We start from the raw sequence: 72,089 nt of genomic DNA on the forward strand, positions 1-72,089 counted from the left end.
TGGGATCTGTTGTGATTGTTGTGATATTATTTTAACACAGTAGCAAAGGCAAGTCCTAATGGACCTTGATCACTGATAAACCCAATGTGGATGATAGCATCCTCCATTTTCCAAGATGATTAGAAATGATTGCCGTTTTAGTGATCAAATATTACAACACAACTAAACTACTAAGCTGCTTTCCACGAGAGTTATATGTTTAGGGTTTAGTTCAATTACCTTCTGTACTGTATTACTTGAAAGAATTTGTAGACACTATCTTTATTTTTCTTATCCTCCACATTAAGAGTTATCCTTAAATTTACATTTACATTTCTCAACTTTACTTATCCAACAAAGGTGAAAGAGAATAATGGATATTTTAGCCCACAAGTGTGCCCATCCTTCTCTCTCGCTCTCGGCGTATAAATGACAGCCAGCAATTACCTCGCTGGGATAAAGATGTCAACGTCATCCTTCTCGAAGACTGACGGCGTAATGCTGTGCGTGTCAAAACTGGGCAGACGTAATTAATTGCAGCACTTCTTCAACTCACAGCGAGACTCCTAGAAACTCAAGCCTCACTTTCGGGCTCACCGCCTCAATAGTATCAAAACAGGGAGACAAATCGAGCCACCTGCGTACGTTTCCAAAATAGACCCCGAAGCCTAATTTCACTTGCAAATCAAGAATGTTTTTTATTTTTTTGGAGGAGAAAATAAAAAGAGAGTGAAAAGGTCCACAAAGGTTAGCTAGATTCCAGCCAGCTCTGACTTGATGGTTCTTCATGGAGCTATGTGACACTTGGAAAACATTGGAGATTTTCCATCTCTTTTGGGGCTGGAAAATGAGCATGTGAAGCCCTAATGAGAACGTATGACTTGAGAGTACGGTGTTGGTCATCTACTGTACGCTGGGGCGTTGAGTAGTAATGCTTGACGAAGAACTGCCATTCACTTGACATGTGTTAAAAAAAAAAACTTGGCATGTTCTCAGGCATGCTGCTGAGAGGGATAGTGAAAGCTTGAATTGCTTGGCTGTGAATGGGACTTTGCTAGTGCATATTTGACCTTGCACTTGACACTCTGTTAACCATACTACTAATATTACTGTTATCAGAATGGTTGTCTCATGATTTTTGTGTAGGTGTACAATTTGTGAGGAAAAGTGTAGATGTACAATCCCGCAAAGAGAGAGTGTGGGAGAGAGAGAGAGAGAGAGAGAGAGAGAGAGAGAGAGAGAGAGAGAGAGAGAGAAGAGAGAAAGAGAGAGAGAGAGAGAGAGAGAGAGAGAGAGAGAGAGAGAGAGAGAGAGAGAGAGAGAGAGAGAGAGAGAGAGAGAGAGAGAGAGAGAGAGAGAGAGAGAGAGAGAGAGAGGCCCCTCAATGAAAAGTTATTATTTGGTTTGGTGTTTTACGGTATTGTAATCCTCTTTGGAAGCTATTTTGAAATGGAGTAAACGATGATTTATCTCAGATTAATTTGATTAAAGACCCTTTAAATTTCATCTGCTGTGGAGTGCCCATGAAGATTCTCTTTATGTGAAGAAGAAACACCAATGGATCTTTCCAGCCAGTAATTTTTTTGTAGATTAGAGGATTGTAATTAATTGGTCAATTGGCTAATTGTTCTGTTACTTAATTAGGCACTGCAGAGGAATAAGTGTTCTTGCTAAATGACCCTCATTTAATGTGCAAAGTAGTGAGGTGTAGTTTCATTAGCCCATTCAAAACATGCAGTGATTACAAGCAAGCCAAATTTAGCACAAATGCACACACTCACAATACAGTATTATACACACTGGCAAAATAACAGACAAATTACAAAATGGGGGCAAATCGTGGAAGGGTGCCATTGTTTGGGGAGAAAAACATCTGTGTAGCTGACAAATCTCATCACCTGTCGTCAGCTGTTAGGAGAAGGATTCAAGTGAAATTACATTTAGTATCTTGAAAATGACAGTATTCCCATCTGATTGACTGCTTTGGCTTAATGAAGATCAAATACATAATGAAGAGTAATAACTGAAGTGACATTTACAGAACAGTACATTATGAGGGCCTGGTTTTAGTTTGTTCACCTGTTGGAACTAAATACCTGAACAATACAAATTTAGAACATTCATATCAATACAATGCAAAAAATATGCAACCCCCCCCCCAAAGTCTGTATTTAGTGGATAGAGCAACACAGTCTCATGAGCTTTATAATCCATTTCAACCAAATAGTTGTACTGAGTATTTTGCCATTGAACATGGCATTTGAATGTTTTTCAAATCCTAACATACAAACACAAACATGTTTAAGATGCACCTTTCAGTGATGGTTTTAAGGTGAGGGTTAGCACAATTGTATTTACTTATTACTCCTAACTAAAATGGACAGATATTGAGCTTTGTCATTTTGCTAGTTTGATCCAATGCTCAGTGTCATAGTTAGTGGAGTACCACAGATCATTACTTTGGATCCCCAGATCACTTATTTGGATCATTGGGGGAGGGGAGGGGGTTGGGGGGTCCCTGATCAGTCCTGTGTGGCTCAGTTGGTAGAGCATGGTGCTTGCAATGCCAGGGTTGTGCGTTCAATTCCCAAGGGGGACCAGTATGAATATGTATGGTCTCAATACTGTAAGTTCCCCTGGATAAGAGTGCCTACTAAAATGTAGATCACTGGGGGTATGCCCAGTATAGGGGGGGTGTACCCATCTGGGGACATGTTCTAGATCACCTAATCAAGGGCTTGATAATTAGTTGAATGCTCGCTCTAGCATAACTCAAATACACGGAATGTTGGGGGCCATGTCATAGATCTCTTTTGGGGATTTCCAGATTTGAACCTTCCTTAATTAAAATGGTCTCTCAGATAAAAAATATTTTTGCCCCAGATAACCTTTTTTTGGAACATCCATAGGGGTGTCCCAGACCACTTTTTTGGAACATCCATAGGGGTGTCCCAGACCACTTTTTTGGAACATCCATAGGGGTGTCCCAGACCACTTTTTTGGAACATCCATAGGGGTGTCCCAGACCACTTTTTTGGAACATCCATAGGGGTGTCCCAGACCACTTTTTTGGAACATCCATAGGGGTGTCCCAGACCACTTTTTTGGAACATCCATAGGGGTGTCCCAGACCACTTTATTGGACCCCCTCCAGTTTTACAGCAAAACATTTTTCGAATGCAACCATTGCGCAAAAAAATGAACTAATGGAACACAGACTTGACCTCTCTATGACACTGGGTGAACACATCATAATCATTCAGTTCAGTTATGCAGAATACTGGCAGAGGGAACGAACACAAACCATTTTTTTGAGGAATGTTGAGGACGCCAAAAACGACAGTAAATTCAGATGTGGAACTACAATGAGTATTGTCAGCTGAACCACCATGTGACGTCATGTCCTGCAGGCAGGTGAATGTGCACAGCCTCAACAGGGGCTTTCACACTTTCACATTTGAACAGTGTCGCTCTGTGCAGAGCTACAAGGGTTAACTGTCGGGCCAGACACTCAAAGACATTGGCAGAACACTGAGTCGAGGGTAGCCCAAATATACAAAGTCTTCCCGTCAAACCTTGCTTGCTTAGCTGCTGGCACCCAATGTCGTCAGTCATTTCCATGCCAGCCGAGCTGAAGTGTGCACAGAGTACACACAGTGGCATCTCTACTCGTGCTCCTCGTGCCCTCACTGTGTCTACCTTGGCACTTTACACATTTGATGAGAAAAAAACGACACATTGTCAAGTGCCAAACACCATATTTATACATTTTAATTAGCAATAATGAGGCCTGCTACCTGCCAACATCTGATGCCAGTGGTGCCAAGTGTTGACTGTGTTTGTCTGTGGTTTGCCTGTTACTAAATGTTACTCATTTACCAAAATAAAATCGTTGGAATGTTTAGACTTCTTTGTTTCTATGTATAAATTGTATATCTACATGATGAAACATGTCCACAGATTTGATGTGCTCATTAGGTATGTAAACAGTTTGAACTGAGGGAGAAAAAAAGACTTACAAGTTGTAGCTTGCCTCGTATTTACACAGGATTATGAATTGGCTTACAAAATGATTAATAGTTGCTCTTGGATTTGACATCTCACAGATCTTTCGTTTCAGCGGACCTGTTATGACATGGCGGGGAGCCACGTTACTCTCAAGACATTTCCTCAGAGATCCCTATGATTTGAGGCCATGTTTTGATGTAAACATGTCTAGATTTGCCAACGGTGATAAGTTTCAGCCCTGCAGAGAGACAAGTTCTTGCGACAGTTATGGAAACGAGGACAGCGTGGATTTGCTGTAAAATACAGCCTTTCCAGTGACATGTGAATTTATGGCATGGTAATTCCCCACTAGAGTAATTTGGCTGGTACATCTGCAGTTTAACAGGATTCCAACAGAGCTTCCCTGCCCTGTGAAGTCAGGGAGATGACTGATTGATTGACTGTATTACTCTCAGTTTAGCATGTGTTTATAATGAGCAAGGGATCAAAGTTCAAATGCAAACTACCCATGAGCAACCTGTTCTGATGTGTGACTCACAGACTGTTGTTGATTATATTAACCATTACTAGCATGTTGGGACCAATGATGTAAACTCAGCAAAAAAAGAAACGTCCTCTCAATGTCAACTGTGTTTCTTTTCAGCAAACTTCACGTGTAAATTTGCCAGTTCTTGCTGTGAGATGTTACCCCACTCTTCGACCAAGGCAACTGCAAGTTCCCAGATATTTCTGGGGGGAATGGCCCTAGCCCTCACCTTCCGATCCAACAGGTCCCAGACGTGCTCAATGGGATTGAGATCCGGGCTCTTCGCTGGCCATGGCAGAACACTGACATTCCTGTCTTGCAGGAAATCACGCAAAGAACAAGCAGTATGGCTGGAAAAATTGTCACAATGAAGGGTCATGTCAGTATGGCTGGTGGAATTGTCACAATGAAGGGTCATGTCAAGATGAGCCTGCAGGAAGGGTACCACATGAGGGAGGAGGATGTCTTCCCTGTAACGCACAGCATCGAGATTGCCTGCAATGACAACAAGCTTAGTCCGATGATGCTGTGACACACCGCCCCAGACCATGACGGACCCTCCACCTCCAAATCGATCCCCCTCTAGAGTAAAGGCCTCGGTGTAATGCTCATTCCTTCGACAATAAACGCGAATCTGACCATCATCCCTGGTGAGACAAAACCGTGACTCGTCAGTGAAGAGTGCAGTCCTGTCTGGTCCAGCGACGGTGGGTTTGTGCCCATAGGCAACGTTGTTGCCAGTGATGTCTGGTGAGGACCTGCCTTACAACAGGCCTACAAGCCCTCAGTCCAGCCTCTCTCAGCCTATTGAGGACAGTCTGAGCACTGATGGAGGGATTGTGCGTTCCTGGTGTAACTTGGGCAGTTGTTATTGCCATCCTGTACCTGTCCCGCAGGCGTGATGTTCGGATGTACTGATCCCGTGCAGGTGTTGTTACACGTGGTCTGCCACTGCGATGATGATCAGCAGTTCGTCCTGTCTCCCTGTAGCGCTGTCTTTGGCGTCTCACAGTACGGATATTGCAATTTATTGCCCTGGCCACATCTGCAGTCCTCATGCCTCCTTGCAGCATGCCTAAGGCACGTTCACACAGATGAGCAGGGACCCTGGGCATCTTTCCTTTGGTGTTTTTCAGAGTCAGTAGAAAGGCCTCTTTTTGTCGTAAGTTTTAATAACTGTGACCTTAATTGCCTACCGTCTGTAAGCTGTTAGTGTCTTAACGACCGTTCCACAGGTGCATGTTCATTAATTGTTTATGGTTCATTGAACAAGCATGGTAAACAGTGTTTAAACCCTTTACAATGAAGATTTGTGAAGTTATTTTAATTTTGAATAATTCTCTTTGAAGGACAGGGTCCTGAAAAAGGGATGTTTCTTTTTTTGCTGAGTTTATATAAACCCTGGATTTCTGATGCTATCTATGTATTGGCCAATGAGAGTCTTTGAAACCACTGGTCACCATATTGTCACTCCCTGGAAAGATCAGTCCTCCATAGGAATGAATGGAATTCTATAGTATTTCAATTAAATGTTTCAAGGACAAAATTACATGCATTTAAGATTTTTGTTGTTGTAGTGGGGACAGTCACAGTAAAACATTTTTTTGTCCTTTCTGGGTGTGTTTGCTGAAGGATTTCCTACGTATTTATTATTATTCCGCTCGCTCTAGCGCTTAAGCTATTAACTGACCGTCAGCATGTTGCAGGAGAAACTATTTTTTATAGCGTTTATACTTTTTGAACTACAACAATATCTCCAATGCATTTCAATGGCAGAAAAAAAGGGGCCACAGACTTAAATGGTCGGAACAAAAATCAACAATTCTTGACAAATCTCCTCTTTTAAACCAATGTTCAGAATTTGTATAACATTCATACTTGTTGAACTCTAACCATTTTAAAATGCTCAGACTGACACATTGTAGATCGCTTACATACAGATTTTTGTTACTATTCACACTTTGAACTATAAACATACATTTTTTTCATAAATTAACATTGGGTTGAATGAGAACCATAGGAATACAGATGTAGCTATTCAAATGGTCCTGCTCCTTGGCCAATTAAGCTACAAGACCAACTTTAAAACATTCAGGCTATCCTAAATTCAGATTCTTAAAAACTTTGATCAACTATAACTATATAGATTTGCATAAAATAACCAACCAACAGTAACTCTTAAACCATTCAAGCTAGACACACCAAACCAAATGAACTTCAAATCCTTAAAACCTTTATAAACTATAAACAGCATAAATTAGCAGAGGTTAGAAGAAGCGATGAAGTGTCACTTATATCATATAGAGAACATTGGTTCTCTCATCTTCAGTGTTGACCTGCTGTCTGAGAGATCATGAGCATCCCTAATGACAGCCACCCTGGCTGACAACGAGATCATTATTACCTTCTAGTTTACTCTCAAATTGGCTTTCCTACTGTGTTTTCACACTAATATAATCCCTCCCAAAGGATTCTGTGGTGCCAATTACAGGATATAAATGACTAAACACTACAGCCCGTAGTCTCCTCATTGAGACAGCTCATGTTTCATAGCTTTTGGGTGATAAGTCTCATCAGGCACGTGCTGGTCAGACAGTGTTAATAATGAGAGAAGTCGCTCACCAGCTTGCTGAAGGATGTGTTTTTTTCCCCCCTTCTCCCTGGCACCTTCAGAACGGCAGAGAGTAGGCCTAGTCGCACGAGCTCAACCTGTTCCGCCACAACAGTCACGCGATGACACAGCATAGATCTGGGATGCTACTGCTGTCAAGGTGTGGTGGAGCTGCGTTTCCATGGCTTCTTGACGGGATGGATAGCAAATCAAAAGGCACAGCTGAAACCTGACACTGACCACAGAGGCTAGACAGACTCAGTCCTTGCCAGGTGCCATTGTTGCTCCATTGTTCCTAATGGCTCTTTGACTTGTATTCATTATTTCTCGATAAGTTGCAGATTACCAAGATATTGTGTGATAGCTGTTCATATTGTGTTAAAAAAAAGAAGAAGGGCTGCAAGAAGCATTGAAATCAAATGCGTCCCTTCCTCATGGAAAACGTGCATTCTCTTATGGTTGTGTCAGGATTACCAGTCAATGTATACATTTTAAGCCGTAAACACGTTAAATACCCATTACGTCAGCATGACCCTGTTAGAGAGACATGGCTGTGGCTTTTTCTTTCTCTCTTCGGGGTGTCATCTGGCTTTGTTCACCTGATCCTAGACGTGTGGCAGCGATCAGCGGTGGACAACAGATACACAACGCACACGGCTGGGGTCTTCCCTTAAGTGAGCGGCACATTTGACACCGGATTTCTCTTGAATGCCTATTCAGATGAGCTAACAATCTTTTGTATGGCGCTATGGAGGCTTCATAGAGGGCGGGGATTGACCTTGACATCTGGCCCCCGTTCATCTACAATGTCCGGGGGCAGCTGCCCAAATATAGGTCTACATTTTCCCTCGAAAGCACCTTATCCATCTGGTAAATTTCACCTCATGTAAATGTCTTCGTGATTACCCCGGGCATGCCCCCATTCAACGACGCGGGCGGTGTGACATCGATCCCAGGACGCGACGCCCATCCATTTTTAAAGGGGAGCACAGGCCGACCGGTGTGTGGCCCCCCTCTGGCACACGTGTGCTCTTCACCTGTACACGCGTGCTGTTCGAGTGGGCATACTCCCTACCCAAGCTGCTGTTACCTCTGCCATTCGCTTATCCCTTCATGTAATCATGTTTTGTTGTTTTTTGCTCAAATTACAGAAACGTAATCTACACTAATAGAAAGACCTAATGTGCTTTCATCTTTGAAGGTGTCCAGGCAGGTGACACGTGCCATCCAAAGCCTGGGCTTTGTGAAACCCTATCAGTTGGTGAACGTGCATTGGTGGCAGTGAGTGTTTCAATTAGCTCCTCGAGAGATCTAATTACACCTATCACATACGGTCCCAATTACACACTTAAATCATTTGTAGTGACATTGTCATTCACCGATGTTTACGTGATATGAAACATACTATACCAAAATTAGGATGGTTCTTATTGTTAAAACACCAGTAGGTGAGCATGTCAATCCCTTAATCCATGAATTGGCATGCTAATCATTTTCTTTGTTTTGCAAAATTAAACATCTTGTTGAATACCACAATTAAAGCATGCAATCACAGTACAATACTTCTATAAATGTTTTACCCTAAAACCCGGGTAATCAGTTTGATTGAATAGGTTCCTTTATCTGCCTCTTGTACTTAGTTCTATTGAGAGTAAACAGTTCTATTGAACATTAAAAGTGTAGTCTTTAGTTTAAGCTGACAGCTGTTTGAGCTGGGATGTAGAGGCTACTGCCTTTGGGTGCTGGCCGGGGTGACAGAAGAGGGGTCATGTTTTAACCTGCTATTTGGAGAGGTAGAGTGAAACCCGGCCACAAAAGCACCAGGCCGTAAACAACACAAGTGTTGATTGTCCTGAAACATTTCACATACACTTCTTATACACATAGGCAAATTAGGGGGGGGGGTTAACGAGCAGCCTTGCCACTCACAATTGTCTAACGACACCACTCAGGATTTTTTTCTGGGAAGGCATGGGAATTTCTCCTGAACAAAAAGGAGCCACAAACAGTAAGCAAGCAAAGATGGACATGAAACTCAACACATGTACAGTTCTTACCATGAAATCTGAGTACTGCATTGTATACTGAAATGTGTACAGGACTATTAATAAAGGAAGGGAATGCAGGGAAATGACTTCGATTTTTATTCCATGGGACTACGGGGATTCAAATGTAGGCACTCATCCGTATGATTTGTTCAGAATGGTGCATAATGTATACCTAATTTGTTTCTATATCCCACGTGTGCCTATATAAAGAAAAAAAAAACACATGGTCTAATGTATAATCCTGAAAATAAAGCATGAATAAATCCATTAAAACCAAAACAGGTATTTTATTTAATAAGTACAGTGTATTTATTTCAAAAGAGCAATACATTCTGGTTTGTGCCTTCCAATGTTGTTATCCAATGGATCACTGGCATTTCCTAACACATTTCCACTCCAAGACCTTAATGTAAGTAAATCCATGCCACATGCCAAAATAATAAGCTTTTGGGGAGACAGTGTGTGTGTGAGAGAGGTGGACAATAAATACATACACCGAATGCATATCAAGCAGTGCCATTCTTTGCTTTTTACATCATCTGCATTGTTGTTCCCAAAATAATACTTTGTATACCAACACACACACCATATTCATATGTTCTCAGTATCACAATCAAACAGTTTTCTAATAAATCCAATCTTTACATCAAACCCATATGCCCACCCATCCTGACACCTAAAACTTTGAATAAAGTATTTTAAAAAATTAAATGCTAGTCTTGTGAAAACTAAGGTGGGCGCAAGTTAACAGCAGCGAAGGTTAAGGGAAAAACAGATAGGGAAAAGTATAGTGACACCACCACCATACAAAGAATAGGCATTTGGAGACATTCCCGCCTGTATTATTGTACAATCAATCTGGACTTTGATCAAATACTGTTATTTTCGTCCTCAGAATGTGCTAGAATATGAGCCACTGTGGTGATGGCTCTCTAAACAGAACGTGTACAAATTGCATCAAGCAAAGATGATTTGACATGCAATTTGATATGAAAGCTAACTGCAGTGTGATACGGATTGACTAAGTAAAAGTACACCAATGTTGTGCTATGGAAGTAACTCATGGAGAAAGTGTCAGAATATTAGCTGTATAGTGACACAACGAAGGCATGGACATAAAATGTCAAAGTTCCCTGTATTTTTTTTTTGGGGGGGGGGGAATTATAGTAAACACAATAGCTGAGTATTTTGTCTGGATAAACCTGATATTTTAAAAAGATGATAAGCAGCAATAATAATATCCTAATTCTATCAGTATAATGAATGAAAGCACAATTTGGCGCCTACATGACATTCGATGTAGGACGATTCAGGTAAAGATCAACAAGAATAAAAATAAAAAAATCCAACAAAAAAAAACTCAAATGTAAGAGGTTAACAATTTGTACACAATAGGCACAACAACAAAAAACTAAAAAAGTGTGTCTCATTGATGTTCGCTAGGACAAGCTTTACTAAAAGCAGCTATAGCATTTTATGGAATACCATTGAATTCTCTATGTCCTAGTTAATTGTGATTGGGAGGATTTGCAGTAAACGGTGTTTGTTACTAAAAATATATATATATTTTAAAAAAAACAGCAACACGATATGTAGATTGTAGATTGTATCATCCAAACAGGAAATCGGACTGTATCCTGACTTGATATGTGGTCATTCAGTTACTACACCATATTTCACCCTACTTTACCCATACAAATATACCATACAGAATGTAAAAATGGACCATTGTTTTTGTTTTTTTAAGTAAACAAAAGACTGGAAGAAGCAACAAAGTTGGTTTAAAATGTGTGTGCCTTCATCTCAGCGTCGTCACTGGTTGAGACTTCTGAGGTATCCATAGATCACAACAGGGGGTCACCATACACTTTTAGTAAGTGCACAACTTGGAGTAACAATCCTATTCATCCAAAACACCATTGAACACTACAGATGGCACAACAGTGTACAAAAAAAAACAAAAAAAAAGTGACGAATATAACCTTTCTGCTAATTAGGTGAGACATGTTTGACATCACTGACATTAGCCCATTAAAGCAAGTAAACTCAAGAGAGGGAAAAAGTTTTGGTAACACAGTAATACGTTTGACCTACTGACAGTAATAAGTAAGTAATAACTACGTAAAGTAACCTTTTTCACAAAGCACTGTTTTAAGAAAGTTCAGTAGCACTCATTAATGGTAGACTCAGAAATATGACACCATACACAGCGGGAGACCTTATGCTTAACACATACAGTACCAGTCAAAAGTTTGGACACCCACTTATTCAAGGGTTTTTCCTTTATTTTTACATTGTAGAACAATAAGAGGAGACATAAACTATGAAATAACACATTTGGAATCATGTAGTAACCAAAAAAAAAGTGTTTAATTAACAAATAAGAAAATACTTCCGATTCTTCAAAGTAGCCATGACATCTTTGCACACTCTTGGCATTCTCTCAACCAGCTTCATGATTAATGAGGAATGCTTTTCCAACAGTCTTGAAGAAGTTCCCATATATACTGAGCACTTGTTGGCTGCTTTTCCTTCACTCTGCGGTTCGACTCATCCCAAACCATCTCAATTGGGTTGAGGTCATGTGATTGTGGAGGTCAGGTCATCTGATGCAGCACTCCATTACTCTCCTTGGTGAAATAGCCTTTACACAGCCTGGAAGTGTGTTGGGTCAATGTCCTGCTAAAAAACAAATGAGAGTCCCACTAAGTGCAAACCAGATGGGATGGCGTATCGCTGCAGAATGCTGTATCGCTGCAGAATGCAGACTACCTCGTGAAGCTGGTTGAGAGAATGCCAAGAGTGTGCAAAGCTGTCATCAAGTCAAAGGGTGGCTATTTTGAAGAATATAAAAGCTAACATATATTTTGATTTGTCTAACACTTTTTTTGGTTACTTCATGATTCCATATGTGTTATTTCATAGTTATGTCTTCACTATTACAAAGATAAAATAAAGAAAAACCCTGGAATGAGTAGGTGTCCAAACTTTTGACTGGTACTATACATTGATACTTAACCATAAAGGTCATAGCAGAATTTGTGTAAGCTGTGTAGAACAAATATGTTTGTCATAACAGTGTTGTTATTGAAGCAAAATGCCATGGAGACAAACAAATTGAGAGTGGTCTGTTTTTTGACGAGCTGATACTGTTTGTTATGCTGTCAGAATTTATGGTAACATATCTCATAAAACTGTCATGATATATTATATTTTTGGCCATACTTTGGACAGTATGAAGGCTGTATGACAAATGATTTAGCAAAATATACAAACTGTCAAAATGATATATATATAAATATACACACACACACACATACATATACACACACACATACATATACACACACACACACACACACACACACACACACACACACACACACACACACACACACACACACACACACACACACACACACACACACACACACACACACACACACACACACACACACACTTGTTTTTTTACAACACGTTAACATAGGCCCTTGTTAAAATCTGTACTGTTAGTTTGATTTGTAGATGTGTTAGTACAGTGTATTACAAGCTAAATATTACCAATAACCTTTCTGGAAAGCAATTACACTGCTCATTGATGGATCAAAGTGCTAAGGCTAACATTTTAACAAATTAAACAAAGTCAGCCAGCAAATGCATTACTATGTAGCAACACACCTTGATTCTATTTCCTTCAAATAATTCAAACAAGAATCAGTGAATCTACAAACTGAACCACTTGTACCCAAAGGATTTTTCTCTGTCGACAAACAATGACAGATCACAAGTGTAGAACGGATGTCATTCTGACATGTTCGAATTGAGTACACAATATAATGATATAAAAAAAATGTAGAGAATTTGTAGATGGACACCAATTGAGTATTAAACATGTCGATAAATTATATTTATTGCACTTACCAGTAAAGTAAAGCTAGAACTACTTGAACAATGGTTTATACTTATTTTTGTATGACAATGTATGGGCCTACATTGACTGTAAATAAAGGTCATACAATGCGCTTGGTCCTAAAGAAAAAATACAGTCATCACGGGTCAGTAACCAGGTTTCCATCCAACCTTTTGATGCGAGCAACAGGCTTGATGGAAACAGAACATTTGTCGGTAAACTTTCCAAATGTCGACAAAACAAAATGGGCTAGACAAGGTGGGATCTTTTTGTCGGTGAAATTAATTATGCGAGAAATGTCGGAGGAAACTCTTTTATGCGCAAATACTGATATAATAACCATCACACCGAGGTCAACTTGGGAGTCACGCGATGGCACGTGTGGTCCTCCCACTATGACTCGTCGGGAAAGCAAGCAGTTTATTAGGCTACAGATTAAATTTATTATGAGGAACTTCACAGGGTGGTGAAAGTGCAAGGTGATGAGCTTGATTCTCCTTTTAAATAAATAGCGAGGGTCTTATTCTGGTGACATGATTTTGTCCATAATCTCCTGCAGGCCAGGGATGGGCAACTTTCGATAAAACGTTTTAGGAACTCAGTCGGGGTCTCAATTTACTGTTGCGAGTTAAGACTAGTAGAATACAAGGTGCAATTTTGAAACTTGGTTGTGCATCAGTTTCTCTCTTGTTATGTCACTTAACCCATGTCAGCAACAAAAACAAGTTGATTAGATAATTTAGCGGCCAGCTAACTTGGCAAACTTATCATGCTCGAATTACCGGCCGGGGGGGGGGGTCACCAATGATTTAATTAGTCTCACTCATATATTAAAAACGGCAAACATTTCTCTCCGCCCCATAGCGAAATGTGTAGAATTGCAGCAAACTTGCTTTTAAACTGCAACATTTTCTCTACACCCCATGGCAAAATGTGTAGAATCGCACAAATTTATCTCTGCTGTCAAGAGGGGAGCCACAAATGTATTGATCGCAGTCAAAGTTGCCCATCCCTGATGTAGGCTGTACCCACACTGGATCTGTGAGCTGTTGGCTAGAGCGCATGTTGCAAAACCAGAGTGGGCACACTGTGTATAAAACACACCATTTTATTCTGAGAGAAAACCATCCATAGAGTTGAAAATGCGATGGAAACCCATTTAACTTGTATTCGGTACATGGGAATTTAACCGCCAAATGTATTTTTATGTGCATTGCGTCATAATAATAATATATGCCATTTAGCAGACGCTTTTATCCAAAGCGACTTACAGTCATGTGTGCATACATTCTACGTATGGGTGGTCCCGGGGATCGAACCCACTACCCTGGCGTTACAAGCGCCATGCTCTACCAACTGAGCTACAGAAGGACATCACGCAGAGCCATTTGATGGAAACATCTCTGGTGGGAAAACATGTATATTGTCTTTAGGCTAATTGTTTGAATATTCAAATGAAAATCTGTCGCTAATTGGATGGAAACCTAGCTTATGATTAAAAAAATAAACTGAAATAACAAACCCAAAAGCAATGACTTCGGAGTTGATATGATGGACAATGGCAGCTCGTTGAATGAATTCACTTTGGTGTAAACACTGGAGGAGGCTTCAATAGCAGTGTCTTTAGTTTCCCTCCACTCAATTACATTCTGCACCAGCACGATGCCAAGACATTCTATATCATCAAATTGACCAGAGAAAATACAGTGTTCACCTATTTTCTTTTGTTTTCACTGGAAGGTCACAAAGTTCGAATGCAGTGTTACATTGTTTTCAGATCTGTGTTTGGATATGCAATGTCTTGAGTAAGAATTCAGTAGTGCTTAGTACCTACCCTCATAAGAGTAACTTTAAATAATATCATTTTGTACGAACATGGCAAATGTCAAGAGGGAGGTCCAAACCATCCTAATGCCAAAAGGCTCAGATCAAGGTCACAGACAGGCGGATAACATTGTATTCACACCTCCAGTATATATATCAACACAATCCTTGCCGACAGTAAGAGGCGTGTAAAGGGCCGATTGGCTGAGTGAGAGTTTGTGTCATAATCCTGCATCTTGGTCTGAAGTGTAAACAGTCATTACAGCTCTATTCAAATTAGCACATCAAACCCTATTCAATAAACTATGTACTTTTCTTATTTTTTTTCACACAAGTGTGATAGGTTAACACGCGGTGTTTGGTACATTTTAATACTAAGGCCATATATATTTTATTAAACATTAAACAGATATATATATATTTTTAAAGGGAGGCGAGCAAGCCGAAACAAACAAAAAATAAGTAGCCCTTTTATTAAAGACATGCTCCGGTATTCTTTTAAACCTCCCACTTTGGGCTGGATATGTCAATGAGTAGTTTATACATGCATAATCTATAAGCAGAATTACTGTCTTACTTCAATTAGCCATGAAATCCCTAGTTTTTCTTTATACTGTGCTACACCATTTCCCCCCACATGGGCTAGCCCCCTAGCAGCACGAGTTCAACAAGTTAACTTTAGCACCTCGCCATATGAATGACAGCTAGCAAGATGCACATGATGCACCCACAGCAGAGCGAGAGACATAGGCCATTTTCGGGGACCACTTTTGGCTTGTGAGTGCTAATTTTTTAATGACTAGCTAAAAAGTATACAAAAGTACTAGATAATCCCTTTAAAATACTACAGCAACCTTAGGTCTTAGTTCAACCCCTAGCGATCTAATCAAGTGATTTTAAGTGATTTTAGTGATTTTAGGGGGGGGACATTATTTTGATCAAAACATGCAATTTTTTCAGTAGGACTTAATCTCTTTTAAAAATGTTTTAAAGGGAAGTGAAGAGGGCCATCCGTTAAACATTTAATTACATTTGTATGGCCTTAGTGTTACAACGCAAATCTAGCTTGATGGTGGTTCCATGTGCACACAATCGCCTCAGAAGCAGCCTGTGTTTTTTCCCCCCCATGTTAAACGCGTGTGAAAGTGCACAGGTCTATTGTATACACTATTGTGAAAACGTTGTACACCTTGAAGAGACTGTCGCGCATGGCATAAACCCACTAGTTTTGTTTCTTATCCCACTGGTCTCTGCTATAAGGTGTTCTGATGGATCTGTGAGACATTGTCATCTCACATTCTTTCAATTCGGCTGAATATGAAAAACAAAAGAAATGTCATGCAAAGAACAGAGCAAGAGGTATAATAACAAAACAAAGGATGAGTGGATCACTACACAACAACTGATTCACAGGTTAGTATTTCTATAATTATGGGAAAGCCATGGGGTTTGTTAAAATGCAAGTCAAAATGTCAGATATTTATGTAGTCGGGTGTACTTCACTTCCCAATAAAATTGTTGGGGAAACTGGTGTACACTCAAATCAAAGCGTGCAAAACCTATTAAAATAAAAATTCAAAAAAAAAAAATGGTGATTTGGCATGGGTCAATCCCCTTCTCTTCATTTTTGTTCTCTACGCCCAAATACATTTCTCAATGGCTAGGATGGGCCCTCACTGAAACAAGAGCATATCGTTGGGACCCCTAACTTTACCTTGACACTAGTTCTTTTTGGAGATTTTCCCCGCTTTCCTCTTGGGCTCGTAGGGTGTCCGTAGAATGCTCGGAGTCTCCTCCATAACGCGCACCAGCAGGTTATCAATGTAGTCTTCCAGTTCACGGATATGGGCGTCCTTATTTTTCACCACCCCCTTCTGCTTGATGAGCTCATGCACCACCTCGTCGAAAGATAAGTTGCTATAGGAAGCCGCGCTCGTCTGCATCGTCTCCTGCGGGTGCAAACCACAGACATTGTGATGACGTCAACATTGACGGCGCCATTTACACAAAATAAAAGTGAATTTCTCCAAACGCGTCTTGAGATGCGAGACAATTCCAGAGACTGTTGTTTTCAATGAGTAGTATACAATACAGATGGTAGGAATAGAAAAAAACGAAGCAAAAGGTAAATTAGTGCTAAAAATGATCTAAAGTAAGACAGAAGGTGGGCTAGGCTAGGGAATCCCTCGTATTACGGCAGATAGATTAACTGCCTTATTTTTTAAATTTTACCTTTATTTAACTAGGCAAGTCAGTTAAGAACAAATTCTTATTTTCAATGATGGCCTAGGAACAGTGGGTCAACTGCCTGTTCAGGGGCAGAACGACAGATTTGTACCTAGTCAGCTCGGGGGGTTTGAACTTGCAACCTTTCGGTTACTAGTCCAACGCTCTAACCACTAGACTACCCTAAAGGTGTTAGGAAAAACGCCACAAACTACGTCATGGCTGCACGTGTTCAGCTCGCATAACCGGGTGGCAATCAGGACTAATTGAGAGGCTGTGATAAGACGTCACTCCACAGGTTTGTTAGCACTGTCGTCGCCATTGCATTTCACTTCAGGTGTTTGATCTGATCAAGTGTTCAATAGTGTTCAACAGAAACTCTGCGATGGCTCGAACAATCCGGAATCCTGTGGAAGGGAATCTGGTGTGTTGTTTAAGTATCAGTTCTAGAAAAAAAAAAGCTTTCAACCCCCATTACCTCTTTAAATCTTAAAGCACATTTCCTCTCCTCACAAGCCAGCCTAGGCAGAGACCTTGACCAGCTGGCAGACAAGAGCATCATATTAAAATGAAACCAAACCGCAAACAGTAATTAAGACAACAACAAAAAAATTGGAAGCTGCCTGGAAGCGGCCTGGAAGCTGCCTGGAAGCTGCCTGGAAGCGGCGGAGTGCATATTTTCGGAATAAAAAGGTCAGACTAATGAACAGGAAAAGAAAGACGCAACCAAACTATTTTGGTTGAGTTTGTTCTTTAGAGGACTGGGTGCATCACAGTCTGTGCCGATCCCATTATGGAGGGACGAGAGGAGCTATGAGCTTCTGTTTGTTTTTTTAACGAGGTACCATGTTACCGCTTCAACAAATGGACATGGTTCCACCAGGCAGATACAGCAGCAAAGACATCAACTTGTTTAAAATACTACACTCAGTCCCCTTCCCCTCCCTGTGCCCAAACCAAGCTGCCATCGCTGTGCGGTGTCTACGACGGGAAGAAGACCAAGTGCCGGACCATATTTACTGTAACTCGTCCTAGTATGAGAAACAAAGAAACTAAAAATGTGAGGATCCCTAGAGTTTATGTCCAAACAAAAGAGGACTAAGGCAGGGGATCACACTAAACACGCCGGCACTTTTATTTCCATCGTTTACAATGGTATCTGGCTAGGTGTGCTGCAGTCCATCCTAGGTACGCTTCGAGTTATTTTGTTGTCGCTTTCTGGGCAGCCAAAGTTGAAAGTAGCTAAGCAAAGTGCCTCACGTTTTTAGTCAGAGAAAAACAGGTGTTGTTAGTGGGGGTGTATCAACCGCATACTGGGGAAGTGAATATATTTTTGGAGACAAAGTGAAAATGTGCTGAGAAATAGGCCTTTCGCGCTACAGGAGAAAATGAAGAGCTAGAGACAACCAGTTCCGCTGAGAGACTTTCCTAACATGAATCAAGTTACCAGCTCCGTTTCATCATACTGTATGAGCAATTGTGTCCATTACACACATGCCAAAAATCCCCAGACATGATATAAAGCTACACAGCCGGGAGCTGTAGTAGCTGGTGACAGAGGCCTGGAAATGACCATGAACTACCAAAGTACTGACAATATTTCCGCGATCAGTAGTGAGGAGGAGATAAGGCGAGCACACTTGGCATTCTCCAGTTGTCTCATTACTGCTTCTAATGAGCTCTGCTTTGAGAATTTAAAAGCTCCGTTCTTTAAAATCTCTCACTATCCTTCCCCTCCTCCCTCACTGGTTAATTAGCTAGGGCCTGAAAGGAGAGGAAATGGAACTGCCAGTTCCAACTCCTCAACACCCACAACGAGAGGTGAGGAAAGCCATTATCAGCATCCGTTTCTCATTTCAACATCACTTTGGAAGCTGCTCTCTTACCATGTTAATACTAATTCTGCAGTGTAATGGCCAGCGACTACTAGAATTAAGCACCATGAGAGCGTTTTATTCTTATTTGTCTTTGGGTGGGGGTGTGACAAAACTAAGGTGGCAAATACCCCCATCAAACAAATGAAAAATCTCATACAGATTTCTCCCCCGCAAGAAGAAAAAAAGTGCTCTAATTATGGTACCAGTACGATATAATAGTACATCACCTGACCTTAGAGGCTGAAACTCACACTGTTTCAAATGATGAGCCGGGTCAGATGATGACCGCTGTTCGTTAGTTTAATGACACTCATAGTGAACTGTCAAAGACGGAAAAGACAGCAGTTCAGAGACCAACATCACCAGCTGCAATGTCAAGTGAGATCGGGGAGAGCTGCTCAATTAAAAGTCAGTGGTGTTCTAAACCTCAGAACAAGTCCCCCAAAAAACTAGGACTATGCTTTTTGTTTTTTCCCCCCTTCTTGCCCCCCCCCCTTCATTTTATTTGAGATTAGTTCACAAAAAGTGTACAAGGTATGATCTCTTACATTTTTCTTTCCGTGGTTCTCTCTTGCCTTTCGGACGTCTCCATTAGTGGTGGGATTTTTATCGCTGCAAAACATCATGCACACTGAATTACAAAATCATCAAAACACATCAAATCATATTTGATTATATTACCAATAACCTGCCCACCATTTTTTTTTACCACCATGTATCATCTGCCTTAACCTAAATTACCACAGAGGTAGTGTATGGTGGCAGCTGTTAAAAGCTGCAATATGTAACTTTTTGGGCAACCCTACCAAATTCACATAGAAAAGCAAGTTATAGATCTGTCACTCATGGAAAGCAAGTCTAAGATGCATTAGATCTGTTCTGTGTGCACTATTTCTATGCTTCGGGTTCTTAAGTTTTGTTTTTGCATTTTTTACTTTTGGTTTTTGTAGACCAGCTTCAAACAGCTGAAAATACAATACTTTCGGGTTATGAAAAATACATTTCAAAATGACCGTTTCTTATTGGAGGAAGCCCCTACTCGTTTCAGTTTGTTTGCTTCCGTTTAGTGCTTACTAATGAACATGACCCTGGCTTGGATACTAAACATGGTGGTGTGGACGTGAAAAGCTTTACCTTGTATTTTTGTGTGAGACGAAGGGGTTGGTTGGTTGGGTGTTTCCCTGAGAGTCGCTGCTGAATGGGTTGCTGGAGCGCAGGTCTCCAGAGCTGCCCGAACGCCCCCCGTTGTTGGTCTTTCGTCCCTCCTTCTTCCCGGTCACACGTTCCAGCAGGCTGACCTTCTCCTTCTTCTCCTTTTTCTCCCCTCGGTCCCACAGCTGGCCCTGCTCCCCCTCGAACGGGTTGCGGTTGCGTGGGAGGGTGGCGTACTTCTGCGGCAAGCCGTCGCTGATATGAGTAAAAGGATCACCTTGCCCCTCGCTGTCCTGGTAGCCTGGCACCTCGCCCTGGGAGCGCCTGTGAGGGGCAGCACCACTCTCTTTCTCTGTGAAACACAAACAATTTACCTGAAACATTCATGGAAGCAATACTAATCACAGACAAAGAAAGATGGCACAGGTAGGCTAATACAAGTAAATACTAAAATAGGCCTAATACTAGAGGAAGCTGCTGTCCTTACCCAGCTGTTCCATGGAGTTTCTAGAGTCCAGCTTGGGGCGGAAGTGAGTGCCAATGAGGTCGGACATGGAGCGGGCTGCAGAGAGCGTATGGGAGCCGGCCAGTAGGTGTCTCTTGATCTTGGGCTCTGGCTGATGGTCAGAAGCACTGGGTTGGCGAAGGGTCTCCGAGTCACACATGGAGGAGCGGGGCAGGATGGCTGAGGTGGTGTCGGAGAGACCACCGTCGTGCTTGCGCCCCTTCATCTTGTCCTTGAGTTTGGTGAAGGGCGAGCGGGGCTTGTCCTTTATGGAGAGGTCAAACATGCTGGCCGTCATGTTGTTCCTCATGAACTGAATGCTGACCTGGATCTTCCCTCTCTCCTTCCTCTTCTTCCCTGGCCTGGAGTCCAAGGAGTACCAGCTAAAAGAAGGGATGATTATTAGCCATCTGTAAATTGGGTATGTGACACATTTAAATGAATACAGGAATATAAGATTCAAAGATCAAAGAACACATCAGGTGCCATTGTTGGGTGCTAAAACAGTGCATTCTCAACAAGCTAAAAAATAAATGTTTCTATTCTGAATTCATTTAGGTTTGTCATGGCAATGTATTCATTTTTAAATGAATACATTTTAAACGTGTTTTCCAATATTGGTGTAAAGTGGTTTAAAAAGCAGTGGAAAATATAGGCCTATTATTTAATGCATCTAAACTGTAGGCTTTGACATCTTCTTCAAGGTGATATGCTGCATACATTTTTAGGTGAAAACTATCATTAAAGGTACATACACTACCGTTCAAAAGTTTGGAGTCACTTAGAAATGTCCTTGTTTTTGAAAGAAAAGCTGATTTTTTGTTGTTGTGCATTAATTAAAATAACATCCAATTGATCAGAAATACAGTGTAGACATTGTTAATGTTGTAAATGACTATTGTAGCTGGACATGGATTTTTTAAATGGAATCTATATAGGCGAATAGAGGCCCATTATCAGCAACCATCACTCCTGTTTTCCAATGTCACATTGCGTTAGCTAATCCAAGTTTAGCATTTTAAAAGGATTGGCATAGAATTCATAGCTACGCATGGCATAGCGTTCATTTCTCAGAACAAGAATAGACGGAGGAGTTTCAGAAGAAAGTTTGTTGTTTCTAGCTGTTTTGAGCCTGTAATCGAACCCACAAATGCTGACGCTCCAGATAGTCAACTAGTCTAAAGGAGGACCGTTTTATTGCTTCTTTAATCAGACCAACAGTTTTCAGCTGTGCTAACATAATTGCAAAAGGGTTTTCTAATGATCAATTAGCCTTTTAAAAACGATAAACTTGTAGTGCTTTTCTTAAAAAATAAATAAAAGGACATTTCTAAGTGATCCCAACCTTTTGAACGGTTGTGTAACTGAATGGAGCTGCTTCCTTTGGAAGAAATTAGTAGAGTGGAGACCCAAAACCATCTGTGTTGGACACGTTTCCCCGTAGAATAGCCACAACCATTATGTATTTTTTTTAAATGGAAGCTTTTCACCTGCCTGAGAATGAATATTAGAGGCTACCCAGACCCCTCTTCTACGGTGCTGCCACTCTCTTGTTTATTATCTATGCATAGTCACTTTAACTCTACCAACATGTACATATTACCTCAATTACCTCGACTAACTGGTGCCCCCGCACATTGACTCTGTACCGGTACCCCCTGTATATAGCTGCGCCATTGTTATTTTACTGCTGCTGTTTAATTATTTGTTACTTTTGTTTTCTATTTAACACGTACTTTTCTTAAAACTTCTTAAAGCATTGTTGGTTAAGGGCTTGTAAGTCAGCATTTCACTGTAAGGTCTACGGCTGCCGTTTTCGGGGGAATGTGACAAATAAAATGTGATTTGATATGAGGGACAAACATAATTCCCTGCAAACTGTGATGGTCTGAATCTCGAAAAGAATGTTGAATAATATTGTTCGTCGAGGCCACTCTGCTCCTGTTTGTTTAACCTCTTTGCTTCGCCTGCTGGAAGTAATACGATTGATGCCTTCGCTGTGAGAAAAAGGGGCGACATTTGCACAAATCTGGCCTTTGTTCAGAACTGCTATGACAAGCAATTGGGAAATTACAAAGGCAATGGTGCAAGACAACCACGCAACTCATACATGCTAATGAGAATGATGGCTTCTCTGTAGCCTAAGCCTAGTTCATACAAATCAAGGGTATGTTGATTGCAGAAATGTAGAACTAGGAAGAAACCTCACTCAAAATACAAAGTCAACATTTAAACCACCTCTCAAACAGCATAGGTGTTCTGGCAAATTCCGCAATTCCTTAATGAGCACAACCTCGGACTGTCCAAGCTTTAACCTTCTTCTGTCATGGGAAAGGTGGACAGGGATTCTATTTTTTTTTTGTGCCCTAAACTGTTCTCAGACTGAGTGGCCAAAGAATCGCCATGGCATGGGCCTCTCTTGGTCAAGCTAGCCTAATTCCCATAGTGGTGGTCTCTGTCCTCCGGAGCATGATCTAAGAGCCACACAGCATGCTGCTGAGAGGGGGCCAGCCCTGTACTTCACATGGGTGTCAAGGCCAAGATAAACCTCCCTCTGCATGGAACCACAATACTCCCACTCTACCCAGACCGCTGGGAAACTCCTCACAATCAACAAACACAGGTGTGCGATAATTAGGAGCTGCCTACTCCGATGTCAAGATGGACTCTCCTCCCCATGCGTCTGCTTGAAAACACAGCGAACGGACACAGCTAGCTAGCAAACCTGGAACTGCTCCAGTATATGGATATGGTAGCACAAGAGTAGGCTTAGGCCTCTGGCTCATTCTATGCAAGTCAGTTGTGTTGATGACCAAATTCCAGTCCATTGACATCTCCACAACAGCTCTGTACTTGAATAACTGCCAACCCTGGAGGTGCATCAGCTCTGGCACCTTAAATAAATACAACCATCAACAGTTGATTATGACATATCGCAATTCACCCCAACTAGCGGGTGAAGAGGAAGTGTGGTAATGTGTTTGCATGATGAAATGTACTGATGGCTAATTGACACCAGATCCTCCTAACTATGTTCCTGTTCCTCTGAACAGAGCGTAGGCTTAGGCTACTCATCATGTAGGCCTAGCTAACTACAACAATTTGTGCAATGGTAATTCTACACAGCCAAAAATAACTTTATGTAGCGGCCTGGATTGGGTGGAGCTGGTGTGGTGTTTTTCTCCATACATTCACACCACTGGAAAAACTATTATCATTTGAATCAGAATTAGTAACAAGACATGTCTGGCCAGCTCCACCACATTCATTTAACATAAGCTAATACCCAAAGGGACACACCACAACATTCAGCCGATGCCATGTCCGCAAATGCCAGTTTACCATCTCAATTCCAGTATAAGGCAAGACTAAGTAAGGACATTTGTTCATTGTGTGATTACTGGAATTGAGGTGGAACAGTTTGCTGTATTAGCACCTACGCTGTGACAAGACAGAAATAATCTAATAGCACTGCTGTTCTCACTGGACTAGTTCACCAACTACAAAGACTGCACCCAAGTCAACTCAATTACACCATGAATGGCAGCCTATTCTCAAAAGACTAACCTCTTGATTCATTATCAACAAAGCCCATTTTTCAACGAACCCAATGGCGTAGCCTATGTCACAACAAGACAGATGTACTGGCAAACTCTGTTTGGGGCCCAAACTTTGGGCCTATGCTAAAGTGGCAAAATGGAGGTGGTTTTGAATTTAAGAATCTTTATTCGTACAATTATGCCCACATAAAAACATGTGGAACGCTGACCACATACTCTATGTGTGTGACCATCCCCCCCCCCCCCCCCCACAATATCAGGTGATCTAGGCTAGTCTACCCTACTCTCTGAATCATATACCGAAATAAGAATATGTTCAATGGTATTTCTGCAGTTTAGCCACATGACATGAACGAGAGTTCTGCAAATCCACCCTGTTTCCTACTCTTTGCTGCTTCTGAAACATCAAACAGAGAACTAGGGAACCAAAGGCCTAGCACTGTTCAACGTGACTACGGATTCTTTGTGGCCAGTGTGTTTGTGAGTGTGGGGTTGAGAGCAGAGCAGAGCAGAAGACATATTTCCTATTTAACAATTGTAAAGTTGTACTGTACTCAGGGTATCTGCAGGGTCCATGAAATTGAATTTAAGACTTTGAAACACCTTTAATGCCACTCAGAATGCAATTTAATACCAATTTTGAGGTCTGTGCACGCCACACACCTGCTAATATTTCTATCCAGAAAAATGGCCATGTTGGGAAAAAGTTTTATTTTCAGGGCTGGTTCCTTCCCCAAAGGCTATAGCCTACATGGCTCATATTATCAGGCAGGTGTGCTATTTTAGCAATGTGCATTCTCCTGTAGCTTAACGGATTTGTAGCATAGTGGCTAGGCTATAGATGACTGAAGGTTGGGGGTGGCAAGTCTGCATTTGTTTAGGCTACCCCAATGGACTAATCATTAGCTAGATCACAAACTCTTAAGCGTTTAGAATTTTGGCTTCGATACCAATACTAGCTATAATGATACTCGATACCACAAAAAATATCTTAAAGTAAAATATACAGCACTGTTACTGTATAAAACAGTGACAACGCTCCATGAAGATGGAACTTTTTTCTTATTTTCTTTTTCTTAAAAGTGCATTGTTGGTTAAGGGCTTGTAAGTAAGCATTTCGCTGTAAGGTCTACAGCGGTTGGATTCAGCGCATGTGACATTTTTGTTGTTGATTTGATCTGGAGAGCTACGCCACTGGATGTGCAGGTTTTTGATCCAACACTGCTCAAAACACCTGAGTCAGCTCAATAAGGTCCTTCTCTCATTCAGTGAATCAGGTATCAAATGGCTATCCTTCAAACCAAGGTAGCTAAGCGTGGGAGGGCTCTAGACAGTGTTTTTTTAAAAGTATTTTTTAAACAATACAAAACATACACCTAAAAAAAAAACAGCAGCATACAGATGGGCACAAACATCCATGACATTACACCTGCCCAGACCCACCTGCTCACACCCCCCATCTCTAGCACCCACATTACTACCCGCCACATGGCCTCAAAGTGCACCATTTTGTAAACCACCTACTTTCAACATTTAGATAATAAAGCATTTGACCTTTCCATTGTCTTAACGATGGAGTATTGGTTGACTTCCAGTTAACTTCTTAGGGCTGAAATCACGTTAACGGGATCGATATGACAACAGCCAGTGAAAGTGCAGGGCGCCAAATTCAAAACGACAGAAATCTCATCATTAAAATGATCATTGTCTCCAAGATGATTGACGAGAAAAGGATTGTCCAGCCCATTGGGTGTCTCACTGCGCCCTCATGTGCCATGTCTTGAAATAAATATGCAGACAGACGGATTCAAATGAAATGTACATTGTAATACTTCTGACAGACAACATTGTAACTCTGCCCATAACATTTGTTTTATAGCATTCCCAGAAGGCATAGATTGAGTCAGTGCTAGTTTTACACTTAAGACATAGCTCTTCCGTTGTGCTGTAGAATTTGTGAATGGGTCTCTTGTATAATACATTTCATACATTAGTTTATACTGGATTAAGCGCAAACTTTCGTTAACTGTAATTTCATTACTTATGTTCCAACATTCCATTCATCTTGTGCTAATATCAGTTCTTTTTAAGTCTTGGTTCCAATAGTTCTCTCTCTTCTTCTTTTTTCTAAGAGATTGTTAGTTGGATAGGCTCTCTGCGAGGTTGTATATCTTACCATCATATAAAAATAATTTTCTGACTCAAATACTATTCCCTCCAGACTGTTCTGATGTTTCAAATCATAATTTCGTGATATGAAACTTTTAAGTTGCATGTATTGGAAAATATCTACATTGGTCTGTCCAAAATTGCCTTTTAATTCTATCATGGAAATAAATAAATTTCCCTTTTACCAAGTAATTTACGGGTTCTATGCCAAGACTTTTTGCAGTGCAAAGACATATTTTTTTTAGATAGTTCATCTGAAATGGCGCACAGAGGTAGATAGCTCTAACATCTTGAAAGTGTGCCTCAAGTATTATTTGAAGTTCAATTGTTTTTATTATTTACCACAATGGCAACACTTAAGCAGCAGCGCAACATAACGGAAACACTGTAGTCAGTTCTGTCACATTTAAGACTCTTGAAACAGAATTTAAGACTCAAGGCCTTTAAATCAGATCAATTCATTGAAGATTAAGATTTAAGGACCCACGGACACCCTGTGTACTTTTGTTCAGAAACTTCCTTGAAAGGGAAAAACCTTATTTAGTTTGATTAGTTGGCAATACTTACTCTGTTTTCCTTCGCTCCTTGTTATCAAAAATATCATTGAGATTGATGGTACTCTGGCCCAGGAATTTATCCATCCCCACCAGGGACCTGTGCATCACGATAAGGCATAATTCATAGATTTCTGGATTGCCCTCCAGAAGCAGACCAGGCAGTTCAAAGGCAGCTTCTTCTCTCCACACTGGGTTGAGTGTTTTCTCTGCCACAGATGTTGAGTACTTCTCTTTGCCCAGCTGGATGATAGCGTAGGCGTCGTTGTTGCCGTGCTTACCCTTAGCTTGTAGGTCAGTTGCTTGGAGAACAGTGGCTTGGACATGAGTTGGGAACCACGTTTGTGCCTGCTTTGCTAGTGACATGATCAGCTCTGTTTATGTGTGGTTAGTCATTCAAATGTATGTGCCGGTGAATTGACCTTAAAAAGTGATGACAGAGCATGCAAATATTAACAACTTATTTGTAGGGCCATGTTGACTAGTGATATGTAGATAAACTTACAGTGCTTTTTGGTCATATATTTACATGTACAGCTAGTAACATCTCAAAAGTCTGCAGCTAACTAATTCCTTCAGTCCATCTTACACACGTGTTTTTTGTGATTAACGTTAACATATCACAAATGTCCAGGCCACTGTAAGGCAAGTCATCTGAAAGCAAAATGGGAGATAAGAGTTACACATTGTAAGAGGTCGTGCAGGTTGACTAGATAACTTTTCTACTACAGATGCGCTAGTTAGCGAGCTATGATTGAAGCTAAGCGGGCTAGCGAGTTAACAAGCTAAACTGCTGACATCAATCACCATTTCCAGCTTGGCTGAAGTAAGCTAAACAACTATGCAGCAGGGTTCTCCAACCCTGTTCCTCGAGAGCAACCGTCCTTTGGGGTTTCGCTCGACCCTAATCTAGCACACCTAGCTAATTCTAATAATTAGCTAACGTTAGCTGATTAATAACTGGGTTGAAGCGAAAACAAACAGGGGGCAGCTTTACAGGAAAGGGGTTGGATAACTCTTGATATACAGAAACAACAATAAAAAAAGCATGTTCATCAGTTCTATTGCATTTGTCATATTGTGACAACACCGGTTATTATACAATAATAACGCTGCAACGTAGTAGTATTGATTACTAGACGTTCATTAGATTGAACAGCTGTTGGCAAGCTAGCTAAACAAGCTTCCTCACTACTGTACCTCGTCATTTTCTCAAAACTTGTGACATGTTGCCATCCTGTAAATCCACTCGATTGTTGTTGGACATACTTCACTAATAATCAATTGGAAAATGATTTATTGGAGCTTAATTTCGTTATTTTACAGCCTGCTAGCTAGCTGTACCAGCCCAAACTAGCTAACTTCCTTGTTGGTCTACTACATCCGCCACATTCACCGGTGAAAGTTCAAGCTCCTCCTCTGTTGCTGTGGAAACTAAATGTTTCAGGGCTCGCGCCTTATCTTTAACGTGTCAAACAAGTTGTGCCTGCCCGGCGTACACAGTAGACTACACAGACTTTGTTCATAACCAGAAAGAAGTCTAAACCATGGAAGAAGAATGTGTCTTTTTGAAAAAGCAGGTAAAACATATCCGTGTGATACTCATGTAGGCACAGTATATAGGCACTTGATTCAGTGATACAGTTTTCTAAATTGGGAGAGTGTTCATGCTGAAAATGCTAAATGCATGCAAAATTGCTCTGGTTAGAGGAGTGAAGCCTAAGCATATAGTAATTTGCAGTAATTAATTCAAACTAGGAAGGTTGAAATTATGTCTTTATGATTCACACCCCCAAATCTATGCATTGTAAATATCTGGTTGGTTTTGCTCCCCTAAAATTAAAGGAGAAAAGGAGGCCCTGGCCAATGGCATTCCATGGGGTTCAAACACCTCCCCCCTCTCACCTGTGAGGTTTGTGGGTGTCTGGGGGGTGGAGGGGAAAGAGGGTGCACTTGAAAGATGTAAATCACAAGAACATGGGAACTGCTTTGTCTCCTGAGCGGCTGCATGTAGGTGCAGATAAGAGTTCATTTGAATGAATATAGACATGCATGTCACTCCACTTGACAAGTACATCTTAACCAAACACACCTGCCTATGTTGGTTTTATCGTCCTGCCATGAAAAGTGCAGTGTGTACATACCACAATGCCAGGGATGGGGCTGGGCCATCCATCACAGAGAGATTATTACTCTTATCTAGAGTGCATCTCTAACTGAAATGCTATGGCTTAGTGAAATATTGGGCTGTAGCCCAATAAAATGGGCTTTAGGCAGATTTAAATAAGGAGGCGCCATTTCAACTTTTGTGTCAAGTCTCACTGCGAACACCAGAAAACAGCAGGGGAACCATTGGAGTAAAATATAAGAATGACAATGTGAGGGATAACGTGTAGTAGGCAACTTGTTGAGTAATAAAAGCTAGCAGAAGACCATACACTACAAACATACAGTATAATGTTACACTCAGTATAAGAAACCAATGTTTCTGAGGACGCCTGTGATTTCCCAATCAACACCTGTGATTGCTTTATGCCTCGCTTTATGTGTCTCTCTAATGTCAATATGTCTTGTATACTTTATGCCCTGAATCTATCCTACCACACCCAGAAATCTGCTCCTTTTATTCTCTGTCCCCAACGCACTAGACGACCAGTCTATAGCCTTTAGCCGCACCCTCATCCTACTCCTCCTCTGTTCCTCGGGTGATGTGGAGGTTAACCCAGGCCCTGCGTGTCCCCAGGCGCTCTCATTTGTTGACTTCTGTAACCAAAAAAACCTTGGTTTCATGCATGTTAACATCAGAAGCCTCCTCCCTAAGTTTGTTTTACTCACTGGTTTAGCACACTCCGCCAACCCTGATGTCCTTGCCATGTCTGAATCCTGGCTTAGGAAGGCCACCAAAAATTCTGAGATTTCCATCCCCAACTACAACATTTTCCTTCAAGATAAAACTGCCAAAGGGGGATGAGTTGTAGTGTACTGCAGAGATAGCCTGCAAAGTTCTGTCATACTTTCCAGGTCTATGCCCAAACGGTTCAAGCTCTAATTTAAAAAATGTATCTCTCCAGAAATAAGTCTCTCACTGTTGCCGCCTGTTATAGATCCCCCTTAGCTCCCTGCTGTGCCCTAGACACCATATGTGAATTCATTGCCCCCCATCATTCTTCAGAGATTGTTTTGTTAGGTGACCTAAACTGGGATATGCTTAACAAACTGTTGTAGACCTATATCCATCCTGCCCTGCCTTTCTAAAATCTTCGAAAGCCAAGTTAATAAACAGATCACTGACCATTTTGAATCCCACCGTACCTTCTCCGCTGTGCAATCCGGTTTCCGAGTTGGTCACCAGTGCACCTCAGCCACGCTCAAGGTCCTAAACGATATAACCGCCATCGATAAAAGACAGTACTGTGCAGCCGTCTTCATCGACCTGGCCAAGGCTTTCGACTATGTCAATCACCGTATTCTTATCGGCAGACTCAACAGCCTTGGTTTCTCAAATGACTGCCACGCCTGGTTCACCAACTACTTCTCAGATAGAGTTCAGTGTGTAAAATTGGAGGGCCTATTGTCCGGACCTCTGGCAGTCTCTATGGGGGTTCCACAGGGTTCAATTCTCTGGCCGACTCTTTTCTCTGTATATACCAACGATGTCGCTCTTGCTGCGGGTGATTCTCTACGCAGATGACACTATTCTGTATACATCTGGCCCTTCTTTGGACACTGTGTTAACAAACCTCCAAACGAACTTCAATGCCATTACAACACTCCTTCCATGGCCCCCAACTGCTCTTAAATGCTAGTAAAGCTAAATGCATGCTTTTCAACCGCTCGCTGCCCGCACCCACCCGACTAGAATCACTACTCTGGACAGTTCTGACTTAGAATATGTGGTCAACTACAAATTCCTAGGTGTCTGGCTAGACTGTAAACTCTCCTTCCAGACTCATATTAAACATCTCCAATCCAAAAATAAATCTAGAATTGGCTTCCTATTTTGCAACAAAGCCTCTTTCACTCATGCCGCCAAACATACCCTCGTAAAACTGACTATCCTACCGATCCTCGACTTCGGCAATGTCATTTACAAAATAGCCTCCAACACTCTACTCAGCAAACTGGATGCAGTCTATCACAGTGCCATCCATTTTGTCACCAAAGCCTCATATACCACCCACCACTGCGACCTACATGCTCTCATCGGCTGGTCCTCGCTACATATTAGTCGCCAGACCCACTGGCTCCAGGTCATCTATAAGTCTTTGTTTGGTAAAGCTCCGCCTTATCTCAGCTCACTGGTCACCATAACAACACCCACCCATAGCAGCGCTCTAGCAGGTATATCTCACTGGTCATCCCCAAAGCCAACACCTCTTTGGCTGCCTTTCCTTCCAGTTCTCTGCTGCCAATGACTGGAACGAATTGCAAAAATCGCTTAAGTTGGGGACTTATATTTCCCTCACTAACTTTAAACATCAGCTATCTGAGCAGTTAACCGAATGCTGCAGCTGTACATAGCTCATCTGTAAATAGCCCATCGAATCTACCTACCTCATCCCCTCATCCCCATTGTTTTTATTTACTTTTCTTCTCTTTTGCACACCAGTATTTCTACTTGCACATGCTCATCTGCAAATCTATCACTCCCGTGTTAATTTGCTAAATTGTAATTTCTTCGCTACTATGGCCTATTTATTGCCTTACCTCCTCATGCCATTTGCACACGCTGTATATAGACTTTTATTTCTACTGTGTTATTTTACTGTATGCTTGTTTATTCCATGTGTTATTCTGTGTCGTTGTTTGTGTCGCACTGCTTTGCTTTATCTTGGCCAGGTTGCAGTTGTAAATGAGAACTTGTTCTCAACTAGCCTACCTGGTTAAATAAAGGTGAAATAAAAAATAAAAAAGACCCCTTGTCCTTTTCCACATTTTTGTTACGTTACAGCCTTATTCTAAATGGCATTTTAACATTTTGTCTCAACGATCTACATGTCTCATCGATCTACACACCACCCCATAATCACAAAGCAATAAAAGGATTTGAGATTTTTTTGCAAATGTATAAAAAGAAATTAATAATGAAATATCACATTTACATAAGTATTCAGACCATTTACTGACCTTTGGCAGCGATTACAGCCTTGAGTCTTCTTGGGTATGACGCCACAAGCTTGGCACACTTGTAATTGGGAAGTTTCTCCCATTCTTCTCTGTAGATCCTCTCAAGCACTGTCAGGTTGGATATGGAGTCCTGATGCACAGCTATTTTAGGTCTCTCCAGAGATGTCAGAGATTAACCTTCGCCCCAGTCTGAGGTCCTGAGCGCTCTGGAGCAGGTTTTCATCAAGGATCTCTGTATTTTTCTCCGTTCATCTTTCCCCTTGATCCTGACTAGTCTCCCAGTCCCTGCCGCAAAAAACATCCCCACAGCATGATGCTGCCACCACCATGCTTCACTGTAGGGATGGTGCCAGGTTTCCTCCAGACGTGACGCTTGGCATTCAGGCCAAAGTGTTCAATCTTGGTTTTATCAGACCAGGGAATCTTGTTTTTCATAGTCTGAGAGTCCTTTAGCTGCCTTTTGGCAAACTCTGGAGCTCTGTCAGAGCGGGTTCTTGGTCAACCACTTTACCAAGCCCCTTCTCTTCTTCGCCGTTTGGCCAGCCGGACAGCTCTATGAAGAGTGTTGGTGGTTCTAAACTTTTAGATTTAAGAATGGAGCCCACTGTGTTCTTGGGTACCTTCAATGCAGACATTTTTTGGACCCTTCCCATCCCGAGATCTGTGCCTCAACACAACCCTGTCTCGGATCTCTACAGACAATTCCTTCCACCTCATGGCTTGGTTTTTGCCCTGACATGTATTGTCAACTGTGGGACTTTATATAGACAGGTGTGTGCCTTTCCAAATCAGGTCCAATCAATTGAATTTACCACAGGTGGACTCCAATAAAGTTGTATAAACATTTTAAAGAGGATCAATGGAAACAGGATGCACCTGAGCTCAATTTCGAGTATCATGGCAAATGGTCTGAATACTTATGTAAAGAAGATATTTTTGTTTTACATTTGTGGTTAGTTTTACACAAATTAAAATCAAAACTGTTTTTGCTTTGTCATTATGTGGTATTGTCTGTAGATTGAGGGTGTGGGAACTATTTAATCCATTTTAGAATAAGGCTGTAACGTAACAACATTTGGAAAAAGTCAAGGGGTCTGAATACTTTCCGAATGCACTGTATGTATATGTGTATATAACATAGCATGTAAGGTGTTGATCCCATGTTTCATGAGTAGAAATGAAAGATCCCTGAAATTTTCCATGTGACAAAAAGCTTATTTCTCTCAAATTTGGTGCACACATTTGTTTACATCTCCGTTAGTGAGCATTTCTCCTTTGCCAAGATAATCCATCCACCTGGCAGGTGTGGCGTATCAAGAAACTGATTAAACAGAATTATCACTACACATGTGCACCTTGTGCTGGGGACAATAAAAGGCCACTCTAAAATATGCAGTTTTGTTACACAACACAACAAGGTAGTGTGCAATTGGCATGCTGACTGCAAGCATGTCCACCAGAGCTGTTGCCAGATAATTGAATGTTAATTTCTCTATCATACGTTGCCTCCAACATCGTTTCAGAGAATTTGGCAGTATGTCCAACCAGTCTCACAACTGCAGATGGCGTTGTGTGGGCGAGCAGTTTGCTGATGTCAATGTTGTGAACAGTGTGCCCCATGGTGGCGGTGGGATTATGGTATGGGCAGGCATAAGCTACGAACAATGAACACAATAGCATTTTATCGATGGCAATTTCAATGCACAGAGATACCATGACGAAATCCTGAGGCCCATTGTCATGCCATTCATCTGCTGCAATCACCTCATGTTTCAGCATGATAATGCACGGCCCCATGACGCATGTATCTGTACACAATTCCTGAAAGCTGAAAATGTCCCAGTTCTTCAACCGCCTGCATACTCAACAGACATGTCACCCATTGAGCATGTTTGGGATGCTCTGGATCAACGGGTACGACAGCGTGTTCCAGTTCCTGCCAATATTCAGCAACTTCACACGGCCATTGAAGAAGAGTGGGACAACATTCCACAGGCATTTACATTACATTTACATTTAAGTCATTTAGCAGACGCTCTTATCCAGAGCGACTTACAAATTGGTGCATTCACCTTATGACATCCAGTGGAACAACCACTTTACAATAGTGCATCTAAATATTTTAAGGGGGGGGGGGGTGAGAAGGATTACTTTATCCTATCCTAGGTATTCCTTAAAGAGGTGGGGTTTCAGGTGTCTCCGGAAGGTGGTGATTGACTCCGCTGTCCTGGCGTCGTGAGGGAGTTTGTTCCACCATTGGGGAGCCAGAGCAGCGAACAGTTTTGACTGAGCTGAGCGGGAACTGTACTTCCTCAGTGGTAGGGAGGCGAGCAGGCCAGAGGTGGATGGCCACAATCAACAGCCTGATCAACTCTATGTGAAGGAGATGTGTCGCACTGCATGAGGCAAATGGTGGTCACATCAGTTAATGACTGGTTTTCTGATGCACATCCGTACCTGTTTTCTAAGGTAGCTGTGACCAACAGATACATATCTATATTCCCAGTCATGTGAAATTCATAGATTAGGACCTAATGGATTTATTTCAATTGGCTGATTTCCTTATATGTACTGTAACTAAGTAAAATCTTAGAAATTGTTGCATGTTGCGTTTAATTTTGTTCAGTACATATATATATATATTTATATACTGTATATATATATATTTATATATATTGTGTTGAGCTTTGTCAGTTTGTACTTAAATAGCATGAAATAGCATGATGTTGCATCCAATGGTATACACTAGGGTCATGACACAGATCCTTAATTTGACAATTTGTCAAACACTTTCATATACTACCCTATTGGAAACAGTACCTCAATCTCTCCATCTTGTGCGGGACGTAAACATGAAAGACATTGCATTCCAACATCACCTGTATCCTGTTATTATTTTCCTCTGATAGAGTAAAAACCGGCATATATATATATATATTTAAAAAAAAAACATCAAGTCATAAATTAAAGAACAGTAACGTATGGCCTCAGTCTATACTTTCTAGGGGAACAACACTGAAGCCCCATAAACTCTCCAACATGTAAAGGGAACCTCTATTGCATGGCAGCCAGGTCCACATGTTGAGCCATATTAGGCATCCCCTTTAAAGGCCACAGTCTACCAAGGGTCTCTCGCCACAGTCAGGCAGATGGTTCTGGTTTAGCCTCCTTTCTTCAACACTATATAGGTTGTATTACATTTATTAAACACTTTAGAAAAAAATCTCTGGCTGCAAGATTGTCCATCTGTTGGGGGGCAACACAATATACTATGAAGGAAGTATGAAGACCGGTGGGGGGAGGGGTAATCATTGTGATGTCACTGCTGCTCTTAATGTGGTGCAGGTCTAAGTTCGGGACGGATGATTGATTTAAAAGGGCCCGCTTTTAGCCGAGCGAACGTTTAGATCACAGATGAAAATTTAATAAAAAAAGAAGGAGAAGGGCACACAAATCACCCCAAGCTTTACTCTCTGGAATGTTTTTGCGCACAGAACTGATATATAGTGGTGCAGATGTGCGACTGGCGCGTGACGGAAAGAGCTAAAAGAGTTGCTAAACCAGCGGAATGTGTCAGCCTGGTGGTTCCCAAAAATGCATTTTCTTAATAACCCCTGACTCAATCGTGTTTATCGGGGAGGCATCCCTATTCTATTTCACCTTAAAATGCACCTTTGGTGTGGTGGCAGAAATCGGTGCATTAAAGGCCAACACAATGATGCTGATGTACATAGAGTAGCTTTGGTCATGCACAAAAAACAAAACATGTCCACTGTCATGATGTATGTGCCATGTGCAAACACACACACATTAAACAACTCTTTAACCATTTCGATAATGCATCAAAAACATATTTTAATAGATGTGGTGAACTGACCAATGTTAGGTCTCGTTGAGGTAAGAATAAGGAAAGAAGAGTTATAGGACAAGTTATACTGTAACCCGTTTTAACATGAGGGCTTCCACCATTTTAAAGTAGTCAACTCAGTGGGGATTCCTATGAATTGGGAGCAATCAGCCAATGAAGACGAATAATTTTGACTATGTTAAAATGGAGATGTTGTCACAGACGCTATAATGGCACAGACAGAAAGATGAGTCCTCTGTCTATCTATATGGCCTGCTGTTCATATGCGCATCTGCCCTCTCATTGGCTAGAATGGTCCCACCTGATCTCGCCTCCTCCCACCTGCCTTACATCTTTGAGGACATGTATTTCCATTGTTAGAGCAGTCAATCGACTATCTTGTCAATATAATACACAATCTTTGCTTTAGTTCCGTTTGTAACACAGCATAATGAGGTTTCCTTGAGTTTCTATCCAGTAATTTTATATAATTAGCTGAAAATGCATTTACCAGTCATCTAATTTATTGTGCAGTAGGCATTTTCTGGACATAAACAGAATACTTAAATACGTTTGTTAGTGTACTAATAGTGGTATCTGTAAATAGTTCACAAAGGTTTTCTGCATCATACTGGCCGCCTACTTGTTTAATTTTTGGATTGCCTGCGATTTAGGGGCTTACCTTCCACTGCCCTCATCTCACTAATAGTGGCATACCTGGAACTCCCTGGTGTTAGGCTGTGTCTCAGTATCTCTGTGTTATCTTATCTCTGCCATGATTTGCATGGACAATTGTGTGAGTGTTCAGGACATGAGTAGCCTATGCTGGCAACAGAGCACTGTTAAATTACAATGTACCAATAGTTTTCAGTGTTCAGAGATTTATCAGAAGGTATTATGCAATGGAATCCATTTAATCGGTCCTGATTGAGAAATTAGCAGTGATAACATAGTTGTTGACATATGCTATATATTGTGTGGCTGGGGTGGAGTTGATCCCAGTGCTAGGCTCCGGTCATTGCGGGTTCAATCCCAGTGCTAGGCACTTGTTTTGTCATTTTGTTTGTTTGTTTTAATCCTAACCCAAATCTTAACCAGTCGAAATTATAGTTGTGATATGCATACATTTAAACCTACATTTAACTGTGCATTCAAATTCGGTTTCACTTGTGCGCAGTTTGACTGACAGCTGCAGTAACAGATAGCAACACACTCCATAATCTACAGACGGCACCACACTCCGTAATTGAAAGGCAACTCACGCCATAATCTCTGTTGCCTGCAGTTACTACAAATGTCTCGATTTGCCTTAGAGGTTATATTGATAGTTTTTATACTGCAATTACTGTACTTCAGTTCTATATACTTTAAATGTCCTAGCATCCATTTAGGCTAGTTGTAAAGAGAGAGATAAAAAAATTATGTCAACAAATTACACAAGTTACTTATTTTATTCTCAATATCAATGTAAAGTGTATTTCTGAGTGATTTGTAAGAGACAAGTGTCGAAACATATGGTCATTAATGTACTCATACGTATGGTCAGGACTGCAAATCTGGTTGAAAGAGAATATCACTGACATGTCCCTGGACTGGAGGTCTGGACGATTGCTTCATGTTTTTAAGTTTATAGTGACACGGCTGCTCAAGAACTGACACAAAGAATGGATAATCATCAAGCCTGAATATACAATTCATGTAATGTGCTTTTTGTTCTCTTTGGTCACCTTACTGACAGCATTACTTGCTGTCTTATTGTGGGATATCTTACACATTCAGTCTGAAAATGGCGATCCGCTGTACTGTACCATTGCATATCTGAGTCGGGCGGAATGTCTCCAGTTCTATAGGCAGCCATGTGTTTAAACTGCCACGATGCCTAGAGATTGGCTGAGCTCTGAGGTCATGTCTTGTGGGGGGCAGGAACAGGTGTCCTTCCTACTCCAGGTTAAAGAAGAAGAAAATCTACCAGGCCCTAAAGGAAGCTAGCAGGCAGTCCCACGTGTGTGCCCCCCCCCCACGGTGTCTCCCAGCCTCTTACAGGGTGAAATGATCCTTCAGTACAGTGCTGAGGAGGTATTTGAGGTGTAGAGTTCAGAAGCATGCTAATGACAAGTACATGTTGGGAGAGAGAAGGAAAAACTGCCAGCTTTGAATCAATTGGGGAAGGCATCAAAGGAGGTTGTGTCTTTAGGCAACAAAAAACAAAATTGCTGTACTGGAGGGCGCTTGCAAAATAACCCGCTGAGATTGGTCGAAATAGCCTATGCCTCAAAGACTACAGGATGGCTGTTGTCCCCTGTCTGTTGTTGTATGTTGCTACACTACTGTGGCATGGTGGATATATGCTACATACAGTATTTATGTCAAGAGACTAGCTCTCAAGCACAAGTACATTTGTTGTGATGAATAGCTAATTACATCCTACACTAATTACTTACATTCAATGCACTTTTTCCTATTTATTCTTTGTATCCTTACAATCTGAAAATATAAACATGCATTTTTTTTTAAATGGCTCATTTTCCCATAGCTTTGAAATGTTCAACGTTATTATTCCATCGGATTCCACATAGCCTCAAGTGGAAGATGTAACACGTTGAACGAGTGGTTCGAAATTACCATTGGAGAAGAAAAAAGGTAGGGACCACATTTGCATACCATTGACATATTTGCGCTATGCCTACATGCAAGAGAGAATATATTTATACGAAAGCAAGTATAAATTGAAGGTGATCACGTATTTAAAAAAAACAACAACAACATAGTATTACCTTGGCATGAAAAACCAGGAAGTGGGATGTATCATTACGTCTCCTCAGCTTCAAAGCGGGAAAGCAGAATTGAATACATGTATTAACAGTCACTGTAGGGATGAACATCCCACTCAGCAACTTAGTCTGTACATGTAGTAATTTGCTTACATTAAAGCAGTCAAAAATGTGGTTTCCTGTGTTTTGTATATATTTCCACACTGTGAGGTTGGAATAATACTGTGAAATGGTGCAAAGTATAATAATGCCCTTTTAGTGTAAGAGCTGTTTGAAAAGAGAGCCTGACATTTCAGCCTGTTTTGGTGGGATGGAGACCACTTCCAGACAGTCTTAGCTAAATTCTTGCTTGAGAAATTGCTCTGGTTAAGAAGCTGTTTTTGTTGATTTTTGACCATTTTGATTGAAAACGATCACAGCTGCAAAGGGCCTTTTAAGCATGGCATTTGTATCATACACAACATCTACAAAATAAATGCTTGACAAAAATGCAAATATTCCATAGTCAGGTAAGTGAAGAGATTGTTTGAAAGGCGAAAGAGAGCGAGAGAGAGTTTATTTCCCACAAGTCATTGTTGCATTAATGTCACTCGGTAGAGCAATTGGATACAAAAAGGTTGATATTTGGCCATTAAACACTATCTACTGTAGAGTAATGTCAGTAAGGTCACCTGAGATAAGATAATAATGCTCCTCCTGTTGCTAACGCTTTACAAAATGCATAGCCTTGAGCCAGAGTCTAAGTCTCGCGCTAGCTAGCTAATGAAAGTCGGCCGAGAGAGATTACCAAATTGATGACCTTTGCATGCATGCTTATGCTAAAGGCCATGCGCGTGTGTTCACGACCTTGAGGGATATGTTTCACAGATAGCACCATGGGATGACTTGACGTGCACCTCCAGTGTTACGTCATAGTTTAGGTAGTGTCAGAAGCACAAACCTGGACGTTTTTAGTAACTACAATGGTTACACAGTATGTCACTATTTTTTCACATTGTAATGAGAGTATGTTGATCTTGTGAAATATAGGGGATTAATGAAAAATAATCATGCAGAATGCTGTTTATTCCACTCAATGCAAACACATTTTTAGAGGTGTATGTTTATACTGAAGACAACGCAACATGCAACAATTTAAAACGTTTTACTGAGTTACAGTTCATATAAGGAAATCAGTCAACTGAAATATATTCATTAGGCCCTAATCTATGGATTTCACATGGCTCTCCCGAGTCTACAAGAGTTGCAGCGATGGGACAAGACTGTAACTACCAATTGGATACCACGAAATTGGGGAGAAAAAGGGGTAAAAAATATATATAATAAACAATAAAAGCAATTGTGTTCATTGTCCATAGCTTATGCTTTCCCATACCATAACCCCACCACCACGGGGCACTCTGTTCACAATGTTAACATCAGTATAACTTAAGACATCTGTGGCATTGTGTTGTGTGACAAAACTGCACATTTTTAGAGTGGCCTTTTCTTGTCCCCAGCACAAGGTGCATCTGTGTAATGGTCATGCCGTTTTAATTCATCAGCTTTCTGATATGCCACACCTGTCAGGTGGATGGATTATCTTGGCGAAGGAGAAATACTCACTAACAGGGATGTTAACAAATTCGTGCATAACCTTTGAGATAAATATTTTTGGGATCTTTTTTTCAGCTCATGAAACATGGGATCAACACTTTACATGTTGTGTTATTTTCTTTTGTCCAATGTAGTAAATATTTGAACTCGACCTGCATGTCCCATTGTATTTTGCGAAGAACATAAATTATATTGGATATATAAAAAATTGTACCAATAAGTGGGAGGTGTGTACATTCAATACGAGCCTAATGTTTGCAGTCCTTGTACATGCCTCTTGTATACATGAGGTATCTGGTCATTGCTCCCTAGAGCCGTACCTTGTGCAGGTCATAGAGACATACAGGTCTCTGCTGGTCTGTCACCATCACTCTTACTCTCCCACTCTGGGACACGTCAGTGGTTCACTGCAAACTAACATGACCATAGTACAGCAGTAATGGATTTTCCAGATGTTGTGATCAGGTGTCTGTGACTTTTGCACTTTTATACTACTATCTCTTAGAATGATCATCACTGTACTCTATACCTTTTATTTTCTATGCACATGTATGTTGGTGAGTTTTGCTAGCCTGGGTGCCAGTCTGTTCCTCTGAATTGTCATGCCAAAAATGTTTTTAGCTTGACAATGACAATATAGTTGGAAAAAGCACAAACTGATCTGGGACCAGGCTGGAGTTTTGCATGCAGATGGGAAAAAAAGTAGAGATATTGATACAATATTACAGCTCTGCATTGCATGACAGCTGAGGTGACAAAACATGATGCAGTTACTAAGGGAATTATTTAAAAAAAATTGTGTTGTTTCTTGTATCCTTTCAGTAAAGAGGACATGCCCTATCAGAGTAGCATGATGATGAAGAAATGATGCAGCATTGTCTGATTCTACATTTTGAAACGACAATTATGCGCGTAATTACAACACAGAAGACAAAAGAAAACACTTTATGCCCAACGTCGTTGAAGAAATCAATGGCGTTGAGGACAAACATGTGTCTAGAATATTTAGTTCCTGTGTAGACCATCCCAGTAACATACCGAGCCCAGCACACAGCATGCAGTGGCTAACCAACCCACTATTCCTTTGGTTTAGTATAGCGTTTTGTAATTCCATCTTCGCATCAGCTATAGGGCTGTGAACTCGTAAGCTTTGTCGTCAGTGTGCTTGTAAATATATCAAATAGGATTATAATGAAATATTTTGTCATTGGACCAAATTATAGTCCCTGCTACCCATAGAAGGGTTTTCAATTATAAAACGTTTAAATCTCAGCCTTATACTGAAAAGTCACCCCAAAATAAGCCCTTTGCCATACATGTGCAACATTCCATTAGAAAGGCCAATTTGATGCTGATCGTGTGCCCTTGTTGTGTGATACCTTGAGCAGTTCAAAGAAAATCAATGCAAAGAGGGATTACATATTTCAATATTTTGCTAATCATTTATGAAATGCTTAATTATCTCACCCACACGTTGAGTGGATTAGACTACATTGATTTTTTTTCTTTCACTGTAAATAGTACTGTACCTAAACCTGACAAACTATGTAATAGATATTCTTGTGTATGATAAACATAGTTGGCAGAGCGTCATTGGGGTTCATATTGCATGCAATGGGAATGTCTAATCCTTGAAATGTGTGGGTGGGGTGATTAAAACAGACAGCAGCACTGGAAATATGTTTGCTTTGAAACTCTGAATACGATATGACTATGTCACTATGAATAATTGGCAGAGAATGGGAGCTCACTTAGATTTAGAACTCAAATGCAGTTTATGACTAATTGTGTTAAGTGAAAATAAAGTGCACTTTTGTTCTTGGGATATAATTGGCTGTTTTTAATGTTGCACAGTGAATGTGGCGCACTTGGGCTCCAGTGCTTTTGGAGTGAACCCTAGCTCCCCCAACGGGTAACATCGCTTGTTGCACACCACTTAGAAGACAGGAGTTAAGCATCATATTACAGTAAACATTATGGAGGTATTGCTGTGACAAAATGTGTGTAACCAAATAAAACCTTTGTAATTTTCACAAATTATATTCAAATGTTCTTACCACAACATGTTTAAAGCTTTAAAGCTGCAGGGTATTGTTCATGATCCCAGAGTGAACATGTAGTGGGCTAACACAAACTATGTTTATTGATTGTACTAGTTTTATAGTGTTTGGATACATTTTCTATGAAAAATACCTAGCATCCATGGAAATGATCTCTTGTTACCAGCTTCCATAACTTTTAAGTACAAACTGAAAGGGAACTAACTACTCATTTCTGAACCAGTTGCCTTTGGATGTTGTCATATAACCATTAGTTTACGTGTTTGAAAAGTACTTTGCACATTTGTCATTTAATTCACCACTGTGTTATTAGTTCCCCACCGGGCGACCAACGTAATATACAGCTTTGATGCTTGTATATTTTAGTGCCCATCAGGAGCAGAGAAGGTGGATAACGCAGGTCTGCAGAGTTTCTTTTTCTTCTCATGTTCTCCACACACCCCATGCTCGATCCCAAAAGTTTGGGCACCGACCGACCACTCAGAGCCTGGGCACTGGAGAATTGGAATCAGTTATTCAAAACATCTCTAAATGTGATTTAAATGGTGAGGATTTATGAACGTAGAACGAAACCATTAAAGCAGGAAGGCAAATTTTTCCCGATTTAGGAGCAGAAGACGACGAGGAACGAGAAAAGAGTTTTGGGGGGAGGTGAAGTAAGGGGGAGAAAGCAATTACTCGATGTAAAGGCCACGAACAGAGCTCCTGCCGTCACTGAGAAATCAAATCTGTCAGCAATTAGGAGGATCTGAGGAGGCCAAGCTGCACTCGCCAGTGGACAATGGGGCAACGGGAGAGGGGGTTAGCAATTATGAGAACTGATAGAATAGCTTTATTTATCTAAACAGCAGGTTAGTCGCCCAATCGCCTCTTTTGTCAGTTGCTGCACACACGGGAAAGGGGCACCACTTAATCCGAATGGTGTTCCTTGTCGCAGCCAATCGGTATTGTACGTGGGGGTAAGAGCTGGAGAGGAGATGCTTTTTCCTTTCAACGCTGGGTCAGAGTAACCCATTGGGTTGATCTAATGCTCCTGCAGTGCTTCCTTCATTCCCAAGAGCTGATCCGGGATCCTTTACATTTGAAGATATATTTATTAAAGGGTTGGGAAGAGGGGGCACACTCCTCTAAAACATATACTCGGTATCAAAGACTGCTGCTCCTTGAAGAGGCCAAAAAGCCTCACGTTGAGGACAAGTCTTGGGAGGAGTATTGAAGGTCTGCGGTGCTTACCTTGCACTTGAGACCCTACTACAGACAGGGCACACTAATAACTACTCAGCAGCTCGCAGTATATAGGATAAGTATATAGGATAAGCTCACAAGCTCGGGGAGATTTCCCTTTCTTTAACGCAACAAAGGCTTGCAAGAATCTTTGCACAAATGTAGCATCATGCATGCATCAAGCATCAAGCATCATGCATGTAAATCAGCATAGCTTTTTTAGGCCTAGATCATTTCCTCTCTTTTATGTTCTAATTTGGTAAGGATGTTGGTGTCTATATATAATATACACACCAAGTTGTATTGGTATTGACAAAGGTAAAGGTCTTTACCTAGCCTAATAGTGTCAATAGTGGCAGATTTAATAGGACCCTCACTAGATTCCAAGATATTGGTATTTAATGACTAAATGCAGTGTACACTTCCTGACATTTACCATGGTATGTTCAGTAAAGTATGGTCTTGTAATGTATAAAACAATTTAAAGTTATTTATGGCAAGACGTACAGTGTGCCTTTGGGTGTCGTCCGTTGCTAACGGTTCAAATCTAAGAGGGGAACATCGGAATGATTGGGGAAGCTGAGAGGAGACCTACACCTGAACACATGCGTCAAGGATCTTTTATAGTGACTCAAAATCAATGACGTGTGCTTTCTTACAAGGCCGGCCTATCTGCTTTGACACAGGAGAAAAGAGAATGTGAGGGAACAAGTCTATAAAGTGTACAGGAGATTCGTTGTGAAGTTTCTGGAACTTTTTTCTCTCTCTCAAATCAGTCCCGAAATGGAGAAATGTGTCATTTGCTGATGATGTGGGTTCATTTCAGTAATGACGTACAATTGTAATTGAATCCAATTAATATTTCTCTGGTTTGAGTACGTCTGTGTTATCCAAAGAAAATGAAACATCTAGACTAATGCATACAACCGGGAGTCATAACTTCATTGTCCTGATGCTGACACAGGCACAATTCTATAAATAGCCCCAGATAGAAGAAAATGAACTTTTAATTTAATGGAGCTCATATCAACATCATTCTTCACGTGTTGCATTACATGAGGAGATTCATTAAAAGTCCAATTGGAATTCTATACATTTGAACTAAGTGTATAAATATCAGGAATAATTTACATTTGTAACTTTGAAGTTTTGAGTAAGTGTGTTTCAGCTACTCGATTCATTTCTTAAAATTAGTATCAAATCAATCTGTTCATTGATAATAACATCGTACTGCAATAAGTCCATGGAAAATGCTCGACGCAGCATAAGCCTAATGCATTGCATACAATCTATATTATTAAGTAAGTCTTCTGTGCCACGGATACTTACAAATACTTCACAAATCAAACACACGTCGATTGCTGTTTCTCCAGAGGAACCTGGACCTGCAAGTGAGGTCTGTGAAAATAACTTCTTGATTACAGTACAAGACACGATCCCTTATTGCAATACCTAAAACAAACCAAATGGAAGAAAAGCATATGAACTCAACAGATCCTCTTGGCAAGTGTGAATATCTCAAACTTACATTTCTGGTTAAGTACATGCTTCACAGTATATTTACCTAGTTGAAATTGACACCATATACTTCTTGAAGTTCACAACTGCATAAAACTTTTATGATTTCACCACATACCAGCCTATTACTTATGATATATTCAAGAAATCATTTTTATGACATAATTACAAGGTACAATTTGTCATCCACATGCTTGACTCTGCAGCACACCTTGCAATGATACAGTACAATTGTCAATAAAGTATATGGACGGACCAGTACCGGAGCAGGCGATATCTTAAAATGGGATTCATAAATGGGAACCAGATGTCCAAAAATGAAATCCCATAAATTATCTAAGGTTGATTATCCTTCTTCATTTCTCAATTGAAAAATTGTACCAGGACATCACTCATGGCTCTAAGCAGCCTTCTAAAGATTACAGGGTTGCATATTTTCTAAATGGGGCAAGTTTTTACTGTGGTTTAGAACAGAGGACTCCACAGAGCAGGCCTCATAAGCTGCAGAGACCAGTGTCCCATTCTTTTAAGTAGACATTTTGGATATTTGCAAGTCTCTCACACATGCTCACATGTGTTCCCCAACTACACCGCTGTCATGGTGACATACAGGCCATCCGAGGGAGTATTCGATTGCGTTTGACCTGATGCACGATGGACTCCTTCTCTTGTGAACAATATATTACAATGGTGTGTTGGTACACGGTTATGTGTTCTATTTATTTAGATATTGGATTGGAAAGAAAGAAAGAGTATCCATTCAGGCCTATTCAGAAACGTCATTATATGAAGTCATATGCTTCCTTTCAAATATACGCAAACAAAATACAATACTCTTTTCAGCATTTTATGTCAAGAGAGATGTGTCTGATTGACAGGCTCGTCGGGGAGAAATAGTTGGGCAAGGAGAACACACAAAGAACATTGTTACCTTTCTTCAAAATGCTTTCACAGCTTAAACAAATTTAATAAGACTCTTTTGATTGACAGGAGCGAGGGCTCCCACAATGTCTTCTTTTTGCTCTCACATTCCTCCGCAGCAGCTGTGTGCTGTTTTGATCCGGTACAGCTCACGTACTAACGGAACTATTAACTACGAACCATTTATTCATATGTGACTGTGCAGTTCAGTTGACTGCACACTAGTCATGCCTTGTATTTGTGATGCAAGCACTACTTATACTGCATCAATTGTTTTTTGGGGGGTGTGCAATCTTTTATCAAAGTGCTCTTTTCTACAACAACTAAAGGAGTCCTCCAATTGAGAGGAAAATAATAATAATAATAATAATAATAATAATAAAAGTCCAAACCGAGTCATTTGCGTGTATCTTTGTGTTGATCTACATTTTATCCAGGAGCTATCTAACCATGTATTGGTGTTGTGTCAGACGGAGTTTCCAGCTCTGTGCTGAAGCCAGGCTGAGTGAGTGTGAGTCAGAGGCACTGCGGAGGTCTGTGCAGGTGGCATAGCTGCAGAGCCCGCCGGGGCTTTCTCTGCTCCCTCTCCACAGGTGCTTATTAGCACATAGGAGCTGCCATATGTTCCTAGCCAAAACCTGAGGGGGCACAATCAGTCTTTGCCCATAACCTGACCAGGCTTTACTAACAGGGGCACATGGCGTAGCATTTATTTTAGCAAAGCAAAAATATAGCTCATATATTATATATATATATTTTTTTTTTTATTATTATTTTATTTTAATGTTGAGGTACAGGACAACCTTTCTCTGCATCTCCCATCTATTTACATATTCACCCTGTTCGAGTTAAAAGTCAACTATGTACCGAACAAACGAATAAAACAACACCTCACAGTATGCCTCTCCACTGTCTGACCTGAATAACTCTTAGGCGTATGTACTGTAAATGTACTGATGTGTGTGGGTAACTTTCAGTAATGTGGCTAACTTTTTTGGGGTTCTATTGATCTTATTTAAAATGTGTGTAGTTCAGCTCTTGAGCTCTTCTTGTCTATTGATGTCCTGTATTATGTCATGTTTTGTGTTTTGTGTGGACCCCAGGAAGAGATCCAAATAAAATACTAAGAACATGTAAGAGATATCTATTCTCAGAGGCCAAAAATGAATCAGGTTAGGCACATATCATTGCAAAATGTTCTTTTAACAGATATCAAACAGCTTTCAACCTGTCTCACACATGGTCAGCATGACAGAAACCCATTGTCATCTTAACAGCCTCCCACTTTGTGAAATGTGAATGGTTCCGCTGTTAATATGTGCGAGAGCAAGAGTGTGTGTGGAGGTGGGGGGGGTGGGGGGTGGGGGGGGGCTGTCCGTGTTTGAAGTGGGCATATGGTCGTCGCATTTGCATTTAATGCCCTTCAGATTACTTGTTTTAACTCGTGCTAAACACCTCACTCGGTTGAGGCTAATTTGATGAGGTCATGGTGTGACCCGATGACCCCCCCCCCTCTCTCCATGTTCTCTAAGTGAAACCAGCTGAGCCAGAGAGAGAGAAAGAGGGCCTCTGCCCCACTGACCATGTGTGTGTAGCCCAGGCTACCCCAATCCCCAACTCAACAACCTGGAGCTCTGTGCTCACTTAGTTGCACAGTGGACCAATGTGCTGTGTCCCCATGGTGTAGACTTAGACCCTATTCCAACCCCCTAACGGCTATAGAGCTTCACAATCGTCTCGGCCAGCAAAAAAAGAAAAGAGTAGTCAAGTGTAGTCAAAACACATACAATTGATTCTCGAAAAAATCATAAAAGCCTCGGTTTCATATCACACAATTTCCAGTTTGAAGATGTTTGCAAGAGAGGATTGAGGTTATATACTATATGAGGCTATTTGAGAGGCAGAGAGGCGTGCAGACCTTGCAGAGGAAAATTAGTAATTTTGAATTGTTTCTAGTCATCATTCTCATAGCTGATAACTGTTTCAACCGTGGCGTTGAAAATGAAAAGCAGTTAATGACTTGTTTGCTATTAGAAGTTGAGCGTGTTCAGGATGTAAAAAGTGAGGATTTTTGGGAATTTGTACAATATGATTTGGCAGAACACTTGCATGACGTTTTGTTACAAAACACTAATGTCCTTTTCAAAATAATACATGGTCATCAAGCAGAATGGGCAATATAGTAATTATAATGTTCATTTAGCTGTAGAAGTAAACATGCATTACGATTTTCATTGTACTCTACTCGAAAGGTGTTTGACTGATGCAGTATATCTAAAAAGAAACGTACAGTACAATAAAACTCTGCTTATGCATTTGCTTTAGATCACAATGTCATCTAAAGCACAACAGACACACACATACACTCGCATGAATGCACATGGACACACATACGAGTATGCACTCTCACACACATACATGCCCGCCCACACGCACACACGCACGCACGCACGCGCACACGCACACGCACACGCGCTCAGGCGCGCGCACGCACGCACGCACGCACGCACGCACGCACGCACACACACACACACACACACACACACACACACACACACACACACACACACACACACACGCACACGCACACGCACACGCACACGCACACGCACACCACAACATGAAAGTCCCCACATACAGTATAGAAACATGAAAAGCCCTCTTATAGAATTTCAAGGTTGCCGAGGACACCGATATGCAGTGAGAGAGCGACTCCATGCTGCCAGAGAGTAGGCTCAACCGCTGTCCAGAGAGCAGTCTGAGGGGCTACGCTTTTCTAACCTCCAAGGCCACCGCCGCGAGGCCGCCTCAGGGGAGTCCCTCTCGTGTCAGAAGGGGGAAGACGGGGAATCTGAAGACGGCCTTAGCCTTTTGATCAGTTCACAAGTTACAGGTTTGCTCAGACCTTTTTTTCATGCAAATGGGAGTTCATCAAACACAGTGCCGAAAAACATCTCTTTCTTCTGTGCCTTAATAGGACGTGCTCTTAACACGGGGAGTTTTCACAGCCAAGGACTTGCCTCGAGAGTGTACTCAGACTACTGAAAAATAGCCTCAACTTAGGCTACAGGTGTAGACTGGTCCCTTCTAAGAAGTTTTTTTTGGTCCAAAGTTCTCTCCAATCGTTTCCTTTGTGTCCTTAGCAGACCACATTGACTCTCAATTAAGGGATTAGGTCAGGATAAAGATTATTAGCCCACACTGCGTTCAAAGACTTTCCCACAGTATCGATAATGATCATTAGGTCGAATTCTTTGTAAACTAAATTGTAAATAAATTGTAAACTTTTTTTTTGTCAATGTTAAATAGTGCGGCTCTGTTTCTGAATATTAATTTTGTAACAAGGATTTCCTTAATCTTGTTTATTTTTTTATTTCTTTTACAATCAATTAATGTTATAGTTTGGGCAACAACTACATTCTATTGGACGATCAGTTCCGGATTTTTATTGGGTGTGTATGTGTTTCATATCATGTGTGTGTGCATTGGCTCTCCAAAGCTTTTAATTATGCCCCTCTTAAAGTTCATGGTGATGTAAATTGGGAAGGGGTGAGTCGAAACTCTTGTCAAGGTCATGTTCCGAAGGAAAGTGCCAACAATGCCACAGCTAATCCCTCCCCCTCCAACGCGGTCTGACCCGGGTCCCTCTGCTTGGAGGACTCAGAGGCTGGTGAGCCTGGAGGACAAGAGGCCCGGCTCGCTCCTAGTCATCCTCGCATTAGGCATCCGAGAGCCCCTGGATTATCTGACAATTAGCACCAATTGTGGTGGACGGTATTAATGTAATGTTCTATATTTTTTAATACTGTTTAATTTCTGCCCCTTTTTTCTTCCACTCCTTCTCTTCGGCACAATCGAGATTGTCAGCACTCTCCCTCTGCCTTTTCTCATTTAAAATAAAAGAGTTGGGCTTTAATTTGGTATTAAAGAGCGTAGAAAATACCCTGCCAGTGCTTGTTGGAAAGAGAGAGAGAGAGAGAGAGAGAGAGAGAGAGAGAGAGAGAGAGAGAGAGAGAGAGAGAGAGAGAGAGAGAGAGAGAGAGAGAGAGAGAGAGAGAGAGAGAGAGAGAGAGAGAGAGAGAGAGAGAGAGCTAGCGTGGAAGGAGAGAGAGAGAGAGAGAGAGAGAGAGCTAGCTAGCGTGGAAGGAGAGAGAGAGAGAGAGAGAGAGAGAGAGAGAGAGAGAGAGAGAGCTAGCTAGCGTGGAAGGAGAGAGAGAGAGAGAGAGCTAGCTAGCGTGGAAGGAAAGAGAGAGAGAAGGGAGTAAATCATTTTATGGGGGATACTGTGAAGGACTTGTTTGAACAGGCCCCAAGCCTACCAGTGTTCCCTAATATTGGTGGAAAAGCATGCTTTGTGTTGGAAGAACGTGTTGCCTAACTATTGTGCCCATATGGTGGTACGGTTTGGTGAGTTTGGATTAGGAAACTCCATTAATTTACGCTAATAACTGGATCAAGCTGCCTCGTCCTGTGAAACTGATCCTCACGTTTTAGTGCTCATGGCTCGTTAAGGCATTTCAGTAGTTGATCTGAGGACTGTTATTACAGAAAGGAAATGTTTGAAACCTACTGAGTTAGCTAGTCATTCTTTGTCTCTCTCTAATAGATGTTGACATATTTGTATTGTCCATCTAAAGTTATGAGTCATATTTCGCCTTTACCCTTAGCTTTTCATTTACAAAAAAACGATGAATCTCAATATCTGTAACTTTTAACCTCCTCTGCATGCGAACACTCAAAACCACGATAAGAAAACAACTCATGAACACACATGTAGAGTAATTGTCATTTTCGAGACGACTGTAAGAGCATCTCAAGTCATTTTCAACATCCTAAAGTGAGATTGTGGTGCAAATTGACAGCCTTCCCCCCCCCACACCTCCATGATTACTGTGGCAAAATGACAAGAAGAGTCGGCTATGTGGGGATTTCCAGATGGGTCGGAACCCTGTGTTGCAATTGACTTCATCCTAACTTTAGTGCTACCTCAGAGTATTTAGAAAGGACATAACAGTCAAGTACCACCCTGATGCCTCACTACCAAGATATTTTGGCAGCAGTGTGCTGTAAGAGGGGAAATCCCCCTTATGATTGCAAGTCTTTCTGTCAGAGTTTATGGGTCGTTACAGACCACTATAGTTTAGTCTAGTTAGCAAATTCTGTATAATTTTTGATGCTTGCATTTCCAGGACATAACACATAGGGTACTATGGTACATTTACAAAACTTATGCTATACACCATAGTGTTGTATCAAGCAAAATAGGTTTGGGTATCATTTAAATATGTCAAATCAAATTTTATTGGTCACATACACATGGTTAGCAGATGTTAATGCGAGTGTAGCAAAATGCTTGTGCTTCTAGTTCCGACAGTGCAGTAATCTCTAACAAGTGATCGAACAAATGCACAACGACTACCTTATACACACAAATGTAAAGGGATGAATAAGAATATGTGTATATGTATGTATATATATATATATATATATATATATATATATATATATTCTTATTCATCCCTTTACATTTGTGTGTATAAGGTAGTCGTGGTGTATAGCACAAATATATATATATAATATGGATGAGCAAGATGCGGTAGATGGTAAAGAATACAGTATATACTGTACATATGAGATGAGTAATGTAGGATATGTAGACATTATTAAAGTGCCACTATTTAAAGTGAGTAGTAATACCTTTTATTAAATCCATTTATTACATTTCTTAAAGTGGCAAGAGATTTGAGTCTGTATGTTGGCAGCAGCCACTCTGTTAGTGATGGCTGTTTAACAGTCTGATGGCCTTGAGATAGAAGCTGTTTTTCAGTATCTTGGTCCCAGCTTTGATGCATCTGTACTGACCTCGCCTACTGGATGATAGCGGGGTGAACATGCAGTGGCTCAGGTGGTTGTTGTCCTTGATGATCTTTTTGGCCTTCCTGTGACATTGGATGGTGTAGGTGTCCTGGAGGGCAGGTAGTTTGCCCCTGGTGATGTGTTGTGCAGACCTCACTACCCTCTGGAGAGTCTTGCGGTTGTGGGCGGAGCAGTGGCCGTACCAGGCGGTGATACAACCCGACAGGATGCTCTCGATTGTGCATCTGTAAAGTTTGTGAGTGTTTTAGGTGACAAGCCTCTTGAGGTTGAAGAGGTGCTGTTACACCTTCTCACCACACTGTCTGTGTAGGTGAACCATTTCACTTTGTCTGTGATGTGTATGCAGAGGAACTTGAAACTTTCCACCTTCTCTGCTACTGTCCCATCGATATGGATAGGTGGTTGCTCCCTCTGCTGTTTCCTGAAGTCCACGATCATCTCATTTGTTTTGTTGATGTTGAGTGAGAGGGTATTTTCCTGACACCACACTCCGAGGCCCTCACCTCCTCCCTGTAGGCCGTCTCATCGTTGTTGGTAATCAAGCCTACCACTGTAGTGTCGTCTGCAAACTTGATGATTGAGTTGGAGGCGTGCACGGCCAAGCATTCATGGGTAAACAGGGAGTATAGGAGAGGGCTGAGAACGCACCCTTGTGGGGCCCCAGTGTTGAGGATCAGCGGGGTGGAGAGGTTGTTTCCTACCCTCACCACCTGGGGGCGGCCTGTCAGAAAGTCCAGGACCGAGTTGCACAGGACAGGGTCAAGACCCAGGGTCTTGAGCTTAATGACTAGTTTGGAGGGTTCTATGGTGTTAAATGCTGAGCTGTAGTCAATGAACAGTATTCCTGCATAGGTATTCTTCATGTCCAGATGGGTTAGGGCAGTGTGCAGTGTGATGGTGATTGCGTAGTCTGTGGACCTATTGGGGCACTGACTCTGACAACATATCCCGAGTGAGCCATGTTTCCGTGAAACAGAGAATGTTACAATATCTGATGTCTCTCTGGAAGTCAACTCGTGCCCTAATTTCGTCCACCTTGTTTTCTAGAGATTGGACATTGGCGAATAATGCTCGGAAGCGGTGGATGGTGTGCTCTGAGTCTGACCAGTAGGCCGCTCCGTCTGCCTCTCCTGCGGCGACCGTGTTGTTTTGGGTCGGCCTCTGGGATAAGATCCCATGTCCTGTCCAGGGTGGAGATCAGAACAAAGGATCCGCTTCAGGAAAGATGAATTCCTGGTCGTAATGTTGGTAAGTTGACAGCGCTATTTATATCCAATAGTTCTTCCTGGCTGTATATAATAACACTTGACATTTTCTTGGCAAACAATGTAAGAAATAATACATAAAAAACAAATAACTGCATAGTTTCCTAAGGACCTGAAGCGAGGCGACCATCTGTGTCGGCACGATCTTGATGTTCTGGATATATGTAAAGTAATTGCTTTAGGGAAGGTCAAACTATTTGTTTCTATGCGTTATGGTGTTCTTCTAATGGTCCCAATTGCTTACAGTAGCAGTAATTCTACATAGCGTCAAATTCATATTTTCTGTGTGTACTGTATGTGTCTGTGTGTGTGTGTGTGTGTGTGGGGGGGGGGGGGGGGGGGGGTGTAGAGTAAAGGATTCTTATTAAAATGCTAAACATAGTGCATCTACATCAAAGCAAATTGATGGAGAATGACCTTCATTACAATGTTTGAATATATATTTTTAAATGGTCTGTATGAGAATGCGGTACAGGCAGGAATGGATTACATATAAAGCCCATCTCCTTTGATGTTAAGTGTCCAGACCAATTAGGCCTGAGGACAGCCGTGATTTCTGACCGTTTCACGGTTTCAGGTTGCAGCATGAGCTTTCACTGTGTTCTTTTGCTCTGTAAAACCAACCAATCTAATGAGATTTGGCTGAAATCAAAGCAAATATCAATCACGTTTTTCTATACAATTCACCTATTCAATGGAAATCTTGCAAAAGTTGCTATTACAGTAAATCCAATCAAATATTAATTGTCACGTGCTTTGTAAACAACAGGTGTAGAGTAACAGTGAAATGCTTACTTACGGGCCCTTCCAAACAAAGCAGAATATAAACCAAAAAAAACAATAATAATAATCGGAGAAACAAAAATTGGAACACGAGGAAAAAATACACAATGAGCAATGATCGCTTGACTATATACAGTACATGGGGTCAAAAAAAGTTAGTGAAAAAATGGTAAATGCAGATTGGGTAGCTATTTGGTTAACTATTTAGTGGTCTTGGGGGTAGAAGCTGTTTAGGAGCCTTTTGGTCCCAGACGTAGCGCTCCGGTATTGTTTGCAATGCGTCAGCAGAGAGATCAGTCTATGACTTGGGTGGCTGGAGTCTTTGACCCTTTTTAGGGGCTTCCTCTGACACCGCCTGGTATAGAGGTCCTGCATGTCAGGGAGTTCAACCCCAGTGATGTACTGGGTTGTACGCTCTACCCTCTGTAGCATCTTGCGGTCAAGATGATGATGGTGGTGTTGGAGTTATGAGCAGCCACGCAGTTGTGGGTGAACAGGGAGTACAGGAGGGGACTAAGCATGCACCCCTGAGGGGCCCCCGTGTTGAGGGTCAGCATGGCTGATGTGTTGTTGCCTACCCTCACCACCACGGTCAGTCAGGCAGTCCAGGATCCAGTTGCAGAGGGAGCTTTTCAGTCCCTGGGACCTTCGCTTAGTGATGAGCTTGGATGGCACTATGGTGTTGAATGCTGAGCTGTAGTCTATGAACATAATTCTCAATGGAGATTGCATCATCTGTGGATCTGTTTGGGCGGCATACAAATTGGAGTGGGTCCAGGGTTTCTGGGATGATGGTGTGATGGTGTGAGCCATGACCACCATTTCATGGCTCAGATGTGAGTGCTATGGGGCAGTAGTCATTTAGACAGGTTACCTTCCCGTTCTTGGGCACAGGGACTATGGGGGTCTGCTTGAAACATGTAGGTATTGGTAGGATTAGTAGCTGTATTGGCACTTTGCTGTTGGATGGTTCGTCAGCAGCCCATAAAACACTGGCTATGCATCCCAGTGCCTTTGTAACTTGTTCTCTGTTCCTATGTTTATGCAACGGATCACGTCTACAATGGAGTAGCTCATAAATGTTCAAATAAAACTTGACTGTAAGCAGGTGTAAAGCAATACAAACCTGACAATTACAGATTTTCTCAGTCGCTTTGGTGCATTTTTCACATCATCCCTAACATGTGCAAAATAATAAGTGCATTTCTCAGAACAATTTGTACAAATTGCAATATACAATAGATATGTTTCTAAAGCTAGTCAGTCACTAAAAATCCTTAGTACATCTCTCAAAAGTAAATATTCATGCCAATGATCATGTCAGTGTCATCAGAATGATAAGTCATTGAGTCATTGTTCACGAACAAGGTCGTCAAAATGTTTAGGCATGTTGTCAATGTAACTGTGTACTTTGACAGTATTACCGTAGGGAGTTTTTCCTAGCCACCGTGCTTCTACACCTGCATTGCTTGCTGTTTGGGGTTTTAGGCTGGGTTTCTGTACAGCACTTTGAGATATCAGCTGATGTACGAAGGGCTATATAAATACATTTGATTTGATTTGATGTAAACTTAGGCTACAGTCCTCTTCTGGCTGTGCCGGGTGGAGAGGAACCAGGCTATGTGGGGTGGCCAGTCCTCTTCTGGCTGTGCCGGGTGGAGATTAGAAACCTAGAGAGGAACCAGGCTATGTGGGGTGGCCAGTCCTCTTCTGGCTGTGCCAGGTGGAGCCTATGTCCTCTTCTGCCTCTTCCTCTGTTTTGCCTTCCACCATGCATCCTTGCTCCTCTTCTTCCTCCTCCTCTTGGCTGTTGACCCTGTTCATTTCCTGGTCCATCCATTATTGGAAAATTGCAACTCTGTGTTTTGGTCTGTCTATATATGCATGCCAATTGATTCTTCATGAGATGCACCTTTGAGAAATTTAGACAACTGGTTGATTGTTGGTTGAACTAACACTTTAGATTCCTTCATGTGTGAGGGTCAATTTCACCTGCACGATTCATCAATTCATATTTTTGTACAAAAGGGCTAATAGAAATGTGTAAAACTATGCTTGACAGTTTATGACAAATAGTTCAACAATTTTGCATGTAATGGCTTATGCAAGGAACTAATGCCTAGATGTTTTGAGGGGTAAGACTATTCAACAGAGAACCATCTACTACATTTTGATCAACATGACATGAGCAATTTATAATGTGTAAAAAAGCTGACACTTGTACATTATCAATTGCAATATGCTCAAAAGGAATACAAAATTGCTTTAATGATGTGCACAAGTGACTAGATGATTTGGAATTTGTACAAGTAGTTTCAAGAATTGCACTTTTGATCTAAGAAATGCACCAAAGCGACTGAGAAAAACTGTAAGGGATATCAGACTTTGCACTTTGAATTGTAGTATGTGCATCCACTGTACATCCCTGAGTCGAGTTTGAACTTTTGCTCTTTTTTGTTGGTCTTTCACAAAGTTGTTATTGTTACCAACCAGTCGCTGTATGGCCGGGGTGTGTTTTGCTCAGGTGGGGCTAGAGGCCAGAGGTGCTATGGGGCGGTAGTCATTTAGACAATCCAGCTTCCCTTTATAGTGTTAATATGGTGTCAGGCTGTGGGCTAAAAAGCCTCGACCACAGCTGGCACATGCAGTGTCTCCATGGCCGGTGTTTTCACTACGTGAGAGAAAACAATCCACCCGCTGTTCCCCCTGGTCCGCTGGCCGACCTTGCCCTTGGGCCACACCACCATACCCAGCTGCTGTTGCTCTGTGACGAGGGAAAACGGACCAGCGTGTCCCACTTGCAGGGACGTTCTGTTGTCTATGCTGTGGGCCCCTTCCTGCAGGTGTGCTAGGGCCCTCTACCTCCGCTCTGCTTGATTACCTCGCAGGCCCAACGCTTAGGACATCTTAGGGCTTCCCTCCACTCCAATCCTCTGACTGATTCAGGACCTCCAAATACCTTTTAGAGCCCTAATCCCGAACACTTAAGCCCTTCCTGATGGGTTCTACTCCAGGTCCTGCTGGTTTAACCAATCCAAAGAAAGCACAGGGGCTACGAGTTCTACCTACCTTTAACATTTTTGTATTATTATTTGCAGTCCTAACCTTGTTCTGCTGGGAAACAACCTCTAGGTAAAGTTATTGTTATAGCACTCTTATAGAAGTGTGTGTGTGTGTGTGTGTGTGTGTGTGTGTGTGTGTGTGTGTGTGTGTGTGTGTGTGTGTGTGTGTGTGTGTGTGTGTGTGTGTGTGTGTGTGTGTGTGTGTGTGTGTGTGTGTGTGTGTGTGTGTGTGTGTGTGTGTGTGTGTGTGTGTGTGTGTGTGTGTGTGTTCGCGCATGTGTATGTATATGGGCGCACTTGTGTGTGTACAGAATGTGGGTATACAGGTGCATTCTGTAAACATATAGCAAATAGTACAGGCTTGGACAGCACAGATTTAAACATGCAAACCTAAGAATACACACATAATACAAATGAACATTTGGCTACACCTGACATGTCTGCAGACAGGAACACTTCCTTGCAAATGTCAGATGCCTTGGACTAAAAGTAAACAATATGTTTGGAAGGCTTTTATAACCTTTAAACATGCAAAGTAACCGTCATTTTTTTGGTTTCTTTACATATTGTCTTTTCATATTTTCTTTACTTATGCATATTTTATCTGTAAGTGCACGCACTGTCTCACACAAGAGGTTCGAGAAATGCTACTGTTTCTTGTGTATACTTGTGTACAGGATCACCCAAACTGCCACTATCTCATTGTTAAACACTATACAAGGGTGGTACTTATTCAGCAGTGATTCCACCTCCCTCATTTAGTTTGGATAAATAGTAGTGTCCAGGCCTGCACCTGTTTTGGGCTGCTTGAGAAATGGACTTTCCTGAAAAGTCCCTCGACCTCTGATCTCTGTGGAGCAGGAAGGGGCTGCCAGCGAACCAGTGCCCTCCTGTGTGGCCAGCTGCCATTTAACCCCCTAATTGTTACAAGGCAGCTCCTGGCCCTCAAAAACTTGGTTTCCGGAAATCGCTCTTAAACAATCAAATAAACGCACATGCACGGAATTCGCTATGCCCAAGGCTTGAGAGAGAGAGAGAGAGAGAGAGAGAGAGAGAGAGAGAGAGAGAGAGAGAGAGAGAGAGAGAGAGAGAGAGAGAGAGAGAGAGAGAGAGAGAGAGAGAGAGAGAGAGAGAGAGAGAGAGAGAGAGAGAGAGAGAGAGAGAGAGAGAGAGAGAGCAAGCTAGCGTGGAAGGAGAGACTTATTAACGAGGGTAAAAGCTGCCAGTACAGTGTGGTTCAACCAGAGAAACAACATATGACAAACTATTGGAGATTTTCTCAAATCTCGAGGCCATTTTGGACAGAGTATATTTAGTAAGCTTAGTATTGCCTTCCATTTGAAGAACAAATATACAGTTGTCGTGTTCACTAGGCATAGCAACCATCAAGAGTCAGGCTAAAAAAAGATTAAGCATAGTTCAAGAATTCACTAGGTGGCACCCAATGTAATGGTCTACTCAGCGTTCAGTTGCCATTTCACACAAATCATGTCAAGGATATGAAAACAGGGTTATTACAGTCTAGTGATACAAAAATTCAAGGTCAAATAGGGTGCAGTAATATTAAGTTCAAACACAATGCAGATATAGAATTCCTACCTTAGGAAAGTGATCAGTTGAATGTTTCTCGTCCTTTGTTTGCATTACACCAGAGAAGATGTCTCAAGATGCTGTTGTGCGTTTAGTACTATTGACTCACATCAGGCATCAGAAAGTGTTGTCGATTTCCTCAGTACTTTTTTTTTTATCATGCTATGTGCTGGGGCTCATCAGGCTCTCTGTGTGGTTGGCTGCACTGGGCTATTTTTTTCTCCATCCCTACACATTTGCTTTTTTGCTTTGGCATTCACCTCCGGTGTCAGGCTTAGAGTGTTTCCCAGCAGCCTTTCTGATAGCAGTCCTCGTCGTGATTGCTTCCCAGGATCAGAGCAGCGAACGCCAAGAGCAGGCGGCTCAGCATACCACACATGCTGCGGGATCAAAGGTCATTCTTGGAAGCCTAGGATTATGGGGGAGGTAAAAATGTATTTTTTTTTTATCCTTCTGTTTTGTTTTTGATCACCCTAGCTGACCCACCTCAACCTGTACTCCCACGCCACCTCGTCTTAGACCTTAGACTCAGGTGTTATTTCTCAAGAGGGGCTCCTTGCGGGGGCGTAGGGGTCGAGGTTCGGTAACGTAAACAACAGACAAAATCCAACGCAACCTTGAGCAGCGGCAAATGAGATTTGGAGAGAGTTCTAAAGAGACGCCAAGGTCAGTTGATGTGGGATCTGGTGTTCTGTCCCGAGTCTCCCGGAAATAGAGACCGAATCAAAGGCAGCTCATGACTGATACTTCCACGGAGGTCACATCTCTTCTATTACTGCAAGCAGAAAGTATCAAATATACATTACAGTAGCTAGCATATCCACATTGACAGATACTGTACATGATACCCTTTTGTTTATTATGGTCTGTAAATGACTGGGTTGTCCTGCTAGTTACTGTGCAAGTAGCTACTAACGTTTCCACAATTGCTTCAGCAGAACTGTTGTTGTAATGTCAAATGTTTCACTTTGTCCCACATTTTGTATCCAAAAAAGTTTTCAAGAATTTACTGTGAAATGTTTGAATATAATGCAATAGCTTAAATCCTTCATAAAAATCTATCCAGCCTTTAACTTTAAATGAAATGTTTGAAGCTAAAGACAGATACTGTTTTTATATTAAAAAGCTATACAGATAATTGCACGCTGGTAGGAACCCCAAAAGATAATACTTTTTGTGCAAATTGCAAAATGACTTGTTCAAAATGATAAATAATACGATGAGACGTACTTTCTCCTAAGACATTCTTATCGCTGACTGTAACTCAAGACTTTGCATTTTTGCATATTAGAAATACCCATTATTACTTACAGTATTTACGCTAACAATTACGTTGTAAAATTGCATTATTATTATGAAGCCTGAATATTCATACAAAATACATTGTGAAAACAATGTCTGAAATGGTGGTGGATTAATGAAGTGCCACAAACAATAGATCTGGTTGTTTTAACATATTAACACCCATCATATTACCTGCATTGATCAGTCATATAGGGTATCTTTAATTCAAAATGTGCAAGAAACTGTATTAAATGCATGTGAAAATGGATTTCATAGTATCGCTGTCATCACGATTTACAATTGAATAACAATTATAAGTAATGAGCATGACAAGTGGTAAGTATAGAGTCCCATTTTATGCTGACATAAGCCATTTTGAAATAGTTAGCCGTAGGTTTGGATAAGATTTTCTTTGTGTCTTCTTGATTAAAACAACCCTTACCAGCCAACCACAACTTTCCGTAAATCTGTATCGACTAATGTGTTTTCAAACAGTATGATTGAGTTGTGAAAAGTTGCATATGTGGTACACATCTTCATTTGCTGAATGAACATGTTCCGTATGTACAGTGCCTTCAGAAAGTATTTACACTCTTTGACATTTTCCACATTTAGTTGTGTTACAGCCTCACTGGCCGACACACAATACCCCATAACGTCAAAGTGGAATTAAGCTGAAAGTATCGAGTCAGTAGGTATTCAACCCCTTTGTTATGGCAAGCCTAAATATGCTCAGGAGTAAAAATGTGCTTAACAAGTCACATAGTAAGTTGCATGGACTCAATCTGTGTGCAATAATCATTTTTAACCGGATTTCTGAATGACTACCTCATCTCTGTACCCTAGACATACAATTATCTGTAAGGTCCCTCAGTTGAGCAGTGATTCAACCTCACAGATTCAACCTCAAAGACCAGGGAGGTTTTACAATGCCTCACAAAGAAGGGCACCTATTGGTAGATGGGTAAAAAAAAGCAGACATTGAATATCCCTTTGAGCATGGTGAAGTTATTCATTACACTTTGGATGGTGCATTAACACAACCAGTCACTACAAAGATACAGGCGTCGTTCCTTAGTCAGTTGCTGGAGAGGAAGTAAACCGCTCAGGGATTTCACCATGAGGCCAACGGTGACTTTAAAACAGTTAGAGTTTAATGGCTGTGATAGGAGAAAACTTAGGATGGATGATCAACAACATTGCACTTACTCCACAATACTAACCTAAATGACAGAGTGAAAAGAAGGAAGACTGTTCAGAATAAAAATATTCCAAAACATGAGTCTTGTTTGCAACAAGACACTAAAGTAAAAATACAAAACATTTGGGAAAACAATATACTTTTTGTCCTGAATAAAAAAGTATTATGTTTGGGGGAAATCCAATACAACACGTTACTGAGTACCACTCTATATTTTCAAGCATAGTGGTGGCTGCATCATGTTATGGGTATGCTTGTAATCATTAAGGACTGGGAAGTTTTTCAGGACAAAAAAAATTAAGGAAAGGAGCTAAGCACAGGCAAAATACTAGAGGAAAACCTTGTTCAGTCTGCTTTCCACCAGACACTGGGAGATTACTTCACCTTTCAGCAGGACAATAACCTAAAACACAAGGCAAAATCTACAGTGGAGTTGCTTACCAAGAAGACAGTGAATGTTCCTGAGTGGCCGAGTTAGATTTTCAAGTAGATTTAAGTCAAAACTCTATGGCAAGTCCTGAAAATTATTGTCTAGCAATTATCAACAAGCTATTTTACAGAATTGAATAATTTTTAAAAGAATAGTGGCAAATGTTGCACAATCCAGCTATGGAAAGCTCTTAGAGACGTACTCAGAATGACTCACAGCTGTAATCGTTGCCTAAGGTGTTTCTACAAAGTATTGACTCAGGGGTGTTAAAACTTACAGTACCAGTCAACATTTTGGACACACCTACTCATTTTAGGATTTTTCATTATTTTTACTATTTTCTACATTGTAGAATAATAGTGAAGACATCAAAACTATGCAATAACACGTATGGAATCATGTAGTAACCAAAAAAAGTGTTAAACAAATCTTCATATATTTTAGATTTTAGATTCTTCAAAGTAGCCACTCTTTGCCTTGATGACAGCTTTGTACACTCTTGGCATTCTCTCAACCAGCTTCACAAAGAATGCTTTTCCAACAGTCTTGAAGGAGTTCCCACTTGTTGGCTGCTTTTCCTTCACCCTGTGTTCCAACTTGAATTTTGAGTTTAACACTTTTTTGGTTACGACATGATTCCATATTTGTTTTTTTTATAGTTTTGATGTCTTCACTCTTATCCTGCAATGTAGAAAATTGGGAAAATAAAGAAAAACCCTTGAATGAGTAGGTGTGTTCAAACGTTTGACTGGTACTGTATGTAGCAAGGCAGCAACACATAACAACACAGCATGGTAGCAACACAACATGACAACAACATGGTAGCAACACAACAAGGTAGCAGCACAAGACATGGTACAAAAATTATTAGGCACAGACAACAGCGCAAAGGGCAAGAAGGTAGGGACAACAATACATCACGCAAAGCATCCTCAACTGTCAGTAAGTGTGTCCATGATTGAGTCTTTGAATGAAGAGACTAAGATAAAACTGTCCAGTTTGAGTGTTTGTTGCAGCTCGTTCCAGTCGCTAGCTTCAGCGAACTTAAAACAGGAGCGAGAGTGTACTGTACTGGAGTGTACTGTACTGGAGTGTACTGGAGTGTACTGTACTGGAGTGTACTGCACTAACTACATGTGAGCTACAGTGCTAAATTAGAATAGCTATGATGAGCCGGAGCGCAAAGTCATAAAAAGCTATTGTTTTAAAAGGTTTAAAAAATCCTCTTTGTACAGCTTTCAAAGTAACAAAGTAAAGTAAACATTTTCATGCCTATTTTATATTTCACAAGAAGACCCTATTCAATATTTCAAGAGAAGTTAAGGAACCTTTCTGTCCTTCTCAAATTCAATGAAATAACAGTCTATATTTTGAAAGACAAATAATGTTTTTTTTTTTATTATTGAAATTATTTAGACTATCACGCTGGTTGTGAGCCCTCGCTGGTAACACATGATTTCCTGCTGTTTGTTAAGGTCAACAGGAGTAATGGTATAGAGAAGGGGAGGCTCTGGAGTCGGGACTGTGGTAGAAGACAGACCCAGTCCCAAAGAACCATGTGTTTCTCTCCCTCTCCGTCTCCATGGCCCCTGTGATTCCAATGCTATCTCAGCGTGCTAGAAGGGAGTTGTCAGAGTGCTATTAAGTGATGTGTTATTTACACATCATAAGCCATTCTATTACATTTGACATCCAGAAGGCCCATTTCACCACTGTTCTCAGTGTGCCAGGGCCTTGTTGCTCTCTGTTTGCTCTCGGGCCCCGCATGCTGATTGGGTGATTTTGTGTTATGACATTCCAATACTGTGGACCTTGCGTGAGGTCGTTCCTCTGATATAGTCTGAAAGCATTCATTATTTGGGGGGGGGGGATAGACAAAAGGTCAGTGATGGGATGGGGCGTTATGGAGTGGAGGTGGGATTTACAATTGGGTGGGGGATTAAGTTGTCTCTCTTATATCTCTTACTTACAATAAATCCACACGTTTCCATCCAAAGGATCTTGTTTAAACTGGGGAAGTGCATGAAGAAAATCTTTGACTTATTTCAAATTCATTGAGTTCAGCATAACATTGCTGGTCAGGGTGAGCCCTGAGACTCTAAAGTTGACCCGTATAGGGAATATCTCTGATCCAAAATATTGGAATTGTCTTCTCATTGTCGTCCCCAAAAACCATCCTGCCATTTACAGAAAGCATTAAAAAAATATTTGACGTCTTATAATAGGATCTGTAACTAGTGTTGACATAGGTGCCCCCAGGAAAATAAATCTGGTTCAGCTATTGGTGTGAGTGACCCTTGACTGAACCCATAGAAAGCCTTAATGCAGGTGATGGGTTATTAAGTTCCCCAACTACATGTACTCTAGTACCTGGCCACAGATATAATAGTGTAGCACAAATCGGTATGACACAGTATGCAGTGGCGGTAGGTATCCTAGCGGTTAAGAGCGTTGGCCCAGTAGCCAAAAGGTTGCTGGTTTGAATCCACAAACGGACTGGGTGACAAATCTGTCAATGTGCCCTTGAGCAAGGCACTTAACCGTGATTGCTCCTGTAAATTGTCCTGGATAAGAGCCGTGTGTAAAATGCATAAGGAATGTCGACACATTCACTTTTATGCGTATGTTGAAAAGCTGACGTATTTACTTGGCAACACAAGAACCACGACAATACAAGAATGCACTCTCTCAATGAACTTCTGCTGTATTGCCCATTATGTATTTACAATTGTTTTTAAATACTCCAGCATACACGGGACAGTATCTCCCAGCACCACAAAGGAGACACGCTTGGTAGTAAGTGCATTAACCCTCTTCTAAAGTACTATGTATGTATTTAGCCCATGTGATTTTGCATTATATTTTGAAGTTTATAACAGGCTAATAATATGACTATTATTATTATTAATAATAATAATAATACAATTTCAACCTCCAAGCTTTGAGCATTCAGTGCAACTAAAAGTTACGGGTAATTAGAGGGTAATATGCTGTACAACATATGAGACAAAGCTGTCTATATAACTGTAAATGAAATGTTTACAGTTCATTATGGGGAAAACACAGTGGTCCCACACCTGTTACTGTAAATTATACGTTTACAGTTCATTATGGGGAATACACAGTGGTCCCACACCTGTTACTGTAAATGATACGTTTACAGTTCATTATGGGGAATACACAGTGGTCCCACACCTGTTACTGTAAATGATACGTTTACAGCTCATTATGGGGAATACACAGTGGTCCCACACCTGTTACTGTAAATGATACGTTTACAGTTCATTATGGGGAATACACAGTGGTCCCACACCTGTTACTGTAAATGATACGTTTACAGTTCATTATGGGGAATACACAGTGGTCCCACACCTGTTACTGTAAATGATACGTTTACAGTTCATTATGGGGAATACACAGTGGTCCCACACCTGTTACTGTAAATGATACGTTTACAGTTCATTATGGGGAATACACAGTGGTCCCACACCTGTTACTGTAAATTATACGTTTACAGTTCATTATGGGGAATACACACTGGTCCCACACCTGTTACTGTAAATGATACGTTTACAGTTCATTATGGGGAATACACAGTGGTCCCACACCTGTTACTGTAAATGATACGTTTACAGTTCATTATGGGGAATACACAGTGGTCCCACACCTGTTACTGTAAATGATACGTTTACAGTTCATTATGGGAATACACAGTGGTCCCACACCTGTTACTGTAAATGATACGTTTACAGTTCATTATGGGGAATACACAGTGGTCCCACACCTGTTACTGTAAATGTTACGTTTACAGTTCATTATGGGGAAGACACAGTGGTCCCATACCTGTTACTGTAAATGATACGTTTACAGTTCATTATGGGGAATACACAGTGGTCCCACACCTGTTACTGTAAATGATACGTTTACAGTTCATTATGGGGAATACACAGTGGTCCCACAGAACCTTAACACCAAATGTGTCACTAGTGCGATGAAAGAGCTCACAGCTCAGACATAACGCAACAGTTGTGAGCCAAAATTAAAGGACGTGTCGAGTTCCTCTTCTACACCGAGAGTACAGTATGAGTCATTTGAAATCGATAGGCCACTCCGACAATCTGGTGTTAGGGACAGAAATGTGCACCAGCCATCATGTTGTTAAAGTAATTTACAACCGACTTTTATTGGTCTGTCCCTAACAATGACATTTCCCATCTGTAAAGACATCCATAAAAATGATAACAGTGTACAGCAAGTGCAAAGTTTTCATTTGCGGGGGTTGGGGGGGGAGACAATAAATCATGTACAGACCCATGTGAGAAGGCAGATTGGAATCTATCGTAAAGTCTCTAGACTGTTCTCCACTCCTGTCTCTCATCCCCAGGTCTCTCCTCTAGCGAGCAGTACCTCATCAGCGAGTTGGAGTCGGCCCCAGTGGGATGAGTCTCTGTGGTTATCATACACCATCTAGTGGCTACAGTGGGTTAAAGGAGATGCAGCAGGCCACTGTGACCCAGCACCTCTCGGTCTTCACGTTGCAGTGTGGAGAGGTGCCTCCATTCATGGAAAAGGAATGAACAGAGCTGGTTGAGGATGCACTGCCGAGCCCAACATTACAGCCAGTTGCGGTATTATGTTCTGGGTTCCAGTTGTAGCTAAGAAAAAAATGTGGACGTGGCTGTAGAAAACAATTGTTTGGGAAATATGATAAATCACAATAATAGTTATTCACCATTAGGATAAAAGCACAGTTTATTTACAATTTATGCCTTTCATGTCTGTATTTGAGTCCTAAATGAATTCAGTATAATCTCAATAGCACATGGTATTGCATGGCATGAGAAATTTGATGTATTTGCCAAATCAATAAATAATTGTGAATCGTATAGGTGACTACCTCAAATACAGACATGAAAGGCATAAATTGTTGCTATAGACACAGTAATGATGTACATATAGGCACTCAGTGAGCATAACTCTCCTAACCCCTCAGCCTGATCACTGTAATCCTAATCTCAACATGGGTTTACAGAATTATCGGTCACCTCGAGTTCAAAGGGGCAAAGGTGATTGAGATACTGTATTAGTTGAGGAGAGGAATACAATGATTCAGTATAGTTTAATGGTGTACGCAGAATGTTGCCTACAGGTTCAAGGGGAATGGTATAAACATGTCAAATGAATGTTATATTTATCATTTCAGAGGTGTTGAGATATGAGATTCAGGTTGTCCAGTCTAGGTTGCTTTGAAGCATGATGTGTGAATTGAATGTGATCTCTAAAAAGGATACAGAGGAATTGAGATTTGAGCAGAATGTGGTTCACATTACAGAGACACGTTACAGAGATATATAAGAATGTGTGAAAGCAATGCACTCGCAATCCCCTCATTTCACAAGCCTATTATCCAATTGAAAACTGATCCTCAGTGAACTCCCATTGTGTGCCTCTCTCAAAGAAGAAATGTACCAAATAGATCTCAAGTCTCAAAAGTGGAGGCTGTGGAGTTTGAGTTACAGATGTGACCATTTAAAAAAAAAATGTTTACTAAGAGTTCTTGCACAGAGACCCTGTGAGCCAGAAAGGCTCCACCTGTTTCATAACCTTGTTGAGGCTGGAGCACCATTTTATCTGACTTCTCTGCCCTGAATGAAAATGTCTCAGTGTGACAATGTCAAACAGGGTATGCTAATGATTCATCCCTGTACAGTAAGCATTTCATGGTAAAAAGAGCCCCCACTTGGTGGATCTCCTAATGGGTTGTGACTTCTGCTGTCAACGGCTCAGCTACGTGCTCTCTTCCTGTAATTTCCACCCATATTCACTGTTCACCGATGTGCTTTCAATAAGACACGTTTACAATAGTTTCTGTCAAACCAGGAATGGGAAATCTATGGTGTTTGTAACAGCAGCTTCATAGAGTTTATGGATAAACTTTGATAGGAGAACCTCTGGCTGATAACTCAACAAACATATTCCCATTTTATGTCCCATTTTATGTCACATACTGGGAGGAGAAATTAAAAAAGGTGTCACAGGACACCTCATTTTATAGCTGAGAAAAAGAAAACTCTGCACTATTTTTCTAAGGATTTATTTTAATCAGGCCCGGAACCTCCATTCCATTTGTTCCTCTGACTGGTGATGCAATCCCTGCAGTCCAAAACCCTCCAGTCATTAAATTGTTTTAACGTGAACTGAAAGCACTTGTGCAAATAAACAGACAGTTACAGTGGATAGAAAGGTATCCCTGTGTCCACGCATGAACCAACAGTGACTAATTCCAAGTTGTGCCTTTTATCTTGTTAATCCCATTGCAATGCAGTTTTCAGGTCTTAGAAAATACTTATGAATTACATCTAATAGGCTTCAAATCAAGTACTAATTAAAACTGCATTAACCTTAATGAATCTGAAAAATGGAGACCCCAATTTATTGGAGTTGTGTTTATACAACAGCTGGTTTCAATAATACATGACGCAACCTGCTCTTTGGGATGAACTCCTCTTCTTAATGTGAACCTGTGTGTGTGTGTGTGTGTGTGTGTGTGTGTGTGTGTGTGTGTGTGTGTGTGTGTGTGTGTGTGTGTGTGTGTGTGTGTGTGTGTGTGTGTGTGTGTGTGTGTGTGTGTGTGTGTGTGTGTGTGTGTGTGTGTGTGTGTGTGTGTGTGTGTACGGTGCGTTTGTCCCTCCTCGTTATTACAAGCCTCGTTAGAGGTTAACTTAGCAACATTAAGGCACCTTTAGAATCAGGAAAACAGACGAAGCAGCATTGTGCCAATCAGCGTCACAGGTGTTCATAATTGTCTGACTAATTGCTTCATTACTTATTTTAAGGCCTGAGCCCCGTTGAGCACCGTCTGTGGTTCCATCACATCTGCATTTTGTGAAGCCCACTTCAGCTTCCATGGGAAGTCTCTCCAGAGTTTTAACATGTATCTGCTTGTTACCTTGATTTCCCACGAGGACATCCTGTATTTATTCGCTGATTCCAACTCAAACGCCTTTAATGGAAATTCCCATGGTGGTATATGAGCTGTGGGCAATGTGCTTATGACAATTTGTTGTCGGCTATCTCATTAGTAATTGAGAGAAGAGTGTTGTAAAAAGACCACGTAAATGACGCCATTCATGTCATTGTTTTAGCCCTATTGTTTAGGGTGCAGTGTCCTAGCGGGCTTCAGGCTAATATTGACAGATCTTTCATGACTGCTGTGAGTTACAGCCTCAGTCTGTTGCTGAGGGGACCCAGAAGAGACCTGCCATCCTAATGAATAAGGGACCACAAATGAGTGGAGGACCTGGGGAAACACTGATTTTCTATCACTGAGGCATCAGCATAACCGCCAGCTTATCAGGGATCTGATTTCAACCTATGATATTATCTCGGTCATGTCAAGATGTGTGTAAATGACACAACAAAGCTACTCACTTGTCACCCTTTTGAACTAGAATGTCCATAGCTGTCAAAGTATGCTATTCCTTTATGGTCATTATATTTGGAAGTATGAACAGAGCAGAGTTCCTCAATATTAATGAGACATTGAACATGCTATAAACAGGAAGTACAGTGAGAAATCCCATCTCTTAGACCAATAGGACCCCCCCTCCCATTTCACCCATGTGAAATTACTTGGAGAAGAAAAAAACTCCAACCCGAGCCACCTTTGCCCACCCACATAGGCAATGAGGCAGTTATGGATCCATGCTCATGTCTTCAAGTCTGGGCTTGTGCAGACCAATTATGTCCTAATCATCAATGGATGTGACCTGTGGCTTATGGCAGATGTTTGTCAAAGCCCCCATGTATCCGTCTGTATTTCAGAGGGATTTGAAGTGATGGCGGGAATGTGAAATCTATACTACCCTCTGATGGATCTGTCTCTCCCCAGCATGAAATGCTTCTGGTCAAATGTCAATCATGTCATCTTTGTCTATGCTGGTTATCCCATTGAGATAACATCGATGTATCCCAAAGTGGCCAAAATCTTCAAATTCAAAATGACCATAGCGGCACAATGGCAACGGGTACTATAATGTTCACTTGAAATTCAGTCCCATGAAATGACATGAATCACAAAAAAAGTGTTCTATATACCTTGCAAGCCATCAACTAATGAACTGCTGTGGATGTTGCCCCTCTCTAGCAGTTTGCATGTCAATGTTACCACAGTATTAGACCTATCATACAACAAGCCTCGTTCCTCTACGTATAGCCCCTTCTATCCATAGGTTATCAATAACAGTCGTCAGATAATAATCATTTCTATGACCTTTTCCTTAAGAGATTGAACCGGGAGTTCATGTTTCAAAAACAGTAAACACATTCATCAAGACCTGAATGCAACACTTGACAAGAAATGCACGCAGGGGCTCACAAAGACAGGCCCCGTCCATATTTACATAATCTACACCATCCTCTGAAATAGTCCTTTCCAGAGGAAAGAGTTAATTCAATTACAAATCATTTGAAAGTAGAATATCTTTCTTCTCCTAGTCAGATGATTGGTGGGCATGTCCAAACTTGATTCTCCCTGACAACACAGCTAATGGTTGTTCTAGTCACTCAGGCATGCTCAAGCCTTTAGAGAATTCAGGAGTGTCTCGTGTAATGTCAACATTCTAGCCAAAACATGCTATACACGATTTAAATCAGGGATCAGATCATTACGATTATTGTTAGGAGGGGGATAATCGCGGTAGAGTCGTAAGGAAACATCAGACAGATTAGACTGAGGTACTGCGAAGTGGAGGGCAAGCGGATCGAAAAAGAAAAGTAGTTTGACTTTAAATATGTTATATGAAATAATATTACGATCAGTAAGTCAAAGCATTGTCCATGGTGCTCCTTCAACAATGGGTATGTCAAAAACAAGTGGCGAAATATTTCATGTTCTCTGCAGCTTAGACTTGGCATCAATACAATAGCTATGGGAAGTGATTTATTTTCTTAAAGCAATTAAATGCCTACTTGATCATTTTTCTGGGTAAATATTATGAGAATGTGGCAAACAAATTAAAAGAGCACTCCATGACTAAACCTATCCCTAGGATTGGGTTGAAACATCGCATTCATATGGAAGCCAAACCTTTTAATCTACATTGGCGGGGGAGGGAGGAAGTGAGGGAGGGAGGGAGGGGTGGGGGGTGGGGGGGTTGAGAAAACAATTCTGAAATGTGCATTCTATTTATGTATGCAGACGATTATTAATTTCAATTTATGTAACCCCACTTACTCCCACAGTTTAATTAATGATGCTTGTTATCGGCTGTGTTTAAGAGGTAATGGACAATGTTGAATTTTGAGTGTTTACAGTGCTGGTGAAATAGCCTGCTTTACCCCCTTTGTAATGTATTGCCAGCGAGCAAGGAGATTAACAGTGTTTGTCATTCTTCCTGCAGCTATGTTACAATGCATACCAAGGAGGGTAGTAGAGGGGGGAAAAGCGACAAGCGTACAACTTTGAGATGGTGATGAGAAATATCTACCATGGTCAGAAGAACAGGCATCACCTGATCCACACCGTAAATTCCTGTTCTAATTGGAGGGAGGCTTTGCGCCAGCGAGGTTCCCGCAAAAAAAAAAAACACAAGAGGAGGGATGGATTGTGAGAGGGGAGGAGGGAAAGAAGGAAGGGAAAGGAGAGGTGGGGAGAGTGCGAGGAAAACATGGCTGCGTCAAGGCCTTGCAAACAATCGCTGGGGACAAGCTCCGTGGCTGCTACATTGATCTATCGTCTTTACCCATGAGAGATCATCATGATTCCTCTCATCTCACTGCAACGTCCACTCCTGTGGACAGCTGGTGGACATGAAACCTGATTGGCCTCTGTAGTACCACCGTGTAGTCTCTTGACACCCAACTTGTCTGTACCACTGCTATGGAGCTGATCATATACTGTACAAGTACATTTCCGAAGATTTCATCAGACAGCACAAAAAGTTATGGAAGGCAAAGGAAATAGACAGACAACACAATAGTGTACATTTACCCAAGCAATTTTATTCCCCATCACTTGCAGGAATGCAATAGATGCAGGATTGGAGGCCTATCAATCTGAGAATGAACATAATTCAAAGACAGTGCTGCTGGAATAAAGAACAGCTGGCAAAACAGGATTATTGAATAATCATAAATCACTTCACCAGGGCATAATCATATTATGACCCACTTAGCTCTTGAGTCCTGTATTTTATGGGTACTTTACAAAGAAGAACGAATCCTTTATATGATGTGTTTCATTTATCCTGTCAAAAAACGATTATTTTAACAGTAACATCATGCAGAGCACACTATATCAGTAACACCACGTCGTGAGAGTTGAGATCCCGTCAGTTTACGTCAGTTTACATCCTGTCAATTGACTGGATTGAGGGCACTTAGTCAATTTAGGGTTGAAAAGCCTCTGAACAAAGGCAAAATAAGACAAACGTGCTTCCCCAAAACAATGGAACAATTTTACGACTGAATAAATCTGTAAGCAGTGTAAACGTATACATTGGATTTCTTCAGCAAAGAAAATCTCAATCTAAAGTAATGTTCTTTAACAAATTAAATTAAGTAAGCAATTAGAGTAATCTATTT

At 41.2% G+C, this 72,089-nt stretch overlaps 1 protein-coding gene across 2 annotated transcripts; it reads right to left on the reverse strand.

Moving 5' to 3' along the window:
• Window positions 1-14,375: 14,375 nt before the first annotated feature.
• On the reverse strand, window positions 14,376-58,922 carry LOC124041432 (rab11 family-interacting protein 2-like). 2 transcript variants are annotated; one of them, XM_046358999.1, is made up of 6 exons: window positions 58,600-58,922; window positions 26,963-27,603; window positions 20,649-21,049; window positions 20,144-20,513; window positions 19,558-19,621; window positions 14,376-16,855 (listed from the first exon to the last, which is right to left on the reverse strand). In XM_046358999.1, exons 2-6 carry the CDS (start codon window positions 27,313-27,315, stop codon window positions 16,628-16,630), a joined length of 1,416 nt encoding a protein of 471 aa, XP_046214955.1. In that variant the 5' UTR covers window positions 27,316-27,603; window positions 58,600-58,922; the 3' UTR covers window positions 14,376-16,627. The 2 variants fall into 2 exon arrangements, with proteins under 2 accessions (XP_046214955.1, XP_046214953.1); XM_046358997.1 differs by lacking the exon at window positions 58,600-58,922 and adding an exon at window positions 28,150-28,337.
• Window positions 58,923-72,089: the final 13,167 nt, after the last annotated feature.

This window comes from Oncorhynchus gorbuscha, linkage group LG08 (genome assembly GCF_021184085.1).
Source record: "Oncorhynchus gorbuscha isolate QuinsamMale2020 ecotype Even-year linkage group LG08, OgorEven_v1.0, whole genome shotgun sequence".
NCBI lineage: Eukaryota > Metazoa > Chordata > Actinopteri > Salmoniformes > Salmonidae > Oncorhynchus > Oncorhynchus gorbuscha.

Excerpts from the sequence above, each read along its gene's own strand:
- LOC124041432 (XM_046358999.1), bottom strand. The coding sequence starts at position 27,315 with ATGTCACTAGCAAAGCAGGCACAAACGTGGTTCCCAACTCATGTCCAA. Across the intron at positions 21,050-26,962 it reads AAGGAGCGAAGGAAAACAGA|CTGGTACTCCTTGGACTCCA; the intron begins GTAAGTATTGCC and ends CCCTTCTTTTAG. Across the intron at positions 16,856-19,557 it reads AGAACCACGGAAAGAAAAAT|GAGACGATGCAGACGAGCGC; the intron begins GTAAGAGATCAT and ends TTGCACCCGCAG.